The sequence below is a fragment of the Suricata suricatta genome, chromosome 11 (assembly GCF_006229205.1).
Source record: "Suricata suricatta isolate VVHF042 chromosome 11, meerkat_22Aug2017_6uvM2_HiC, whole genome shotgun sequence".
Taxonomy (NCBI): Eukaryota; Metazoa; Chordata; class Mammalia; order Carnivora; family Herpestidae; genus Suricata; species Suricata suricatta.
The window spans coordinates 20133488-20205576 of NC_043710.1; the positions used below are offsets into that span (position 1 = coordinate 20133488).

The 72089-nt window shown below is 37.8% G+C and overlaps 1 long non-coding RNA gene across 2 annotated transcripts; it reads left to right on the plus strand.

Moving 5' to 3' along the window:
- Positions 1-11992: 11992 nt before the first annotated feature.
- On the plus strand, positions 11993-53241 carry LOC115271928. Of its 2 annotated transcripts, none has more exons than XR_003900158.1 (4): positions 11993-12072; positions 13694-13767; positions 23448-23577; positions 53014-53241. It is a non-coding gene; the product is annotated as an uncharacterized LOC115271928 (long non-coding RNA). The 2 variants fall into 2 exon arrangements; XR_003900159.1 differs by lacking the exon at positions 53014-53241 and adding an exon at positions 40180-40316.
- Positions 53242-72089: the final 18848 nt, after the last annotated feature.

Sequence of the window (72089 nt, forward strand, 5' to 3'; positions counted from 1 at the left end):
TCTTTTATAAAGAAAAGGTGGGAAGACAAAGCAAGACCTTTGATTCAACTTTTACTAAAAAGAAGGCCCTCTCCTTGGTATCTATGATCATGTCTGCCTGTCAATTATTAATCATTTTCCCTTTATTCTCTGGGATTCTATTAGAAACTAGGAATGACAGACCAAGTAAGTAGCAGGATGCTGGCAAATTCACAAATTATTTATAAATGAATAAAGCTAAACAGAAGAAGCAGAGTGGTGGGAAATAGTAGGGATTATATGGTTATTGCAGAAGTAGAGAAATAAAAGGAATCTGGCATGTTCTTCACTGGTGGCTATATCAGACTTGTTAAGCAAGACACCAGTCTCATTGAATTATGAAGGACTCTACCTCAGTTTGGCAGTTGAAATAATCTTACTTTTTTTTCTTCAAATTTTGGTTGGCATGCAGAACATTATATTACCAAGACTTTTCATTTCATCATATTGCAACCAGTGACAATAATACTGTTAACAACAATAACAAAATTAAGATTGGTATAGTATCTCATTTTTTTTCTTTCATGGTTTATTGTCAAGTTGGTTTCCATATAACACCCAGTGCTCATCCCTACAAGTGCCCTCCTCCATGCTCATCACCCCCTTTTCCCCTCTCCCCCACCCCAACAGCCCTCAGTTTGTTCTCAGTATTCAAGAGTCTCTCATGGTTTGCCTCCCTCCCTCTCCCCAACTATTTTCCCTCTCCCCTCCCCATGGTCCTCTGTTAAGTTTCTCCTGTTCCACTTATAAGTGGAAACATATAGTATCTGTCCTTTTCTGTCTGACTTATTTCACTTAGCCTAACACCTTCGAGTTCCATCCATGTTGCTACAAATGGCCAGATTTCATTCCTTCTCATTGCCATGTAGCATTTCATTGTATATATAAACCATATCTTCTTGATCCATTCATCAGTTGATGGAAATTTATGCTCTTTCCATGATTTGGCTATTGCTGAAAGTGCTGCTATGAACATGGGGATACATGTGTCCCTATGCATCAGCACTCCTATATCCCTTGGGCAAATTCCTAGCAGTGCTATTCCTGGGCCATAGGGGAGTTCTATTGTTAATTTTTTTTTTTTTTTGCCACACTGTCATTTAAAAACACTCTCCTATAATCCAATGTTTTCCCCAAACAAATCCTGCATGATAAGATTGTTGGTTAGTCCCATTTTACTCTTCGACTCCATCTCCTGTCCCCTTTCTGTGCCAATTTGTGCTTTGCCTATGGTGATGCAGGCTAATTCATATAAATATTTTATCTGGACTCCATGGTCTCAGGTTTATAGTTGTGTTTGGCCAAAAAGAGAAGAGGGAGGTCACATGGCCATGGAAAGAAGTTTGACCTTTATCAAGAGAGATTTTTTTTTTTTTTAATTCCACAAGCATCTCAAGAAGTGGGCAGGGGAAAGAGTACTTTTCTATACATCAGAAGGACTACTTGTAAGAAAGGAGTTATAATCTAACCTCTTCCTTGAGCCAGACAGGGGAAAAAATCATTGGGATAAATAGATAAGAATTCTTCTGCTCTGATCTTTAGAGATTATGCCTTCTCTATTGAGAAAGAAAGAAACACCTAACCAAGTATTTTATAAGGACTCAAATGATAACATTTCTATTCCCAGTTGCTTTAGGTAAGGTTTTTTTCCCTACATCCTTGATATACTATCACCATCACTATCATTATCAATGCCATCGGTATGTGGTAGGCTGTAAAGGGATGTTATGAACTGTTTCAGTTTATTGCAACATACAAATTTATAAATCTGAAGCCCCAACATGTAGGTGGTACTCACAATGGTTATCCATGATGCCTTGGATACACAAAACATTGGCATGGCCCCCAACCCTTCTCAACATACCCCAGCAGCCTTTTTAACTATCTTATAGATGACTATGTCACAGTCCTCGGGTGGGTCTGTTCAGGTCAGCCAACGTCTACCCAGATCATTGCTTGGCTTTACCTTAAATTAATATCCTAATGGGACCCATGCTATGGAATTTGCAACAACTTATTTGGGGAGGGAGGAGGAAGGTTACTCATGACAGCCTTCTACTCTTTTATGCCAACCAAAGCATTGCAATATAAATTAGCCCATCCAAACTGCTTACCCCCCGTAATTATCTCTGCTCTAGGAATAGCTGTTTTATAACTGTTGCAAATCAAAGTACTATGTCACTGAAGTATTCACTTGCCAGAAGATCGTGACAGGTCATCCATTAAAGGGATGTGTTTAGGATGATGTTTAAAAGCAGCCTCTTCTTTTCTTTTTGAAAGATTGTTTCATTGAACGGCCATTGCCTTGAGTTGTATGGAGAGAAATGGGAGTTGAATCAGCAGCACTAGTACAATGTATATAACTCCTCTGCTACTCTCCTTCCAGGTGCTTTGGAATTTTCATGGCTTAGCGGGCTGCAGGCTTCCCTGATAGAACTCAGAATAGGTTGACAGCCCTGGAATGTTTAAGATTGTACTTGGCTCATAGTCTCCATTTTTCAGAATTTACCTCTTAAGAGGCAGACAGTGCTTTTGAGGACAAGGCTAATAGTCCCTAATTCCTTGGCTGTTCATTATGAAATGCTATTATCCATGCTAAGGTAATTTGCTATTAATATGGATGTAATACACAATGCTATCAAAATTTTCACTGTAATGCAGTCTTCATAAATGTCTATTACTGTTTCAACAGCTCCTGATTCCACAGTTTGAATTAACCCCCTTCAAGAAGAGTGAAAATTATTCTGTACAGTGCAGCAGTGTATATAGTTAGATGCAAATGGAGTGGGACCCAAGAGCAGGGAACATTAGTTACTCACATAGACTGCACCTTCCTCCCATGGGTATATGATTCATACTTAGCTGGTATGCATCACACAAATATTCTCCTAATTATGAGAAATTCAATAGCAGAATAAAACTTATACCCCTAAAAACTTGCTCATTATTTACTTCAAGTTAATGCTATCAATGTAATATGTTGAATATATCTGGTTAGATATTTCTGCTTTTTATGCCTTCAATGAGAGTAGCTTTATTGTGTCCTATCAGTTGTTACAATCAGGAGTTAAGAAATTTTTTGTACTTGAGACATAAGATAAAGTTAATGATAAATTAATGTTAACCAATTTGAGGGATTTTAATATGGGGATTTGGAACAGAAGAATTAATCTTTGAATAAACACAATTTCAAAATGCAGATGATTAAAATTTTATCTTTGATTCTGCAAATAGCTTTGCAGAAGCAGGGGGTCCTTGAAAAAAAATCAGTCAATCTTAGAAAATGGCTTTTTTTCCCCCATTTCTTACTTTTTCAAATCTCATTCTTCATATTCATCCTACATGGCTGATTTTTGTTCTTCCTATACAGGGGTTCATGTTTCAACACCCTTATTGGACTGTGAGCCCAAGGTAAAAAAGTAAGCTACATTCAATTCTATACCCCCTTCAGTACTTAGCATATTTTGCAGAATAAGTGTTTAAAAGCTTTTTGTTGAATGGAAGTATGAGGTAAGTGGTGGTGGTTCAATATAATCTGTAGTCTTAAAATAAGTAAACATAGTCTGATGTTTCTTCTCAAAAAGTCCGCTACTCTATTTACATTAGACCTCTCCTAAGTCTCTCAATGTGCATTTTCACCGATGTTAGGATGCCTGCCCATATTAGGTAGCTCTGGTGACTCCTTGCCTTCTATTCATCATTCAAAGAAGGTTGCATAAAATTTCCTGCACCAAGCCTACAAAGTTGGTTAATAAACCAGATGATACTTTGCACACATAAATCCAATATACTAGCATTATCCAATTTTCAATATGCAGAATATACTCCTACCCCATTTTTTTTGAAAAAAAAAAAAATTCTTGGCCTGCAGAGCAATGCAAATAGATGTCCTAAATTTGCAAATATTTGCCTGGCACTGACACTAGATTTATTTAATGCCATGACTTAAACATATTTTAATAGATTCTCAACATAAAAAAGACAGTGAAAGAGTTTGGCCTGCTCAAATAAAATGATGAATAAATAAATATAGCAGCTAATAATAGAAAGAAATATGACATAAATTACGGTAAGCTGGAAAGTAATTGTAGAAGTTTATGGTTATTGGGCTGAATCTAATATGATGTTAAATTTCTACTGGCATTTCAAGAGCTGTCCTAATTAATCAATTGGTAATTGCAGCTATGATTACTGGCTGTGATTATGATTAATTGCCAATTTTGATTGATCCTCCAACAATTCTAGCATGTTCTTCAATATAGAATCTCTGCTGCATTAAGTAGGATTTTGGAGACAGAGTTATTAAAAGCAAATAATCAAACCCTTCACTCTCATTAGGGATCTGTCCTCAGGGGACAAGATTTGTGATGGTAGAATCATGGATAGATTCACAGTAGGGGAAAGCCAAGAGAGGACAACATTATGCCAGAGATTATTTTAATAAAATGACTCATTGTGGCAATGGAGTGTACATTTTATAATGATTCATTCACTTCAGGCTTACATTCATTACACCCCCTACTAGTTGAGCCTCCTTCATTATAATAGTATGATCTCTTCAGCCCAGTCCAATCACTACTACCTTTTTTCAATCCTATAGGGAGTGGAAATAAATATCTCTGTGCTTTTCCAACTGTCACATAAAAAGTGGGTCATTATCCAGTTCTTTAGGCAAGTACCATGAACCTAAGGTCACAAACAGAGGAAATATTTCTGGGATTACATCATAAATAAGAAAATCTTGAAAGTCATTTTTTCTAATATATTATTAACCAGGTGCCAGGTGGACGTTCACAGCCATTTTAACAGGGAGCAGTCTAAACCAGGGGCTTGGTACCAGGAGGGCCCCAACCCCCGCACCCCAATATGAATAGATTCTCTCTTTGGGGGCGTCTGGGTGGCTCAGTCGGTTAAGTGTCCGACTTCAGCTCAGGTCATGATCTCATGGTTCATGGGTTCAAGCCCCGTGTCAGGCTCTGTGCTGACAACTAGCTCAGAGCCTGGAGCCTGCTTCGGATTCTGTGTCTCCCTCTCTCTCTGACCCTCCCCTGCTCATGCTCTCTCTCTCTCTCTCTCTCTCTCTCAAAAATAAATAAAACATTAAAAAAATTTTTAAAAAATCTCTCTTTGAAGAGCCTCACACTTTAGGATCAAGCAGGGACTTTAGAAAGGTGAGCTAGGTCAATTAAGTGTCCGACTTTGGCTCAGGTCAGGATCTCGTGGTCTGTGAATTCAAGCCTGCATCAGACTATGTGCTGATAGCTCAGAGCCTGGAACTTGCTTTGTATTCTTGGTCTTTCAGTCTCTCTCTCTCTCTCTCTCTCTCTCTCTCTCTCTCTCTCTCTCCCCCCCCCACCCCCGCTCATGCTCTCTCTCTCAAAAATTTTAAAAAATTAACAAAATTAATTAATTAAAAAATTAATTTAAAAAAATTAAAAAACAACAAAAAAGTGAGCTCATTGAAAATACTGAATATCAGACTCACTTTCAATGAATAAGGAAAATGAATCAGAATATAAGTGCCATAAGGGCAGAGTACATATTTTTTATGCTCTGCCACAGTCTGAGTACTTTTAAAGTACCCATACCAGATAGAAATCCAAAATATAACTGATGATTGAAAAAATGAGCATTTGTACATACTCCCAAGGGTGGAGACTTTTCATGACTCAATATACACATTTATATATTACATTCCATATATTTTATATGTAATATGTATTGAACACACATACATTACATAATGCATTATATCGCATTACATACATTTAACCGTAACAACCTTGTGAAGGAGGTGCTATTACTCTAAACATTAGAAAGGTAAGTAACATGGTTAAATCTGTATGATGATTAATTGGCAGTTTAAACAAAGGGCTTGAGCTAAGCTCACTCCAGAAGAATCTAGAAGGCTAATTGCTTTGTCCCCATCTTACAAAACAATGGTTAACAGAGTTTATAGTAGAGTTTGGACTTGAATCCAGCAGTCTGTTTGCTGCGACACTGTCTTCCACCCACTCTCTCCACCTCATCTTTACTTTCTGTGTATTTACTTCCCCAAGGAGCTGTGCTCAGAGGGGTTGATCTTCCAGCTCTGCATGATGCAATCTTCATTCCTAATTCTGTGGCCAGTATATGGATTTGTACCAGTTTTCTCTTGCTACCGGGGCAAATTACCACAAACTCATTGGTTTAAAACACCACACATTTCTTGTTTTACTGTTCTATGGGTTGTAAGTTCAAAGTCAGTCCCACTGAGCTACAGTAAAGATGTCAACAGGATGGGCTCCCTCTGAGGTTCTGGGGGAGAGTCTGTTTCCTTGCCTTTGCCTTCTAGAGGCCACGAACATTCCCTGGCATATGTGTCTTTACTCCATCTCAAGGCCAGCAGAATAGTGTTCTCACATCTTGTCTTCTTTATCGACTTGCTTCTATCTTCACATCATCTTCTCTGACTATGACTCTCTTGCCTTTCTTTTATAAGGAGACTTGTGATTATGTTGGGGTCTCCCAGGTAATCCAGGATAATCTAAAATAATCTTCCCATCTCAATACTTTTAATTTAATCATATCGTCTTAGTCTCTTTTGCCATGTAAGGTAACATTTTTAGGATCTAAGGGTTAGGACACAGACATCTTTGGGGAGTTGTTACTCATCTGCCATAGACCTGTATGTGGACTTGTCTGGAATGTCTTGTCCTTCAGTTTACTCAAAGCACACCAATTTTCCTGCTCCTGGGTTTGGAGTAATAATATATCCATCATCTATAAAAGAATGAGAACCACAGTTCAAATGTGTCCATGACAGTATTATTTATGCTTGGCAAATCTTGGAAGCCATATCACTATTATTTATTAAAGACTATTGGTCCTTGAAATAATGATGCAGATAATGCTGGAAGATGAATACTTGTTTATATTTTAAGTTAAAGAGGCAAGATACATGGTATTTTCAGCCTTGTAACATTTATATATTCAAATAAGTCTAGAAGATAATATAGGAATTTGAGTTTAATTTATGGGAAATCATCTTTATTTACCTTTCTGTAGCATTCTTATCTTATTTTCAGAATGTCATCTCCTCCATGTTATTTCCACTAAATACCAGCTTTCACGAACACCCTATCTTTCTTAAATAATGCCTATAAAGTGCACCTGAAAAATGCAGCTTACTTATAGTATTGTATGCTAGAATCATTTCTACCCAGCTTGATTGTATATTTTGGATTCCCAAATTGCTTAGCATGCAACTGAACATTCAACAAAATGTCTACAAATTATATTCAATTATATATTATATAACAAATATTTGTGCGTTAAACGTATACTTTGCATTGTTACCAGGTGTCCCGCTTTGCCTGGACTAGAACAATTTATGTCAGTCTTCCTGTAGGAATTAGTAAGAGGGCCTATTTCACTCACAAAAGTATCCTGATTTGAATGATAGATTATGTAATTATCCTAAATATATAGCAAGTGCTATGAGTGGGTTTTGATAATAACAGTAAACTCCTAATCTCAACAAATAAGCACTTGGCAATTTGAGACAGCATAGCCAGCACAATAATGGTCCCTCTCCAAATGCCTTCGTTTTAGTCCTGTGAGTCTGTGAATATGTTACACTATATAGCATAGAGGAATTAAGTTTGCAGATGAAATTAAAGTTGCTATTCAGTTGACTAGAATAAGGGGATTATCCTGGATTATCTGGATGTGCTTAATCCAATCACAAGGATGCTTAAATAGGGAAGACAGAGGTGGAAAAGAATAAGAGGGAGATGTGATCATGGAACAAAGACACGGAGAGATGAAACATTGCTGACTTTGAAGGTGGAGGAAGAGTATGATAAGCCAAGGTATACAGGCCACCTCTAGAAAGTAGAGAAGGCAAGGGAGCAGATTCCCCCCTAGAGCCTCTGCAGGAAATGCAGCCCTTGCCATCATTTAAGTTTAGCCCAGTGATATCCAGGATAGACTTCCAGACATGCAGGATAATATACTTGTGCTGTTTTAAGACACTAAGTTTGTCAGAATTTGTTATAGCAGCAATAGAAAATTAGTACATTTTTACAGTTCTGCATAGACTGGAGTAGAAGGGGGAAGAAGTGCAGTAGTCCTCGGAAGAGGACCCAGCCTGTGTTGAGTAGTGGGTTTCTGAAGAGCTCCTGATGTGCTAAGGGTGAAGCTGGGGCACAGTGGATGATGAAGCGGCAGACCGCAGCAAGACTGAACAAGCAGGCTGGGCCAGTATTCCAGGTTCACTGGTCATGGGATAGATTCCTTCTTTGCCTATTTCTTCATTGCTTTAAAATGATAAAATGGTTGGGACACCTGGGTGGCTCAGTTGGTTAAGTGTCCAACTTCGGCTCAGGTCATAATCCTGTGGTTCGTGAGTTTGAGCCCTGCGTCAGGCTCTGTGCTGACATCTCAGAGCTTGGAGCCTGCTTCAGTTTCTTTGTCTCCCTCTCTGTCCCACTCCTGCTCGCTCTCTTCTCTCTCCCAAAAACAAACATTAAAAAAAATTTAAAAATGATAAGATGGTCAATCAATTAAAAAAAATTTTCTCTATTTCCTTTCTCAGCAAGATGACAGGCAATAATGGTGGCCAACTCTCCTGCTCTACCCAGTACTAAGGGACTTCCTGGGATGAGAGACGTTCAGTGTTAAAGTGAGAACAGTCCCAGGGTGACTAGCAGTGTTGTTCACCTTACTATATTCCATTCATTCCCAAAACATATTTAGGTGAGAATGTTTAGCATAAAAAGCAAATAAAAATAAGCAAAAGCAATCTTTGACTATTACAGTTTTAAAACTTTGGTTCATGACTTCAAAGTATATAAAGGGATATTCTCAGACTTTCCTATAAAACCAGAAACTACATAAACTCAATCTTGAGAAATAATGCCACATTTAAAATTTTGTGGGCTGCCTTAATCTAATAGAAGACATAGAAGGAAATGAGCCAAATTGGCTTAAAAATTTTTTTTTAAAATCATGCAGTCATGGAACTGTTTATTTGAAGGGACTTTAAATTTGTCAAAATGAGTTTCTTAGAGAGCCTAGTGCCTCTGGGATACTTCAGAGACTACTACAGTCAGGCACAGGAGGAGGACCAAATGAGGCCTTCCCCCTCCACTCAGGCCTGGACTCAAGCAATCTATAGTTTTTATTTCACATTTTCACATGCAAAAGCATTCTTTTGTTGACATATGAGAGAGGTCACTGTTTTCATTCAAATCTATTTTTTCCCAAGTAACGAAACAAAATCCCAGAGAGAGAAATTATTAGTCCAAAGTCACATAAATTACCACCTAAGTCTCCTGACCAGACTACATTTCTTTTCTACAGGCACCTAGAATTGTCTTAGGGATACGTGTAAATGTGGTTCTCTTTTGAGAATATCTTGCCTGATAGTAAGACAGATATCAACCACCTAATTATCTGTAAGGTCAAAACTTATACAATTTTTTTTGTTGTATGAAATCATAACATTATTAAATGTTAGAGCAAGAAGAAATCATTTTTCAGTTCTCTCCTTTTAGTTAGGATCCAAGGAGGTTAAGTGAAATTTTCTGAGGTCATTCAACTAATAGATGGCAGCATCAATAATGAAATTCCCAGGGAATTTAATGATACCACACTTCTTCCTTTTGGTGTCAGTTGCTCTTTTATTTTCTTAAATGAACATCTGTGAAATTATTCAAGTCCAGCCTTTACTCTTTAAAATAACTCTAGTAAATATTGCCAAGATAAAATATTCAAGTAGTAAAGTGTTAATTGTTGATGAGTTAAGAACTGTAAAAGGAGAAATAATGACAAAATTTATTTATCAAGTAGAGTCAATCTTCAAGAGTCCTCAGACATATTGATATCGGAAAGAAATAGTCTAGTCCAAAGGCTACTTTGACTTAGTCTAGCCATTTCTCTGAATAGAAACAGCACCGAGTTTAGTTTACTTCCTGAGTAAATAAAAGCTATGCTATTCGGGATGCCAGGAGAAAAGATGTTGTATGTATCACATGTCTGATCAAAGTACATTTGTGGCTGACACTAAACTGGGGATTGCTGCTTTTTGAGGTGACAGGAGCCAAAGTTGAGGAAAGAACTCTCACTCACCACGTAGCCTCTTCTTGAAACTCCCCCAGATTTACCAACAGCCTTCTCCTTGAGTGAAGGGTTCTGGAGTCTTTGATCTCTATCCAATGGGATAGATCACCCACTCTTTCAGTAAACTTGTTCAGTAGGGAGACAGAATGAGTGCTTCAAAGAAGGAAAAGAAAAAGAGGAACACTTGGAAGGTCTCTGGCTAGATATGTTATGTATCATATCTCAGTCAACACACAACACCCTAAGGGATAGATTTTTGTATTATGATTCTCTCTATTTCAGGTGACAGAGTCATAACACACACCATGTTAAGCATATCTGGGAGTTGAAGGTCTCATGTAGTTGAGAATTTTAGGAGTTTTAAGCCTTAAGATATGTGAGCCTCAGATACTTTCTTTCTCCCTCTACCTCTCTTTCTTCTCTCCTTCTCTTCCTGTTAGAGCATTTTTCAATGCACAGCAGGATTGACTATACAGTTGGGACTTCTGGGCTTAAATCTCTTGAGTAACTCAGAGGATTCTAGTTAGTCTTGCAGTGACCATTCTAAAGCCAATCTTCATAACTAAGGAGGTAGATATTATGACTGGTCAAATCAGCATTATATGAGCAACCCTGTAACAAAGGAGGGGGTAGAAATAACTGGAACAGACAGACCCATAGAGGCCATGTTGAATGGTGGAGGGTCAGTTTCCTCCCCCAAAAAGACTTATGCTGACAAAAAGAGGATGACTGGATTAGCAAATGTGAAGAAGGGTTGATTAGAGTGTAATTTTCTCGATTGGAAATGAATGAACAAAGTATCGGAAAGTTTTCATTGTTCTTTTAAAGTTTGTAGGACTAATTCATACATGATAGACAAGAACTGGAACCATTTTATTGGACTCTGAAGTCTGTACTGTGTCTGCTTTAGGCCCTGTGGCACTGCAGTATTCATAGACCCTTGAAAGGGATAGGTTTTTTTAAACATTAAAATTACTATATTCAATTTAATAATAGAACTAAAAATCGTGCTACTGAGTTGTAAAAATGATTATTTGGGGGAAAATATAAATGTTTCTCTGGAAATTGGTTAGCAAAGAGGTTGGGTTTCATTGTGTTCTAAAATGTTTTAAATGGGACATCATGATCTCTTAAGACCTCATTAGAGGAGACTTTTACTGGCTTAAAATGGTTTTTTACATGATTTGAAGACTTTCCTCACCTACACAGCTCATCATCAAAAAATTACTATCTTAGCTGTTCAAATGGGGTAAGACAAATCTTTTTTTTTCATAATATTTTATTGTCAAATTGTTTTCCATACAACACCCAGTGCTCTTCCCCTCAAGTGCCCTCCACCATCACCACCACCTGTCTTCCCCCCTCCCCCCTCCCCCCCAACCCTCAGTTCATTATCAGCATTCAATAGTCTCTCAAGTTCTGCATCCCTCTCTCTCCCCAACTCTCTCTCCCTCCTCCGTTCCCCCTGGTTCTCCATTAGGTCTCTCTTGGACAAATCTTTTATTCCTATACAATGCTAATAGGATTTCAAATTGGCTCACTTTTTTGGCATGGGGAAATTTGGCCAGATAAATCAAAATCCTAAAAAAAGATATTTTTTAATTAAGAAAAAGAACCCTACACTTGGAATTCACTTGAAATGATTTATCCTACAGAAATAATCAGACAAGTACATAAGTTTGATTTCACAAGGAAACCCCACAAAGTGTTAGAGATAATAGAGAACTTGGAAACAACCCAAACATATAGAGGACTAGCTAAATAAATTATGCAATAATGCCCAATTATTATGCAATAATGCCCAAGCAATGTGCTAAATATTGTACATAATACTCAAGGTACTTATTTATCTCATTTCATTTCTGACAATCAGTGGTCTACAAATTAGATATTATCTCCATTTTCTTCCTCTTCAGTGAAAGTAATAGAACAAACTATGATTTGGGGAAAGTAAGTTAAATGTCAAGAACACTTATTTTTTAATTAGCAGAGAGCCTGGACCAAGTTCAGGTTTATCTGACTCTAAAACTGTTGCTTTTAATCATTATACAATATTCTTATTTATCTATTCAATGTAAAAATATCCTATGATTTTAAAAATAGTATATTGATCTATATACACATGAGAGGTATTTATGAAAATTATTAGGTTAAAAAAAGCAGGTAACAACTGAGAATATATATTGGGTCCCAATAATTACTTAAATTCATGTTTACTTTATGTATTTATATACACTAACTTGTTAAGCATTATTATCTTTGGGTAATGAATATAGGCCATTTTTACATTCCTGGTTTTATTTTTCTGTAATGAATTAATTATTTATAATAAACATGAGATACTTTCCTAATTATAAGAGTAAATTAATTACTGCCATTTTTGGAAAAGAAAAAAGTATCTTGTCCATCATTTCTCATCTCATTCCATCTGACTTGGTAATTCACCTTGTCAGATACTGTAGTCAATATGATTTAGATCATTTGTTATTTGTATCTAAACCTTCCCAACAGCAAAGTTTTGATATGTAGGAAACTAGGTGCCTGATTAACAGGATAACAAAATTGAATTCCTACGGCAGAAGACTCCAGTTTATAACGGAATCTTTATGCTTCTACTTGGGAAACATCAGCAATGGCTAAAAATAATTTTTTAAAAATGAGTTCAAATATTTTCAACCTCCAGAAAGATTCAGGATTCATTCGACTCTGGGAAATGATTAGGCTTTCTGCTTAATCCCCTGCTGAATTCATATCTTGCTAATCCTGTGCTGTTCTGTGAATGATTACAAAGCTCTGACTCACTAATGCTCCAATATAAAAAATAATCATTATTATTCCTTGACCAAAAGGACTTTTGAAAAACTGCAAAATATTTCTCTGCATTTGAAAAATGGAGGAAAAACTATAAAACTAAAGTTATTAAAAATAAGACATGGCTTTAATTGAATAATTTACTCAATGAGACAATTTTGAAGGATTTTCTGTCTTTTGTGTTTCTGAAATTATAAGCAGAAGTTCTGGATTGTTTCTGGCCTCTTTCTTTCAATTGCAGTAATACGAGGAAGACCAAACAAGGGTTAGACTCACATCCAAATTCAACACCTTCCATTGACAGACAACTAATGGACAGGAAACATGTATTTTTCATGATGTAAGAAAGCTTTAAAACAGAATGTCAAACTGAAGATGGGTCTTGGATTTCACAGTGACATACCATAACACCAGTCCCTTATGACTTCAGTCCATTTTTCTCCTTCTGATATTACATGTCCACAGGGATTCTTGCCCCAAATCTGTGAATAACAAAATAGCTTTTAAAATGCTCTTGAAGTTTCTTGCCTAATGGTTAAATCTGCTGCCAGCATCCAGTGACAAGTGAAGAGAATAAGGGCACTCATAGCTCTTCAAACTGAGGTCCTAATTATATTTATAAAGGGACAGAAAATTTCTCTGTGCTTTTTCTCTAACATTGGTACAATTCCCCAATACCAGTATACAGAATACACATCTTTTCTTTACACTTGATCATAGCCAAAAGGCCAAGAAGCAATACATACCTTTTCTTTTACAGAAATATAAGTGCTCCCACCAGAAAACCAACAGAATGAATCCTATTCTACTTTGAGCTTCATGGTCAAATTCAAGGTATGTTGAGAAAAGGGATGCACTATAGACTAAGCTGACAACTTAGAACAGAGGAAAGAACAGAGGTGAGGATCAATATATGACAGGTGTCAAACCTGACATGTTTGCAAGCACTCTTTCTACATGTGATTTCCTGTCCACCAAAATTCTTCCAACTCTTGACTTTCCTACCATAGACATTTCTTTGCTATCTAGAAATTTCCTCACTTCACACATGCAACACTGGGAAAATAGTTCCTTTGTGTCAGGGTATTCGTAATAGAACTAGGTCATAAGCAAATCACTGAACATCAAATCTGAAAGGAACTTCAGCGATGTCAAAATGGATGACAAAACCAATAAGTACAACTACTTTCTCCCAATCATTGATAAATTCGGGACTACAACCAGCATCTTTTGATCTTCTTTCCTGCCATCCTCTTGTCTCTTCCTTTCCAGCTGTGGCTAACCATCAATATAATGGCATGTGTTATATATTGGTTTAACAATTTACAAACCCAAACTAAATAAAACTGGCACCCACTTAAGTCCAATCTGTGTGTAGAGTTGATCCAAAGGAAAAAGAATCCAGTAGAAAGCTCTTACTGAAACAATTTTAATGTTTACTTGGTCTCTGGAGAAAATGGCAAAGGATAGATGGCAGTGGGGGTTGGGGGTTGGGATAGTAATGACCAGGGAAAAGGGGAGAAGACAGTTTAATTTAAGCAATGGTTCTCTATTTGGCTCCTCAGAGAATATTTAGCAGTAACTGCAGACGTTGTTTGTTACAACTTAGGGCTTCTAGTATAAGATGTATACTGTCTTCTAGTATAAGAAGTATATGATGCTTCCAAACATCCTTACAAAGTATATTACGTTCCTCCACAACAAAGAATTATCTAGTGCAAAATGTCAATAATGCCGAATTTCAAGAAACTCTGTTCTTAAATATATCTTTGAAAATTTAGCTGTTGGGCTACCCAACTTTTCTTCCCTTCACTTTCCATTTCTGTCACAGATTCTCTTAATGCTGAAAAGAACTCTTTTCTCTTATAACTCATTTTTTTTTTAGCTCTCTCTGCATTTTGATTTGTATCTTTGTCTTCATGTACCATATCTACTATTTCCTTACTTTCTTAATATAACCCCTCCTTAACCATGGTACAAAAAGCAGAAATCCTCTTGGAAAGACAAAGATAGGATTATTGTCAGTAGGAAAAAGAGAAGTTACACACATCATGCGTATGTTAAATAACCAGGCTATGAGAAATCTCTATACTTTTATATTTCAACTTCTGACCAAGGGATTGTAATTGCAGACTAATTCCAGAATTTCCCAGCAAAGAAAAAAGGAGGTTTCTCTGTATGTGGCAGAATGTGAAAAGAAAGCAAATGAGGAAGGCAGGGACATTCAGACTTACTGAATGTAAGGACAACCTGTCCAAGACTGTAGACTGTGGGAAATTCCAATGGCTCATAAGGCGACCTTCACTGAGCTAGCTCCACTCCCAGTCGCATTTGGATTAGGACCAAAAGTTATCGGGGTGCCTGGGTGGCTCAGTCGGATAAGCCTCCCACTTCAGCTCAGGTCAGATCTCACGTTCGTGGGTTCAAGCCCTGCATCAGGCTCTGTGCTGACAGCTAGCTCAGAGCCTGGAGCCTGCTTCCGGTTCTGTATCTCCTTCTCTCTCTGACCCTCCTCCTCTCATGCTCTGTCTCTCTCTGTATCAAAAATAAATAAAACATTAAAAGAATTTTAAAAAAGTTAACATCTGCAGGAATAATAAACTCCTTGATCCTATATTCTTATATAACATGAGAATATATAAAGGGAATTTTATGAACTGATGCAAATGGACAATTAGAGGGAGAAATAAAACTTCATTTCTGAAAGACAGGTATGTATCCTTTGCTGTTATCAGTTGCAATACAAAACACTATCAAACAAAGATCTTAAAATGTTTATGAACCATATGGGCCTACCAATAGGCAAGCATTTTATGTGACCATTTTGCTATTTTATGAAAAATATGATAAAGAAATTTTGTTTATCCAGAAAAACGAAAGTCCAGGGAGAAGAATAAAAATGAACCCACTATTTTTAAACCCACTAACTTTTTAATATGTGGAAGATTACAAGATGTATATTCATGTTCTATCTATACAATTCTAGATATCAGGGCTTTCTTTTTCTCTTCTTCTTCTTTTTTTTAAGAATGTTTATTTATTTATTTTGAGAGAGATAAAGAGGTCAAGCAGGGAAGGAGCAGAGAGACAAGGAGAGAGAGAATCCCAAGCAGGCTCTGGCTGGCTGCCAGCACAGAACCCAGTGTGGGACTTGAACTTACAAACCATGAGATCATGACCTGAGCTGAAACCAAAATTCTGACACTTAACCAACTGGGCCTCCCAGGTGCCCCACCTCGTATTATTCTTAATGGAAATTTTGTAATCAAGAATTTTAGAATAAATTATGGATTATTTGAATGTGAAATAAAAGTATAGAAACTTACTTTAAAGAGCCTTTCATAAACAAACTACAGATTAGTAAATTATAACAAAATGCTTAATAAGCCATTACACATATATTTCACTGATTTTCCAGACACTAAAAATAACATTTTTAAGTATTTTAAAGAACATAGAAAAAACCCCAGCATATGCAAATTATCTCATTCTTATTTAATTAAAAACAAACATTATTTTTAGAAAGAGAACTTCTATAAAAATTCCAAAATGGTGATTTTATTTTTGCTTCTATGATTATGAATAATTTTTTCTTTTTTATTTATTTCTATGCTTACAAAACTTGTTTTTGCAATGAAAAGATTTTACTGTTAAATAAGGGGGTAAATAAATGTTATTTTTAAATGGGTCCTATAGAGAAATTTTTCTTTTTCTTTATCTAATGCATTGCTAAAATCATTTCCATATCAGTTCCATTCACTCAATCTTGGAAAACAGGGAAGAAAATGCATCTATAATAAATGAAGACAGCAAACAACAAAATGTGGCCAAATCTATAAATCCCTTTGCTTAGCAAAGCAATTTTTGTGGCTGCAACAGTTGGAATCAATTACCCTAGGCTTTAATACTTTAATGTAGACAGAGTCTTAACTTCCAGAGTTGGAGCATGTGAAAGATTCTCTTGCACTGGGCAGAGGGGCTAAGAAAAAAAGACCAATTTGATCAAAAATGACTTCATTTCACGAATCATTATGCTATTACCCTGTGCTTGAAGATATGCAGTTTGAGCGGGGTCATGATTTAGCAGACTCTTGAGACTCTGCTGTCTAATTAGCATGGCTCTCGGAAAACTGAGCTCAGCTCATTTCTCATTGAGTCTATAGAAGACGTGTTTTTCTCTACCATCAGCATTATGCTAGTTTATTAGTCCTGCGTTATATATGTTACAAATGGAATTTATTTTTGACTCAGAAAAACTCAATGAACAGAATTTGGCCACGATAATATCTCCAAAAAGTCAAGAAAAGCACAACTTTCTAATGCTCCGGACCCACGAACAGACCAGGTCTGGTGTTTTAGTTTTACAAACCTTGATTTGCATTGCTGGTCATCAAGAACCTGGAATCCTGTCATTGCAAAGGCCACCTGGTCATTTGAACTTTGAGAAATGTTGCTTCTAATAGTGATTGTCTTATCATTTTTTGGATCTAGGGAAAAATTAGACAAAAAGGCCTACAAAGAACTGCTTATAATGAACCAACCCATATATGTGCAGAGGTCTCTTTTAACCTACAAGCTCGTATATGGTGGTCACTAGAAATGTCTATTTGAATGCTTCATGCACAAGTCAAATTAACATGCTAAACATCAAACCCTGTTTTTCTTGTTTCTTTCTCTTTTTCATGTTACTGTGGTAAGAACACTTAACATAAGATCTATCTTCTCAACAAAATTTTAAGAACCCTTTACAGTATTGTTATCTACAAGCACAATGTTGTATAGCAGATCTCAAGAATTTGCTCACCTTGCATAACTAAAACTTTATGTCCTTCGGTAAGCAGCTCCTTACTGAACTCTGGATCTCCTGATCGGGTATTTCACTCATCTCAGCAAAAGTTCTTTATTATCAGAGAAGCAAGAAACTTTGAAATTCTTAACAACTTCCCACTTGTTCTCACCACATCTCACTTACCACAAAGTCTTTTTGATTCTGTCTCCTAGATTCTACCTCTGAGATTCCACTTTCTTTGCTTCTGATCTAGTGGCTGTCCACTTCTCTCTGTCTCCACTTTCATTTCTTGGTTTGTGCCACTGTTGTAGTCTTTCTAGCTGTATAGGTGGATATTCATTCTTCCCCCCTTCTACTCATTCCTCATACAGTAGCCAAAATGCTTCTGATATATTCTAGAACAGATTCAAGCACTCCCTTGGCTATATGTCCTCATTACATATAGATTAAAACTCAGCTCTTGAATACATGGTCTATCGTGACTTATCTTTGCCTCCTTTAAAAATTTCCCTGCTGCTACTTTCCTCTGTTATATGCCACACTCCAGTTACCATCAAATACAGCAATGTTTTTCCAGCATTAAGGCTCTTTTCCATCTAAGTTTATGCCACTTAGTTTTTCCTGGCTAAACATCTGCCCGTTCTTTAAATCACAGCCAAAATGCTGCTTTCTAGACACAGCCCAGCCTGAGCGCATAAGTGAATACTTCTCCAAGTTGCAGATTGTGGAGAACTAACTTGGCACAGGGCTACAGAGGAGAATCTTCATAGATCTGCAGGAGCAAAATCAGGAGCTGAAACTCACACTTGAAGACTCTCTTGAGCTGTGTAAGCTCACCGCTTACCTCTACCTCTACCTCTACCGCAATACCAGAGGTTTGGCCCTGACAAGTTCTTGGACTCATTTACTCTACCAGTATAGTTCCAATATGACTCCTCTTGTAGTTAGCAATAATTTAAGACTCTTAACATACTACAAATCAAATCTGGATACTCAAGAAAAGTATAAACTTTGGATACAAAGTATGGGTTGTTTTTATAGGGTCAGTAATTTTTCAGAATTGGGGCACAGTGTTGGTTAACGACTCAGCTCCTACACTTAAGCATAGGAATAAACATAAATTGTGCCTTAGCACCTGCTGAAATCCAGGCCATGATGTTGCCTAATATTTGATTCACCATCATTAGTCGTCCTCATTGAAGAAGCTACTTTGAGTTATACAACCTGCAGTGCTCTAGACACAAACATATTTTTATAGTGTGTTTCCCTTCTGTATTATTTCAACTCCTACACTACTTACATATTTATAGAAGCCTCTGGTGATTCTTAATGATGTTGTTCAGTTTAGTTTCTTAATAATTTCCTTGGTTTTATGCTAACATTCCTGCTGTTGATTGTTCTTTTATTTTAATTATGCTGCATTCTAAGCAGTGCTTCTGGGAGTGGGTTGGAGTTTATGCTGCAGTACATTACAGGTGAAAATAACTTTTAAAATCCTGTTAGAATAAAATCCCTACCCTTCACACTTTGGCAGGGGTAGGTGGGAAGGGCCCCATCAATATTAAAAAGTTATATTACTTGACCGTAAGGGTTGATGGGCAACTATGTAAGTTAGCAAATACAAATTATGGTAGCTAAATATGCATTGGACATGCATTACCTGCCTAGCGTGCGTTAGGTGCTCTATGTTCATTCTTTCCTCTAATCCTTACAATCCTGTAAGGCATATGTTATTAATACACCCATTTGCCTCGCATGGAAGCAGACTGCTAGAAAATCTCAGCACTTTGGCCAAAGACATGCAGAGCCAAGCAGTGGAAAGAAAGGAAGCCTTGTCTGACTCCACAGCCCATGCTTTCAACCCCTCTGCTGCCCTTCTGTTCAAGTAAAAGTAAATCTTAACCCATCATAAAAGCTGGAAGGAAAAAGTATACCTTTTAACCCAAACTTTTCCTTGTTTACAAGCACCAGGGAATTTTAAGAAAAATTGTCTTGTGGGGCCACCTGGGAGGCTCAGTTGGTTAAGCAGCCAACTTGGGCTTAGGTCATGATCTCAGGGTTTGTGGGTTCCAACCCAAGTCAGGCTCTGTGCTGACAGTTCGAAGCCTGGAGCCCCCTTCGGATTGTGTGTCTCCCTCTCTCTCTGCACCTCTCTGTTTGCCCTCTGTCTCTTTCTCTCTCAAAAATAAACATTAAAAAATTGTCTTGCTGTGGGGTTAATCACTTAAGAAGAGATAGTTGCAATGTTCAAAGCTGGAAAGAAATCAAGTAATTTTTATTCAAACTTGGATGAAATATCTTGTTCAAAAGAATGTAACACTGGAATCACAGAGTACTGATTTTGCATGCTGTATTGCTGGGTGACGCTGGGCAGCAACTTAAACTGTCCAGTCCTACCTCTGCAGGTGGAAATAATAATAATGATTACATAGATAACGTGTAGGTGTGCCAACAACACTAACCCCATCTTTGGCTCTCCATCTTGTTCGTGTCCATGCCATGACCTCCCTGGGGCTTTGATTTCCAGGCCCTTAGAGGTTAATATATGTCCTGACCAGAATGCAGGGAAGCTTGTTTTGAACTTCTCTAACGTGTACCAGAACAAGCCACTATAGATGACAAATAGTGCTGCCTGATCCTTTACATCGCTTTGGAGAAGTAGTAGATGACTGCCACACAGGTGGCCTCACTTTAGAGAACTAGTAGATGACTGCCACACAGGTGGCACCACTTTAGGTAATTACCCTCTGACCTCACTGCCTCTCGCTCTATAAAAGCGGTGGATTAAGATCCCAGATTGAGCAGAATATAGCTGTGTCACACTTCGCTTGTCCAGCTGCCTGATTTCCCCAGTCAGTAAGTTACCCTAAATACCTCTCTGTAAACAGTATGGGGGGCTTGCTTTGTCTTTGTCTCAAAGTGTTTCCTCGGTTTGGGGGAATCCTTAACCCTCCTTCCTCCAGCTTCTGACATATTGGTGGGTAGATATATAGGATCAAATGAGGTAACGTGTAGAGGATGCTGCACATAGTGTCTGTCATATATTTTCCTTATCGGTATGATTCTCCCCTGTTCTTTTTCTGTTTCATCTATAGAGCAATAAATAATTCCATATTTTTGTCCTATAGACATCACTTAGGTAGAATAGATGCCCAGGGGGTGGTCTGCCAATCACTTCACTGGCCCTTGCTCTTCAGGGTCTTCAGTTTTGCTGTCCCCCTGGCCATTCTTTTACCACATCAGGCACATCTTCCTGTGGGGCCCCTTGCAGTGGCTCTTTGTTCTGCCTGGAAAGGTCTTCCCTAGATATCCCCCTAAGTTACTCCCTCATCATCTCCAGGTCCTAGCTTAAAGATCACCTTCTCAGTGGAGGCTTTTCTGACCATTTTATTTAAAATTGCACATGCAGACATCTTACTCTACCTGGATGCCTTCTGGGCTTGATTCCCCTGAACCAAAAATTTATGTTATGTATTTATTATATGTGTCTCCCACCCCCCTGGATTATAAACTACATGAGGACAGAAATGTTTGCCTTCCCCACCCCCACCCCTGGCTTATTTTCATTATCTAGGACCATATCTGGTGCACAGTAGAAGCCCATTAAATGTGTTGAATAAATTAATGAATAAATGGATGGTTTCTAAAATGAATGCTTTCAATAGAAAAATCAAAGAATGTAAATATCAATGTGGAATGTGTTGAACTGAACATTCCATGGGATTGGATGGAAGACTGAAGTATTACTATGAGTAGAGGGATCCTACTAGGATAGCTTAGTTTTTTGAATGGGAGTGGGAAAGCAGTGCAGCACGATTTAAAAACAGCAAAGACGACAGCAGCAACAAAACAGTTATACCCATGATAGACAAATTGAAATGAATTTCAAAAGAAAAGGACTTGGACATCCAGTGATTTATCTACTCGTTGACATCCCATACCATTTTCTGTGACTACGCTTAAAAAAGTGTAATGACTTATGCCTAATTTTTCCCTGTTTTCTGTTTGTGTCACATGCAAATGTATGGTATGGGTTTAAGAACTTGAGCTCAGAATTCAAATAAAACTCAATTAGACTGAATCCAAATCTTGGCACCTCCACTTTCTGAAGTCCTGAAGCTTGGAAAAGTTAGCAAACTTTATAGGTTCCTCTTTTGTAAACAGCATAAGAGCAGTACCTACCTCACAGAGTCATCAGGAGGGATTAAAGAGGTAAACATGTGTAAAGGGTTTAGAGCAAGCACCTGCCCCACAGTATGTGCTCCACCGGTGAACTTTTACAGCTTTTCTTGTTCTTACTCCCTGGTAGACTTAAGCTGCAGAAAAAATTATGTATGTGTATACATGTGTGTGTATATATGCACAATGTGTATGTATATATGTGTATATATGTATAATATTTATTACATATATTTTATTTATCTGCTCACAAATATTTTCCTGTTGTGAAATGTGTTTGAGAGGGATTGAAAAGGGGTAGAATCTTCCCAGAGGATTCCTCCATTAGTTTTACCACATAACATGAATTGAAATGGATTTTTAGATTACAATAATAAGGACTGCTTTTGATTTGACAGCCTTGTCGGATGTGAATGAAAACTGCGGTTTTAAAGTGGTTATGTTCTATGGATGAAACTGGTCTTATTGAATGCATTGATGAGAGTTTTATGGTTTTTTACAGATTTAATCATAAACCATTTTTTATGAATGAGTGAAAATAGTATTTGTAAAGGCTAATAAATTTCTTGACAAAAATATATTTAACTATATATGTGTATGTATGTATAATTATCGAATAAATTAATATATCAGAAACTACAATGGAAAGTAAGTCAGAAACAAAGAAATGTCAGTACTCAAGGAAATTAACAATACCACAAAGTAGAGAGGAAGTGATAATAAAAGGTAGGGAACTTGTTGGTTTGAGGAGAGTCATTAAAAGTAGTGTTATAAGCAGCACCTGGTTGGCTCAGTCGGTTGAGCATCTGCCTCTTAATTTCAGCTCAGGTCATCATCTCAGTGATTTTTGAGCTACAAGTCAGGCTCTGTGCTAACAGCATGGAGCCTGCTAGGGATCTCTCTCTCTCTCTCTCTCTCTCTCTCTCTCTCTCTCTCTCTCTCTCTCTCTCTCTCGCCCTTTCTCCCTCTCTTTCTCACACACACATAAAAATAAACAGACCTTTAAAAAAAAAAGTGGTGTCATAAAACAAAAAGTGATGTGACAAAATGGGTGTAAATCATAAAAAATTTACCTCCCAATCTACTTACCTATAATGTAGCATTTATAGGGGTGGTGATTTTAAAATAGACGCCCAAATGGTTTGCTATCTCCTCTTGAAGAAGTAGAGCGTATTTTCTCTTGGAGCTAGTGAGTTGCTTTTGGATAAGTAAAGTGAAAGTGGCGATTTCCATCCAACTACTGAGAAAAAGTCATAAAAAGGCATTGGGACAAAAAATGAAATGTTGTTCTCAATCAAATCTTTAAAAAAAATCCCACTTTTCACACATTCATGTTTTGTTTCACTTCCTAAACCATAAATTCCTTGAAATGATAGCTTTTGCCCAGTTCTTCTGTTGCCTTAGAATCTGCCACATAGGTTAACCTGCCGGATAGTAAGCCCTCAATCAGAGTGTATTTGATTGGCTATCATCTCCATATTTTTATGAGGCTCTTCTTGACTAGAATATAAACATCATAATTTGATATTTTTTAATCACTGTGCAGATTTTTACTGGGCTAAAAATAGAGATTCGAAGATGGCAGAGGACTCCTGTGGGATTCTGAAGGCTCCATCTCTAGATGTGACCATCTTCTGATCAGTTCGACATTGAAGGAATCATCCAGCTGGTTCATGGTAAGTCCATGACCTTGGTGCTAGTGATCATATGATCTGAGTCTCAGCTTCTTTTCCTGTTCTATATGAATGATAAAACTAGGGTTATCTTGAGGAAACAGTACATTAACCTCTGGAGTGCTTAATAAGTGTCAACAACTATTATTTTTATTTTTACCTTTCCCTCTTGTCTCCGGTTTCCTCCACTGAAGGACCTGTATTGATTTAGATCTTGCTTTAGACCTATTTTAGTATTTCTTAACCATGGAGGAAGGACATGGAAAGGGCCTTAAGTATATGCTATGTATGGAAGTAAAGAATAGGGATAAACATATTAAGATCAGCCCTACATAAAGTCTGAAACAATGCAACCAAGAAGATAATACTTAATGACTTTCAAAGGCATAGCCAGTAACGGGAACACACCAAGATAAGACCAAGAGAATACAGATAAGACATGGAAGAGAAATTTCAGAGGAAAAAAGAAATTGTTGCCCAGAGGTCCATATTCATGCTTAGTTGTAATCCCCTGGCCATCAGCATCACAGAGGGACACAAGTAAACATGCAGAATACTATAGGGATATTTGCATTTTTATATGAACAATTTTTTAATGATGTCACTGAGAAATGTTAACTAATTTCATTTTTAATTAGTTTTAGGGTGTAGAAGAATTAAAAGTAGTTATATTTAGAACTTATTTAATTAAAATGGATAAACTATATTTCAAGTGCATAATATAGATAATCTCACTAGGTCCTACTCCTGGCTATACTACTGACTTAATTAATTGGGAGAATTGCAGCATATTAATGAGAAGAAAATAGAAACCATTGCCTTCTTCCTTTATTGTGATTGCAAGCCCTTCCAGGTTCTGGATAAGTGGGTAGTTGATATTGAAGGCAGGAAATGTTTATTATTCAGTGCAGTAGGCTGAGGTGACATTTCTTATCATTTCAGCATAACTGTGCCAGAGGGTCTGTAAATAGTATTTGCCAAAGGCAATTTTACACATTCATAATATTCTTTGATGTCTGGGCTGCACCCAACTGACAGAGCCCCCAAGGCTATCTTTCTGCTCCTCTTGCAGGCTGATAAACCAGCGTGTGGGTTTACAGAGAAACAAAACAAACTCAAGAAATTTCATTTTGTAATTTCTGAATTAAATTTACCTTAAGGAAGCCAATGCCTAGCAGATAGTTGCCATTTAATAAGCAGTTACTGAGTGAGGGGAGGCCCGCTTGCATCCAGGTTATGGAGAATCATTTCAAGAAGGATGTTTTAGCTGCAGGAAATATTCTGGGTAGATTTGACTTTATGCTGCTTCTGCATAGGAAAAAGAAGATGAGAAAATGTGAAGCCCTCATTCTCAGCAGCAGGGATAATAATTAATAATGAATTAATATTTATTACATTCCTACTCTGCTGACCGGTTGAGAGAACTTTTGTACATTCACTCATTTATCACAGCGGTAGACTTAGAAGTTTGATGAGGAAACTGAATCACAGATAGATTGGCCAAGAGCACACAGCTAGTGAGTAGTAGCACATTAAAAAATACAAAACACTGGGGGACTCGAGTGGCTCAGTTCGTTAAATATCGAACTCTTGGCTTTGGCTTAGGTCATGATCTTCTGATTCCTGAGTTCAAATCTCCCATGGGACTCTGCCCTGACAGGGTGGAGCCTGCTTGGGATTCTCCCTCCCTCTCTCTCTGCCCCTCTGCTGCTCCTGCTCTTTGACTCTCTCTCTCCTCTCTCTTTCTCTCTCTCTCTCTCTCTCTCTCTCAATAAATAAATTACTCAAAAAAGAAAAAAAGAGTCATAGTCTATTTAAAACAAATTTAAATGGGGCTCCTGGGTGACTCAGTCAGTTAAGTGTCTGTCTTCAGTTCAGGTCATGTAGTAGCTTTCATGAGCTGTGTTGGGCTCTGTGCTGACAGTTCAGAGCCTGAAGAATGCTTCAGATTCTGTCTCCTTCTCTCTCTGTCCCTCTCCTACTCCCATTCGTTCTGTCTCAAAAATAAAAGATAAAAAAAAAAAAGATCCTAGACATATTTCCTATCCTTTACCAAAACCACTATTTGTTCAGGCCCCAAATAACCCTATCTACTTCCTCTGACCCAGGAAGTACCCATAATGTACCTTGTACATTTTATTTCTGAAACACCTAGTTTTCTGAAACTATTTATGTAATTATGGTTTTTTGGGGTTTTTTTTTCTATTTGTGTCTGCCAATTAGAATATAAGTGATTTGAAGTTTCATCTCCTACAGTTTATTTATTCTCTATCTCAACACAGGATTAATTTAAAAGTCTGACATCCATAATGAGGTATTAGTATTGTTTGTTTGTTTTGAATGATGTCTAGTCTCTTCAACCAGATGTTCAAGCCATTCTGTCATGTGATACCCTTTTATCTTTTCAAATCTGCCTCCCCCTAATGCAAAATAGCCTTGTTGTCTCCTTGTAGATTAGTATATCCTCCTTAGTTCGTCCATGGTATGCAGTCTTCTCTTTTTGGCGCCAACAGCCCTATTCCCTCCTGCATGTTTGAACCTAATTCTGTTCTCTAAGATGCAACTGTAGCCAGACTCTCATTCGTGTTGATTTCATTGACATTCATCACCATCTTCTCCCTGCGCCTGTGGTTCCAAGATTTTTTTCCCTTCAGCTGTCACTTTGTAGCCTTGTGCCTTGTACTTTGGTAGTGCCAAAGGAGTAATTCAAGTCTACAACAAAATATCCTGTACTTGTTAGGTTTTCTCTCCACTGTATCTCTTGCGGCATTGGACATAGATTAGGTTATCAGTAAATAATAAACTGATAGCTACCTATACTGCTCATGTGGTTTATTGCTAGGTAATGAAAAATGATTATTACTGTTAGTGTGAAGGATGCTATGCTCTCTTGCCCAGACCTTATATCAGCAAAGGTCCTTTCCTCCTAGCTTCTGAGAGTGCAGTGGAAAGAGAGATTTGACTGTTGACCTATTTCAGAGATTGCCTCTACTGAAGAGACACCACCCTGCCTGAGCCTCTGTGCCCCTTCCTGGGATGCCAATATCCATGACTGCTTTACATGAAAGTATAAAAGCCCAATACCATTGCTCCACTCAGAACAACTCTGACGGGTCATTTATGCTTCAGAGCTCCCCATCGAGTGACCTGAAGTCACCATTGAGGCTGCATGGCAGCCTGAGTTGTTCTTCTGTCAAATTCTGCTTCCTCCCCTTCTGCAGCTTATCCCTAGCCCACTCCTGAAAGAACTTCCTACATTTTAAACCTCTCAGTGTCTGGGGCGTGGCGGCACACCTGGGTGGCTCAGTCAGTTGAACATCCAACTTTGGCTCAGGTCATGATTTCACAGTTCGTGGGCTCACTGTTGTCAGTGCAGAGCCCACTTCAGATCCTCTGTTCCCCTTTCTCTCTCTGTCCCTCCCTTGCTTTTACTCTCTAAACAGATATATATCTCCTTAGAGTCTGCTTTGCAGAGAACCCAACCAGTAATCCTCACTATTCATACACTCCATAATCATACATATTTCTTTTCTAATCATGAGGATAATCAGGGATATGGATGAAAAGAAGTAAGAAAGACAATCAAAAAGACAAGGAGGGGGAATCGGTGAACTTCTCTTTGCATATTATGGAAAGTTTGTTTTGTTTTGCTTATTCATTGGATCATTTGCCCTAGGCAATTTTGCTCTGATTTTTAAAAATCATTATCTCTATAAATGTAGATGATGAACATTGTCTTTAAAAAATGATGCATAGGAATATATTTGATGAAAAAAATTAAAATGATCCTTTAGGTTGCAATGCACAGTTGTGGTGAATAAAATTGGGACACAGTGCCAGGCCACTCAACCTCTAGCCTCAAGGAGAGCTGATGCTGTCTTTTATTTTATCCAAGAAAAAGTAGGGAACATATCAGAATCGCCTGAGAGTGCTCCCTTTATGTATTTTCAAAACTCCAAACTTGAACACTCAGAATGCCCTAAAATAGGAAGAGTATGTCATTCCTTTATCTGAGACCCAAATACCAGCTGTGTAGAAGGCTCCAGTCCCCTCAGTGAAATCAGCTGTGTGCAGTCACACTCACAGCCCCGACTAATTGGCTCTGTCCTGCCAATAAGGGCTTTTGCCAATGGTGACACTCTTCAATTTCATAAACATTCAAAAATATTCAGTCAAATTGGCCAGGTTCTTAGCCACTATCTCTGCAAAAATAAACACCTTTGGTGGTGAGAACAAGCATTTCAATCTCTTGAAAATAAGTGAGTTTTTTTTTTTCCTACTCTCCCTCCCCAATGAATATTAAGCCTCTTTTTCTTGAAAAGAAAGAACAAATCAAGCACAGATTTTTCATTTCTCAACTTCACGTCAGTGAAAATGGTGGGTTGGAGTGTCTTTGGGGGACCGCCTTGATGCTTATTTTTCCTTCTGAGCAAAACTGCGTTAGGCCAAAAAAAAAATGCCCCTGAGATTTAATTATCTTTCGATATTATTTTTCACTACAAAGACACTTACTCTTTTATTGTGTTGCTCTGTTGGAAAAAAAAAATCTTTAGTAGATGCATTTTTTTTTCCTAAAGGTAAAGGCAGTATCACTTCAAAGATGGAGTGCTTGCCTTTCTTGTGTTTGACAAAAGGAGCTGAGTGCTTTGAATAATTTCAAGGTGACATGAAAGTTGGTGGTCAAGATGGCTATAGAAATTAAAGGAATAAGGAATTTGCAGTATTGTCCCTTCAGATGCCTCATACTTTTGGCTGTTTTTAGGTCTACACTGATTGCTGGTAACACAAACTCTATGTATTTAAGCTATTCAAAAGAACTCTTTTCTATAAGAGTAATAAATTGTTTTCATGGACCTATAGGACAGGGATAAAAATGGACATCAGAAAGAGACAGAAGCCAAGGACTACAACATGACAGGGACCCAAGGAAATCCTCTTCTGGATCTTTGATCTCTGCTTCTCTTTGTACATCTTTTGCTGTTGTTTTCATTTCTCTTTCTTCCCTGGTTTTCTAGTGCACCTAGTGGGATATAACTGCCATCAAACATGGCTAGGTTTATGATTTCACCACTCAACCAAACTGAGACTCTCCTATTCCTTCAGTTTTAAATTTCCAGGAAAGACTTTCGCTTGGTCCAATCTAAAGTGTCTATTGTCTCCCTCTTGTCCAGAAATTATATCCTGCTGGAAAATTATGGCTGCTCCCTTCTCAGTCACATGGGTAAAGAGAAGGGGATTTGTCCAAACCAATAATCAGGACAGTTACCTGAAAGTAGGGGTTGTATTCCTGTTACTATTTGCATCATGATGGTCAACTATTAATCTGAAAATAGGAAATACCTAGGAGGAAATGTTTGAGACAGAAGGCTAAACGGCTCATTTTTTTAGTTTGAGCAATAGGTCTTTGAATTTGCAACACCCCCTTTAGGAAATGAGACTACAGGACCAAGGTCCAAGGGTGCCTGGGTCCATTAGCATATCAAGGGAAGCATCTAGATACTTACTTGTTAATTAATTCATTTTGTGTTCCACTGTTTATTCAGTCATTTATCTATTCACTCATGTTGAAAGTCCTTTTTTAAAATTGATTTATTGAAGGGATACAGAAGTAGAAGCATATAGAAGCATTCAAGTTAGAAACACATCTGGGGGGCGGGGGGAATCTCAAGGATAGTGGGTATATTTGGCAGAGTATGCTAGCTACTAACAGACACATATGCACACACAATCCCAAAGACTCAACACAAATGGGGAGGCATTTTCTTCATGCTGATACTTAGAGACTCAGGCTCCTTCTCATGAGTAGGCCATTCCCTAGACTGCTAGAATGTTCTAATGGTTCCCTGCATCTGATCAGCTGATGAATGAAGAGAGACAATAGAAGGATTTCATGAAAATCTTTAAGGCCCAGTCCTAGAAATGGCATGATTTATCTCTTGCTGCATTTCTTAAATAGTTGGACCTAAGTTCTAGGGGTCTTTGATATAGAGTCACACAGGAAGAAAAAGATGAGTACTGCATTTAGATCCTGGGCAAGGGAGGCTCTTGCTCTGTGCTAGGACTTTTCTTTCTCTCTCTTTTTTTTTTAATGTTTATTTTTGAGATAGAATGAGCAGGGGAGGGGCAGAGAGAGAGAGAGAGAGAGCGAGCGAATCCCAAGGAAGCTTCTTGCTGTCCGTGCAGAGCCCAACAGGGGTTTTGAATTCACTAACCGTGAGATCATGACCTGAGCCAAAACTAAGAGTAAGAAGTTTAACCAACTGAGCCACCCAAGCACCCCTGGGCCAGACCTTTTAGACACATAGTCTCAGGATTTCCTCCAGTTGTACCACCCCTTCTAGGAAATGAGACTACAGGACCAAGGTCCGAGGGTGCCTGGGATGTTGGAGTTCTCTGGAAACAAAGTCCTTGTAATTATTTCCAGGTGCAGCTTGGTCACTCTTCCTGGGTTCACCTTCCCAAAGGTCCCAGATACACATCCTTGGGTCTCAGGCATAGCCAAGTACCGGCCCTTTGTGAATCGTTTGGACAAAACTTGCATAGGCAGACTGGGTTGCATGCTGCTGAGCAGGATGAAGCTCCGGCGGGCTGGAAAGGGGGAGGCCATGGTAAAGGGATGAGGGCCCTGTGCCCAGGTTTTCCCATGTTCTTCCTAGCATGGAACTTAGAGGAATTCCAGAGGTCAAAATTCAAACCTACCTTTCTATGCTTTTATGAATGTATTTGATAATGCAGGAAGCTAGAATATACTTGACATAGCAGGTCGTCAGCTTGGGTTATAACTTTGAAACCTTGAGATGTGTTGTATGTGGGCCTCCACCTATATTTTTGCCCTAAGCCCAGACAGTATTAGGGATGCCTCTTGTGGTGGGCTGTGACAGCCTCTGACACTGTGCACGACCAGTGTGATTTTATGCTCCACGCTGTATGCTTCTCAAAGGAAGGAGAAACTTCAAATAGTTCACTTCTATTCGACAGAAATAAAAATTTAATTGCTGTGTTTCACCGAGGCTTATTCAATGGACCATTTCTGCCTCTGTTACCCTAAGCACTAATAAACTCTAGAAAGTTACTAATAAACGCTCTTGTTTCATTTAATAATAGCTACCCTGTCCCTCTCCCTGCCCCCCAACCCTTAGTATGTGCTGGACACTGTGCTATTCATGCTTTATCTCATTTAATTTTAACAATTTCTTTAATTATTATCCCTATTTGACAGATCAGGAAACATAAGCTGAGAAAAGACCTCACAGATTTAAAATTCAAATACAGGTTGGCTTTGATGAAAAGTTTGCCTTTTGGAGGCACCTGGATGGCTCATTTGGTTGAGTGCCCAATTTCGGCTCAGGTCATGATCTCATGGTCCATGGGTTCAAGCCCTGTGTTGGACTCTATGCTGACAGCATGAAGCTTGTTTCAGATTCTGTGTCTCCATATCTCTCTGCCACTCCCCTACTCATACTTTGTCTCTTTCTCTCAAAAATAGATAAACATTAAAGAAAATGTTAAAAAAAAAAAAAAAGTTTGCCTTCTTTCCAGCCATGGCGCACAAATGTTTCAGACTGGAATGCATCACAGATATCAGAAAGACAGTCCCCTCCATGCCCATTTTGATTTTTGGATCATCTCTGTCGCAGTTCAAATACTTCACCTGTCTGGATAGAGACTGTGCCAGTGACATGTTTCTTTATATATTAGCAGTTAATTAATTAAACATTAGGACCATTAGCATAGTAAAGCAATTTTTATGTTTTTAATTTTTAAATGTTTTTTAGTTTTGAGAGAGAGTGAGCGTGAGAGAAAGCAAGCGCAAGTGAACGTAAGCAGAGGAGGGGCCAAGCGACAGGGAGACATGGAATCCAAAGCAGGTTCCAGGCTCTGAGCTTTCAGCACAGAGCCCAATGAGGAGCTTGAACTCACAAACTGAGAGGTCATGACCTGAGCCAAACTCAGCTGCTCAACCCGCTGAGCCACCCAGGTGCCCCTAAAGCAGTTTTTAACTTACAAGTTGGGATTTATGTGTTGTTTACAGTAAGAAAAAAAAGGGTGACCTTGCAGCCAAACCATTGGGACTTCTACATAAATTGCAGTTTATCTTATTCGTATTCCATGTAAAATCTTGAATATTCCTAGGTCAGTGGGTCATGCACATGAATGTCCATTTGGGAAAGATAATGGTATTCAAAATTTAAAGATCTAAGCTTTGTGGGTTGTGTTTGTGTTTCTTTTGTTTTCCCTGGGTGGGTAGAGAGATTGAGGGGACAGTTGAACATGGAGATATTCTCCCCCACACATGTGGCCTAAATTCAGTCCTCTCTGGAAAGAGTGTGTGTGTGTGTGTGTGTGTGTGTGTGTGTGTGTGTGTGTGTTATTACTGTAAGTGGCCAAATCTTTCAGTTTATTTTCCAGACTTTAGATTTTTTTTTTAATGTTTTTATTTATTTTTGAGAGACAGAGAGAAACAGCGTGAGCCGGGGAGGGTCAGAAAGAGGGAGAGACACAGAACCCGAAGCAGGCTCTAGGCTCTGAGCTAGCTGTCAGCACAGAGCCTGACACGGGGCTGGAACCCACGAACCGTGAGATCATGACCTGAGCCGAATTCGGATGCTCAACTGACTGAACCATCCAGGTGCCCCGACTTTAGATATTTTTGAGCATGAAATGGGGTGCTATTGATAATTATGCATAAACTGAAATAACCTGGGAAAATGGAGTTCAGGTTCATTCTAGTCATAAATAAAAACAAAGTAGACTGGATGCTTATTTATAGGACATTCTTAAGACCAAATGAAGGAAGAGACGCAGATAATTTTGTGTCCGACTCTGGCAGAGACTAAAGGTGGAGTGAATGGAATATTTGGAGATGATAAAATTGTTTGATATCTTGATTATGATCATGTGTTCATAACTGTGTGTACTTGTCAGAACTCACAGCAATATGCACCAAAAAGTAGATTTTACTCGCTTTATAATTATGCCTCCATTAAAAAAAGATAGCAGAGTGCGGCACCTGGGTGGCTCAGTCAGATGAGCGTCTGACTTCAGCTCAGTTCATGATCCCATAGTCATGAGTTTGAGCCCCACGTTGGGCTGGCTGCTGTAGCTTGTCAGCATAGAGCCTGCTTAGGATCCTCTGTCCCCTCTCTCTGTCCCTCCCCCACTTGCCCTGTCTCATAAATAAATATTAAAAAAAAATTAGAGATCCTATAAGAAGAATGGCAGAAACCTGAATTTAGAAAGAAAGATCCTTTCTTTTTTACTTTTGACTATACAAGGAGAAAGAAAAAGAACACATGCCTTCTCAAGAAGAAAGATGAATGTAATAGTTATAAGATCTGTTTTATGACAAAGTTAAAGCATTAACACCATTCAAATCCTTCTAAAAGAATAAAATCTAAAAAAAAAAAGTTTTTGTCCTCTATCACCACACACCACCACACGGTGGCCAGACATCACAGACTGCAGAGTCACCTGTGTGTTGTACTCTGTGGTGGGACAGGAGTGAGGAGGTGCTAGCGAGAGAGGATCGGGCTTCTGAGAGAGGTGGCAGGTGGATACGGTGAAACTCAAGAATAAATGGTGGGAAAGGGTGCTCAGTGAACAATATGGACACTTCTGATTTGTCCATGAGGAATGTTTTAGTTTCCCCTGTGTAAAAGCATGGATATTTGAGAGGACTCTTTTCACAGCAGACTAAGTAGGAATAAGAATAGTTCAATACAGGCTCTTTACATTAATGGGATGGCATTGATAGCCACAAATTGGTGAGGTCAGCAACACTTGACTTCTGTAATGCAGTACATCAGGGAGGAGCATCTTAATTGTAGGACGTCTTTCTGATAGCAGATATCATTTTCATGTTGGCAATAACACCACTAATCAATTTGAATAACAATAGGCTCCCTGATTTTTAAAAGAACGCTGTGTGTAATTAGCATTAGTTCAATTGTGACCCACAATTGCTTTATCCTATATTTTGTCCTATTTTTTTACTTCAAAAGAACTATGTCATTAATTTTCCTGTGGTGCACTGAGACCTCTGAGGCCCATTACAGCTCTAAAATTCAAAGATGCTAAAACTGAGTTTGTATTTAAAAGCCTAGACAACTTGATGCCATCTATGGACATTAATGGAAGGCAACACACATGGTACTTAGAAAAGCTAGGAGTTCTAGCCCTACCTCTTTCTATGAGAACTTAAGCCTCATTTACACTTATTTTTTTAAGAGGAAATTCTTGATATTTTCCTACATGCATAGGGTTGTTGTAGAGATAAAATGCAGAGATGAATACTTCTACTAGGCTTTGGTACATGGTAGGTATTCAAATGGTGTTGACTATATGGTGTAAGGTCAGAAATAAAGATTCAGTATCACATGTGGCCTGATATCTGAAATCAAGAGGGTATGTATGACTAATCAACTGCTGTTGATCACATATTTCCAGCCTCAGGTGCTGGATGTGGTGAAGAAGAGTCAGTCAAATCTATATCAAACTCTATCTATAGTTAAGTAACCGTACAGACTGCAACAGGAGACTGATCAATATAACTCCCTGTTGACTTGTGCTTCAAAGCTTTACACTTTCATGGTTTAGATTTCTACCCAAGAGGTTAGCCAAACGTTATGGTTTACATGGAACTGTTTATAACATAGGAACACATTTTAATAGATTCACTGTGGGTGTGTTAGTCATTCCCAAGGACTGTTTTGGGGAGCTTAACCTAGAACTGCAGCTTCTCCCTTAATTTTGAAGACTTGGGGAATATGTATGAGGATTTTAGTAAGTACATATAACCCACTCAGGGATTTTTGCACATTCACTGCCCAGACTAACCCGAGTGGAGATTGAAATGATAATCACTGGAGATATATAGAGATGGGGGGAAAAGGCTGTGCCCCCCAGTGACTGACACAAAACCCAAATATTCCCAAGACACATCAGCTATGAATGCTAATGGTGTCCTATCCCCACGCACATAAGTCATGTTACATTGTTGATTAGCTCAGGTTCCTCCCATCTGATTAACTCAGGTCCATCACAAAATCCCTGGTGAACTGATGGCTTAAGGATTCTCAGGGATTATTTCACATGATTTTATCCTTCTCTGCTATCATTTTATAACTTTTCTTGGCTATTTAATATCTGATTGCTGCCACTGCTATTTCTGTCATTTTTTTGCCTGGTTCATGTAAATTTCAAGATCAGTAACTTCTGATATTTCAAACCCTTATTGTATGGAGTAAAAATGGCCCTCCTTTCCCATTAGTCTTTCTTTGGTGAAGTCCTACTAATTTGTGCAGGAAGACAAGTTTGTTTTTTTTCTCACCTTCACTATTTGCTTGTGTGTCCATCAGGCAAGTGTATTTCCATGGCTCTCTGAGGCCTTTCTGACTGCAGGCTTGGGCACCATCATGCTCTGCTCTTCATTGTTCCTCCTTTCTAGGCAAGAATTGATAGTCATTTTCTTACACTGACAAAAGTGTCCTAAGAAAACCAAATTCTAGATGTCTATCTGTTCATTTAACCAAATACACATAGATGTGTCTGAAATTTCAATTAGTCTCAGACCAGGATCTTTCATTTTTAAGATTGTGGTGGGGAAGAGAGAGAGCTCTGCAGCGTATGTGTTCAGATCAATATTTATTTCACTCACTCACTCATTCATTCATTCATTCTGTCAGTCAATATACATTGAGATCTTTCTTTGTAAGTTCTTTGTTAGGCCCTAGAATATATTGATAACACAAATAGATCTGTATGTAACTTATGGTCCGGGTTTATGGTTCTGGAATGAACCACTGAATGACTGCATGAACAGTCAATGGCTGCAACAGGGTCAAGTAAAGTATTGGTCTAAAATATGGACTCCTTGACCCATCCTGGACATACTGAATAAAAATCTCTCTCATGTGGGCAGGACAGGATCTGGGAAGTAGGGTTTTCTTATCGAAAGAAGACTAATTAGAAAAGAATCATGATTCGAATAGTTATGGAGCTCTTGGACAGAAAAGCTAAGAAGATTAGAATAAATAGCAGAAATGAGGAGTCACTTAAAGAGGAGATTTGAATCAGCCAAGCATGTTAACCACAGGAGGCTAATGAATAAATGGGGTCGTTCGGAAATCTCCCAACAGCTAAATCTGAGATATTCACTGATCTCAAGGTGGAGGAGGCCTTGCTGAGGCTTGGCAGTTTTAGTCTAATGATCTGGTGCCTGCATCCTAAGAAGAGGATTTGGGGAAGAGGTCTTGAGATCAGTTTTGTTAAAGCATAGAGCACCAGTCTGTTACCTGCTGTAGTGACTCCAGCAGATCTGTGACCTTCCTATTTAGGCCAAAGGAAGGAATAGAAGTTCTCGGGAATGTATCCTGAAAGCCATCACTGAAGTTTCTCCCCTCACCAACTTGAAGCCCTGGCTGCCTCTCAGGCAAGACACCTGACTGATTTTTCTATCACTCTTTAATAGTTAATCCCCACCTTGTCAGTTAAAATATTTCAGGAACTCCCTTAGGCCAGATAAATCCAACTAAGTTTAAATTAGATGCCTCAGCAACATCAGTCATTGAAAAAGCTTCCAGATAGAGGAAGCCACACCATCTCCCTCATTATAGACAGAGGGTCTTGAATGAAACCCCTTAATGGGCCTCCTTCATGGCTCTGGGGTAGAATGGGGTACATTTGTATTACACTTCAGTCAGGAATTTTTTTTATATAACCCTTGGCAAGAATACATTTTACATTAACATGAAGCCTCAACATTTCTCAACACAGCTGTAAAATTCTGCTTTTAGCAGAACGCTGTTAGCAATGCAGAAATCTGATCATGTCACGCCTCTGCTAAAACACTTTCAAGGACTCTCACCACCTACTGAATTGTGTCCTACCTCCTCTCACTAGAATAGAAAATCTACTGTAACGTAGTCAGACACTACTTTGCCAGTCTCCCCTCCCCTTCACACCCCAACCGCTTTTACACCTCCAGCCAAACAACTCCATGTTCTACTTTCTAAGACCTGCTTTCCTGAACCCTCATCCATGCTGGGCTCAAGTCTGCCTTCTGTTCTTCCAACTCTGTTAACCCATCCTTCCGAATCTATTGCAAGTACCAATTTCTCCATTTTGCCTTTCCATACCTGAATATCTCCAATGTATAAATTCTCATAATATCCTTTACTTCCATTATCTGGTGATAAATATACAAATTGTACTTCAAGAAAGCCTTCTTGGTCTTGATCATATTCATCTTTAGATCAATCGGCTATGTCTAGATCAATGTGTTTCATGTACGGTCTTCTCAATAACACACATCTCATTTCATTGGATATAATTTGCTTCTCTCTTTCTATGACCCTAAGTGTTCTTTTTGTCCTTTTTTTTTTCTGTCTCTTTCATATAGTGACTATCAAGTCCACTTGAGGTCCAATGAGAAACATGATTTACAAACAAATGCCAATTCCTACTGTAAACTTCAAGGGAATAGAGTTTGCTTTTAGCTAGGAGCATTAGAGAATATTTGTAAAGCACTTGGGAAGGGAAAATCTCTATGCTCCTGTTAATTGCTATTATTATTAGTGATTTCTGCAGTTATAGGAAGTCTTAAAGTCTTAACTAACACTCACAGGGAGTCTGCAAGGCACACTCACAACTTAGCTCATGGACACTGGTGATAACATTTTAAATGGCAGAGATTCCTTGAGTTCTGAGCTTAACTCTAAGGATAATGAGTTTCCATTGTAGAAATCTGGTGAATGGCAGTGACATCTGCTTTGAGGGAGAGGAAACTTGTTATTACTAGTTCCTATCTGGGCTCAATTTTTGCTTGCTTTCACAAAGATTAAAGTACTTAATGAAGTTTTATGTTAGTAGATTTTCTTTTTCCAAGTTTACCACCTTTAGGTGCTTAATAGACACTTTTTGTTTTCTAAAGCCAATTTTCAAAAATGCATGATGATAAATGCATGATGTGAAAATCTTACCTCTACCTTGAGACCTGTTTGTAACTGGCCTCCAGAGGCCATTTTCTGAAATTGTGCAGTGAGTGTTGATTTGCAAACTGCATAGCCTCCTGTGCGCTTCCAAGGGAGTCAGTGCTAAAAAAGGATTGAAGGCCCTTATTTATCTTCCAGAAAGACAGTTAAACAGTAGGCATCAAGATGAAGAAAATGCAACTGGAGCAAACCATGAAAACATGCTTTCAGTTCATTCAATCTAACTCAGGAGATTTCAACAGTTGAAAACAAAGCAATAATCTTTCTCAAACTATGACAATTCCTTTCAGCATCTATTTTGCAGAAACTTAAGCACATGCACAAGTAAAAACACAGTACTTTGGGGACAATGGGAATCCAAACAATAGAAAAGAAATAAAGAAATTCATATGCACAGTTGTATGAGTGCCTGCATGCAAAATATTTTTGTAATTATTTTTAATTTTGTTTGTGGGGGAGAATTTTAAGTAGGCTCTCTGTGCAGCACAGAGACCAACATGGGGATCGATCATACAACCCCCCTCAGGGGAATCCCCACCTGAGCCAAAACCAAGAGTTGGGCACTCAACCAACTAAGTCACCCACGTGCCCCCAAAATACTCTGATTTAAGATTAAATAGGGCCCTACAAATATATTTCACTTATAATTAGGATATTTTTTATAATAAATGTCTCTAGAATGCTAGATAATTGTGTATCTCTTAAAGCAGAACTTCCCTTTCCCATTTTCTAAAACTGTATCAATTTTTATAGAGTACATTGTACTTAAAGTACAAAAATATATTTCATTTTTAAAAATTTTTTAAAACATTTATTTATTTTTGAGAGAGAGAGAGAGAGAGAGAGAGAGAGAGAGACAGAGAGACAGAGCGACAGAGCATGAGCTTTGGACAGTCAGAGAGAGAGGGAGACAAAATTGGAAGCAGGCTCCAGGATCTGAGCAGGTGGTCAGCACAGAGCCTGATGCGGGGCTTGAACCCACGAACTGTGAAATTATGACCTGAGCTGCAGTTGCCCGCTTAACCAACTGAGCAGCCCAGGTGCCCCCAAAAATACATTTCAGATGAAAGCCAGTTTAATCAGCTGCATTTTACATTTAAAGAGCTCAATCTAAATTAGTTTGTTTATTAACTTATGTACTTAATTACTGTAATTCATTAACTTATTTAACAAATATGCTGTAAGCAATGTGCTGGGCACTCAGATTGCCAAAAGAAAGGAAAAAAAAAGTACTATATCTTAACTTCAAAGGATTCATTCTACCTCTAATCTTAAACCCAATCCTTACTCTACACATATCTTATCACACACAAACAGCAAATCACACAAGTTCAGGGTAGAATGAAAAATGGGGTACAAAATGACACAAAAGAATGAAGGACTCCTGGGAAAATGTTTGTATATTACCTACTAAAACAATGGAGGACTCCACAGCGGAGTGAGCCAGCCACAGAAGTGCACAAGACAATTTACTGAGATAATAAATCAAGCAAAATAAGGAATATCTATTTACATTTATTTTATCTTGTATTTATTTTATAAATAAAATTCTGGTTTCTGATGTGCGCATTATATGTGATACAGAAATATATAATTTATAAATAAATAGACATAGTCTGAGAGTGTTTGCTCTTTTTGTTTTTGACTTTCGATATGCACAGCGTAAGAATTCCAGACTACTTGGAACTGTCAAGCCACAGGATGATTTTAAGATGGCAAGAATGTAGACTGGTTTATATTTTAGGGAGGCTACTTGGTGACCAGGAGGAGAGTAAATGCAGGGAAGTGAAAGCAGACAATAGATGATGCACTTCTGAGCTGAAGTAGGAGATTGACATCAGGGAGAATGAATGAGTACGTATTAACAAAATATGAGGCATGAGGGGAGAGGATGTCTAGAGAGACTCTCCCTCCAAGTTTCAAAGTTTGGTGATCGAATAAATAGTACATCATTAATGGAGACGTTTAATACCGGACAGGATTGGGGCTGATTTAAAAGAAGAGGAAGCATGAGTTCAGTTTAGCATTTGAGTTGGAGACGTGTGGGGGACATCTTTCTAAGTAGAGATGTTCAGGTAGCAGCTGAATAATTAGGTATTTTACTGAAGAGGGACCAGATGGCGACCAGATTTATGAGTGCTTTTAAACATAGATGGTAGTAGAGTTGTTTATCTTTTATAGGAGAAGGCCAATTTTAGATTTCTTGGAAGTACTTAAAACCTTTTGCATGGAGAGAATAAATAGTTGCTTCCGTAGTATCATTTCTTAGTGCTAGAGTTTGTTTTTTTTTTTCCTGAAACAAATTATTTGTTGTATAGGCCTATATACAGCTTTAAAGTCTTAAAGGTAGGAATCTTGGGGCATACACATTTAAAAGAATGAACAAGGCTGGCTTAGCCATTAGGATGGCTGCAGAGGTCAAAACAGAGCCAAATATAATTGTAAGATTACAGCAAGGTCCAAGGATAGAATAGCATTATCAAGGGTCTGCACTGAAAGGGGATCATGATAAAGATTTAAGGCCCGAGAGAAATCAAAGAGGTATATCTAAACAATGAGAGAAAAGGAACAGGCTTTGAACTTAAGTGTCTTATTCTCTCTGTACTTCCCACAGTTTGCGCTGGCATGGGTTTGGATTACTGTTGATGCAATGACAGCTGAAAGAATTATATGCAGGAGAAGATAACCTACTGCTGAATGAGAAGCCAGTTTGTTCTGAACATTATTAATTGATGGTCATTTGCTTTTGAATCACAGGTCATGTCTGTTGGATCTTTTCCCTTTTGTAACCAAATGTTATATTGAGGGAGCACTAGAGTAGATTCCAGGAGCTTTTAAAAACTTTTTTGAACAATTAAGCTTCCAGAGCTGATGACTATCAGCATATTTGTGTGGCACTTCCTGGGCCTGTGTGTATGCATGTATGTGTGTGTAGTGGTGAACATTTTGAGTGTGAATAGATATGTGCGTGTGCTTAGGTGTGTTATATGTGTGTGTATGTATATTTTTAATGGTATCATACAAATTTTTATTTATTTATTTTTATTTTATAATTTATTGTCAAGTTGGTTTCCATGTCATATCCAGTGCTCATCCCAATAAGTGCCCTCCTCGTTGCCCATCACTCCCTTCCCCTCTCTCCTTCCCCCAAAATTAACATGTAGAATTTAACACATAGTCTTAATTTATCATTTGCTGATTTATTCAATACGTTTCTCATTTTTAAAAGGTACATAGTATTCCATGCTAGGGGTATTGTAATTTGCAAAACAGAGGCCCTTTATGTATGTCTCTACTTCCTCTACTCTGATACAATGTTTTACTGACCCCAGGGGTAGTGTTAAAATGATAACTTCCCAAGAAATAAAGTTATTATATGAAAATTACTTATTGAAATATATAATCATCAACATAAAACACTCCTAGTTTGAGAGGACTACACATACGAAAATCATCTTGGGGAATAGATTATTATAACTGCTGTCTCATGTTCATTCTGGGGAAGACAGAATCACCTGAACAATTTATATTCTATTTATAAAATGTGTATTGCGTAAGCATGTGTCTATGGGTGTATGTATCTCTACGTGCCAATGACTGGATTTGTAGAAGTCAAATACATGGATGCATGTCTGATATGATCACTGAGCCTTATCTCCCCAGAACTAGGAGTTGGGATAAGACACAATCACGTCATGGGAACAATACCTAAGCTCAAGAAACTTAAGTTTGGGAAACACTTTTGTTTTTCAGGTGTTTTCTTTGCTGCCATTAACAACTAGACAAACCATCTTAAACTACAAATATAAACTGTATAACTTATAAATGCCTTTCAGCGAGAGACAGATTCTGATATTTAAGTAATGTTATCAGGCTTAGATTTTCTTCTAGTTTTCATCTCAGGGAGACTTTCTTTGTGAGGGATGCAGAGCTTTGCAAGTATTCTTTGAAAAACTGAGTGATGGTGAACTGTATTATACTAAGAAATAAAGAGGACAATTCTTTTTGCCAACAATCTAGCAAAAATCCCATAATTAAGCCCCATAGATTGAGTGTGGGTCACTGGTCTATCTTTGCACCAACTTTGAGATCAAGAGTACAAAATGCACAGATGGGCCAGGTATCAGTTCCTGAGATATACAGGGAAGGGTAAAATTTGACCAAACGAATCTGTATTGTAAAGCACAGATTTATGGCTCGCATCCTGAAAGATTTCGAGATGTGTATTATATCTTTTCTGTCTTAGACGAATTCACCCCCGGTAAAGAAATTAACAACTCAGACATGGACTGGTAAATTTGATATTATCTATCCCTCTATTTTAAGAACGTTTTAACCAGTACACATCATATTATCTGCACATGAAACTATATAACTCTCTGTCAAAATAACTTTATCAAAGTATTGTTACAAAAAATAAAATGTCTGGTATTCAATAGAAAAGTGTTTTTTATAATAGGTTTATGCATTTTGTGTTCTAGATTTTTTAAAAAATATAGATTTTTTTTATTTTTTGAGAGAGACATAGTGTGAGCAGGGGAAGGGCAGAGAAAGAGGGAGACACAGAAGCAGGCTCCAGGCTCACGGCTGTCAGCACAGAGCCTGACACGGGTTTGAACTCACAAACCATGAGCCAAAGTCAGGTGCTTAACCAACTGAGCCACCCAGACACCCCTGTTTTCTGGATTAATCATTACTACATTTCTGTAAACTTCTCCAAAGGAAATTTGTCCCAAAAATCTAATGTTGTTTGTTGTATCCAGAAGAAAATACAAACTTTAAAAAGTCTATTTTTTGGAGGATATAAAAATAACTCTGCAATGAGATATTTGAATCAAAGCTGTGATCATGCACAGAGAGCCATGTTAGAGTTTATTCTTCCTGGTGAAGCCATATGTTCTGACTTTACTGAGTTACAAGTTATAACTCACTCGTGAGGCCAAATGCATGTGGTTATTTGGAAAGCCAAATTGAACTGGTTGCTTATCCTATCAACTTTCCCATCAGTTAAGGTCTTGGCTTAGGATGTTTTAGTGATCATGCAAGAAAAATGTAGCATGGTTCGTCACCGACTGGAATGAATGGGAATAATGTGTTGTCTATTTTCAGTACAAAAGTTATGGTGAAAGCTTAAAGCTTATAACTGGACCCAAATGAAATTTCTTTTTTTTTTTTTTAAGCTCAAAACTGCCAAATATCAGGGTGCCTGGGTGGCTCAGTCAGTTAAGCATCCGACTTCAGCTCAGGTTATGATCTCGTGGTTCATGAGTTCGAGCCCCATGTCAGGCTCTGTGCTGACAGTGCAGAGCCTGGAGCCTGCTTCAGATTCTGTGTCTCTCTGACCCTATCCTGCTTGCGCTCACTCACTCTCATGCTCTCTCTCTCTTCAAAAACATTAAAAATATTTTTTAAATTTTATTATGTTTGTTTATTATTGAGACAGAGAGAAACAGAGCTTGAGTGGGGGAGGGGCAGAGAGAGAGAAGGAGACACAGAATCTGAAGCAGGCTCCAGGCTCTGAGCTGTCAGCACAGAGCCCAACACGAGGCTCAAACCCACCAACATGATTCTATCTAATATGTACATGAATAGAGAGGACATGGGAAAAATAGATTCACCTCATTTTCCCTGTGCTTTTTATCTTCCTGGGTAGGTTAGCCAACCCTTTCTTCACTGTTCAAGCACAGCTATAGTACCACAAATATTTAATTAGTGTGGCCTAAATTAATGAGGTTGACGTTCTGCTATATTGCCTTGTTAAGCTCACATACATTGACTTCTTATGGGAGGGGAGCCTCACGCGGGGAATCCTCCACCTCCAGCCAGTACTCCAAATTCAGATAATACTGGCTTTAGCATCTCATCATGGGAAATTGACATAATTAAACATTCTTCAAAGAAAAATAGACTCTGATGCCTCTAATGCTATTAAATATTTACTGTGCACATCATGGCAGTAAATTCCCTGACAGAAAGTGATTCTGCCAAAGTAGATCAAATGAGAACATCACATCGCCTTGTAGCAACTGTATCCAGCTTTATGAATTATTAAACAGTATATATCTATATGCATAAAATATAAACGTGGTAGCTACATAGTGTGGAGGCTGAAGAGTCTGTAAAAGTATGTCTGGACTATGTTTGCCTATACACCCCCTTCTTAGCTCAGACATCAGGCTTACTATGCTTCTCTCTGCAGGCAGAAATCCCCTCATACTGAATGTCGGCCCCACGCTGCAATTAGAATCAAAGACAAAATAGTAACAATTATAATAATGCAGTTCCTTGTGGGAAAGAATAGTAATAAAGGAATGAAAAAAAGCATACTGAATTAGAAAACCAACCTAAGTTATGTCAGGTCCAAAACTGGCCTTCTCTGATGTGAAAATCAAATAAGGAAAGGAGAGAAAAGTATCTGGCTGATGTGTGTTAATATGTGTTCACACCATTCAGAAAGGCTGGGGTCATCAGGAAGACCGATCTAATGAAAATGGCAAAGCTATCTTTTGTTACAATGCCATTAAATTGTAACTTTTGAGTGTCTCTGGATTCCATATGGGAGAACAGAGGTGTTAGACATTTTTCATAGTGACTTGATTAAAATAATAATTAGAAAAACCTAAGACATTTGGTAAAGACTAAAGAGAATTTGTAATAAGCTAGTATGAATGCCTCTAAACTATATACTAATCACTTACCTGGGTAAATATTACCCCAGCCATTCTCAGAGGAAACATACTGGTTATGAAGTTAGTCACTGGCATAACATTTCAAAAAAGAATTTCTTCCAAACACCAGATAGATACAAATATGTGTGGAAGGATAATTGAAATTTGAGTATTGACCAAACATGAACTGGACACTATGATAGTGCTTTCCCTGACTTAGAGTTTTTAATCATCAAGAGGAATTTGAAATAACTAATAATGTAATCACTTTAAAATGAGCAACTAAGGTTTGTACAGGGAGAATATTTCAGGCCTTGAATTCAATCCAGGTCTGATTCAAATATTCATGTTTTCATCCACACATAATGTTGCTTCTCTCAAAATAAACTGAGACAGTATATAATTAAGTGGCAAAATCGTGTATTTCAGAGTTCAGATAGAAAGATACAAAAATAAAATAATAATAAGCAGGAGTTAGTAGGATTTTTTCCCAAGACATCTCTTACTAGGATATACTATACCTTTCTTGACCATACTATCAGCTTCATTGCTGGAAGCAGGCAGAATTAGAGGTAAAAATGAGTCAATAAAGTTAAGATACTCTGTTTTGTTTGTTTATTGTTTCATTTTGTTTTGTTTTTCAGTTTTTGAGTTCTCATTTCAAAATAGACTGAACATTTTCTACTGATTACACTGAGATTGGCTTTGTTGTATTTTTTTTTCCAGTATAATCATGATAGGACTGGTTCTATAGATTTCACTCTTAATAAATAGAAAGCATTTAATAATAATGATTCTTAAACACTCTGAGAAATCTCCAGGGATCTGAAAACCTTTATGAAATTCTTTTAAGATAGCTATTTTCTTTCTTTAGCTTACTCTTTAACCTTTATGTTAAATATTTTTTTAAAAACTCAAAAAAAATTTCACATTTCAAAAAAATATTTTAAAAATGTTTCACAGATAGAAGATAATTCCCTAAACCAGTTAGAAATCATTTGCTTAGATAATTGTTTATTCCTTTTACTAGTTGTCAAATAAGTGCATTTATGCATGTATTCATGAGACATGAGACAGAACAAAAACATCACCCATAAAGAAAATGATCATCAGCTAAATTTTGAAAACTAACAGTGATTGCTTTATGCCACCAAGTACTCAGTTCATATTCAAGTTAAAAAAGAAAAAGTCCTGTTACCTAGTTAGTCATTTGAAATGATGGTCCATCAAGTCTCACTCACTGCATTTGGCCATCCTCTGTTGCTTCTTACATCTCTTAATTTCTGAGTGTCCACTTTTCCATTTTACTTTCTGTGCCAGTAATTCTTTTAAGAAAACATGTTGATTTCTCAGTAGAGCTTCCCACATTTAGGATTCATTTGATTGCTTATTCAACATACCTTTGTATCTTTTGTAAACTGGAGGTTGGACCCCCAAATCTTGGCAAGGTTATTCTCTAAATGCTGTTTTGTCCTTCTTATTACACCAGCCATATCAGAAACCATACAAGGTCCTGTTTTTGGTGATGGTAAGGTGATCGAGTCCCTAGGGTCATCCTGACTCTATTGTAAAGTTGGGAGTTTCACTATACCATCAGTAAGTCATCTGTGGAGTCATATTTTATTCTCTGTAATAAGTTCTCTGTTTACTTTTCCTCTAGAGACATTAGCAACCATAGATAAACTTTGCTTAAATCAATTATTTGATTAGGGATTGCAAAATGAAAATATAAGCTTTTAATTTATGTTGCTTGATTGTTTTCCTGAAAAATTTTTATCAAATTAAGCACTCATATCAATGTATAATTATATCTTTGCCAACATGCCTTTGCCGTAGTATTGTTTTAAGAAAAATATTTGTTTATTTGATAAATATATATATGTAATAAATAGAAAACATATATATATGTTTTGTTTTCTTTGTTGGTTTCTTATGTGGACTTTTTTTTGTATTTTTTCTTTCCCTGTCTTCTGTTATCACAACATATCACAATTTTTTTCAATTTTTTATGTTTTTTATTTATATTGAGAGACAGAGAAAGACTGTGTGAGCAGGGGAGGGTCAGAGAGAGAGGGAGACACAGAATCCGAAGCAGGCTCCAGGCTCTAAGCTAGCTGTCAGCACAAACTCACGAACCGTGAGCTCATGACCTGAACCGAAGCCAGACTGAGCCACCCAGGCGCTCCCAACATATCACAATTTAATAAATTTAGAGTTTAGACAAACCTTATGAGAGAATTTCATTTGTATGTTATCTATCAAACACCTTTGTTGATTTGTGTTTGTTTTTGCATTCAATCTTGTAACCATAGTTATTTATACTAAACTGCATATTGATTACTGTGTTTCATGCTCTTAAAAGATTTTAATGTAATTTATAGCCATAAAATTTGAGGTATTTTTATTATTCTTTGCCCTTTTAATAATAGCTAATATGCTGAGAATGTGTTTTGTGCCAGGCACTGTTCTGAGAACCTTACATGAATCACATAGCTCAATACTCAAGTCATCTTTCCTCTCAGCCACATTTTGAACACGAAGGCATCAGGGTGCCATAGAACTGATGGTGTAACCTTCACCTCAAAGTCAGACTGTCTTTAGAACCTGTACGTGTAATCAAGATACTGCACTGCTTCTTAGCTATGACAGACCTTCAAGTTGTTGTCATTAAGGGCTATTTAAATAATCAGAGACCTAAAATAGCAAGGGATGACTTTTTGTCATTTTACAAATAACTGAAAACTTCTCTGGGTATAAGTTTCTTACATCACAACATTTCTCCCTGCAAAACTATAGAAAAGTACTTTTAAATAATGTGCTTCTGGGAGTAATATATATTAACATAAAATATTTTATGATTAAATAAAGCAGGGAGTTAATAAATAGATTATTTGATTTTGTTTTATTCAAGAATAAGCAAACTATTCCTGAAAAGGGCCAGATTAAATATTTCTGGCTATGTAATCTCTGTTGAAACTACTTTATCATAGTGCAAAAGCATTCATAGACAATCCATTACCTAATGAGTGTGGCTGTGTTCCAATAAAGTTTTATTTACAAAAATAGGCAGTGAGCCATATTTGACTTATAGGTCATAGTTTTGCAGATCCATGATTTTATTCTTAACTCCTGGATATTCAGAATATTTAGTCTGTTACCATACATTATTTATTTATTTTTATGTTTAAATATTTATTTTTTATTTTGAGAGAGAGAGAGTGGGCACACACACAGAAGGGGTAGAGAGAGCGGGAGAGAGACTCCCATGCAGACTCCTTACTGCTGTTAGCATGAAGCCTGATGCAGGGCTCAATATCACCAACCATGAAATTATGACCTGAGCCAAAATCAGGAGTTGGACGCTTATCTGACTGAGGCACCGAGACACCCCACGTTATTACTTTTGAGAGATATCTGAGAGACCACTTTTACTTGGAAGGAGAAAGGAATACTAGTCAGCAGAAGTCATTTTTCCAGTTTCCATTTTCAATTCTCTTAACTACTCAATACCTAATCCTGGAGCCACTGTCACATATTTTGGGTATTGCTATTATTTTCTGTATCTAGGTACAAACTTCTTTTTAGTCACTTTACCTTATCGGTAAATAAGGCAAATCTCAGGGGCCTAGAAAGAAAAAGACTCACATTATAAAATGTCAATTGAGGGTCAGTACTGAACTCATTCCTACTTCATTCTTGATCTTTTCCTTTGCCAAAACAATATCATTCTCCATACTGTAGCTGGTTCTTCAGCATAATCCTAGTATAAAGAAAATCTTTGGAACACAGTTGAATTAAAAAGAGCTTTCTGAGCCATCATCAACTTGCAACTGGTATATAATATATGTGAGAAATAAATCTTTGTTGTTATAAACCACTGGGATTATGTGGCTCTTTGTTACTATAGTGAAGCATACAAATACCCAGTCTCTTAATAAATGTACATAGTAAGAAAGGAGTCTGTGGGAAATGGGAAAGGTAGTCTGGGGCAAATGGCAGAAGGGCATACATTTGGCTGTTGAGTTAGTTTCCATACAGTTGAACAATAAATATATATGGGTTTGTGTGTGTTTGTGTACATACATGCATATGTATGAATATGTGTATATAGAGATGAAAGAAAGGAATGGTGGGAGGGAGGAAGGGAGAGAAAAAGAATTGTTTTAGGGGAGCCTCCTTACCTCAGATTTAGGAGCAGAGTTCTGAGAAGAGGTCAATGAATCAATACTTTCTAACTTCTGATGGTCATCTGGGCTATTCTGGCTCAGGAGAAAAATTACATGTGTAGTATAAAAATATTCTTCTCAATTCATCTTTAGTATTGTGTTGTTATTAGAGATTTCCCCTCACACCTTGCCTTACGGACTTAGTTTTCATTTGTAATCTGGTTGTTAGCTTTTGCCTTTTTATATCTTTATAAGTATTTTTAAGGAAATTTATTGAAGAACATATTAAGAATAATTAGTGTTCTTCAATATTAAGCCAGGTTTATTTTCCTAGTAGTTTTGAGCTGGTGTTTTCTCTGTCTGTTTTTTTTTTTTTTGAAACAATATAAATTGGACATGGTGTATTTCCCCTAATGTGGTTTGCTTACTTAGAAATAGAATTAACCTCTTAGAAGTAAGGAAATAGGAGCTTGGTTAGATTTCTTTGTGGCCATGATCATCTCTCTTAATTGTCGGAGTGTTTTGGAATGAGAACAGGAAAGGCTAATTTGGGGGGGAGGGATGGACAAATCAGAGCCTTGGTATTATAACTCTACCTTTCTCTCCCCAACACGTGTTCCATTCATGGTAGAGAAGTGCTTTTTGTTCCCTTAGCCTTCTCTTCTATCAGAAGACAGTATCATACTGTATGTCAGGGAAGATTTATAGCCTGTTGAATTCACCGGTTTTTTTTCTTCTCTAAGAGTTAATATAAGCAATAAAGAACACAAGCTCATGAAAAGACATAACTCTTTTTGGCAGTTGTGTCACTACGATTCAATACATCCATGTATTAGAAGGCAGTAGTGTCTGCCGTACTGGTACAGCTTTACCGACTCTTACCCCTCCCCCACCCCACCTTCCAGAGAAGTAACAGGAAAAACAGTACTTCGTCATATTAAAATTTCACCACAACAGAGGACATATTTGCTGAGAAGCTAAATCTCCCCCCCCACCATCCAACGCTGTCATTAGTTGATTTATAGTCTTATTTCAGTATCAAGCTCTTTTTTTCTGCAGGTTGGGGAGAAAAGTTGGACCAGCCTTTTAAATTATTTTTTTTAAATTTTTTAATGTGTTTTTTTTCTTGGACTAGCCTTTTTAAAATTCATTCTTTTTAACTTGTTTATATTTGCCATACAGAACAAATGGTGATTCCAAAAGATGAAAAACACAAATTATTTTCTTTTTCTACCAGCAGGTAGAAAATCATTTACTCCCTGAGACAGAGGTATATTTATTGCTGCCTCCTCCTTTCCCTCAGCCTACTCCTTTCTTCTCATAAATAGGATTTTTTCAAATAAACAGACTTTTTAACTATTCCTAATAATAATTATTTGGGTCAGTATTCCCCCCCTCATTGGTAGTGTAGAAAACATATCAGTAAGGATCTGACATTTATAGAGAAAGAACTACATGATTTTCCTAAAGTTGACAAATTTCTTCTCTGGTATAATTATTAGGCTTCTGTACATAAGATCTCACAGTGATATGTTTAAAGTTAAATGTCAAAAATTTATAATAAAAATAAATATGATTGGCTTTTTTTTCCTTAATGTCTCCTAGAATAAAGAGTAGGGGGTCAACTATTTATAGTAGTGGGTGAAATTGAGAAATTCATAGAAATATTATATACTAATGATAAAGAAGAAAGAGAAACTGAATAAATTATACAAAAAGGAGGCTGACCAAGAATTTCTGGTATTTAAAAAAGAATTTATAAATCCAATAGTTCAGAGTATGGCACATAGTAAGTGGTCTATAAGTGTGTGCTAAATATAATACCTCTCCTCCTCTGTACCTCTGAGCTGAGCGGTTAATGAAATGAAATTAAATAGCAAAATCCAATTGATATTGGGAACATTATTCTTCCCTTCACTCTCAGACAGCAGTATCATTAGCACATTGGAAGGAGTTTTCTATTTTTTTTTTCCATTTTCACTTCGTCTTGACAGGTCCTATTGATGATGATGAATCATTTGTGCATCTGTTTCCCTTTTGGACTCTCACTGCACGCTGACACTGGCACATTTTTCACTGCCTTTTCTTATTTGGTGGCAATGAGTGAAGCCCTTGGTGTTAGCACAATTGCTTCAGTTTTGAAAAACCAAATCAGATAATGAGACCCCAAGAGTCACTGATGGAGAGGAGAGTAGATCAAACGGTGTAATGACTTTGTCTCCAGAGATTCTCAATAGCTACGAAGCTGCCTAAATGTTCATTCCATAATGAGTCTGATTTCCCTGGGTTTAAGCTGTGAACCAAGAGCAAACTCGGTACTTGATAGGGTTTATTAAAAGGCAAGGTACAAGCTTAGAGTGGGAGAAACGAACTCGATCTCTACACATAGAAACTGGCCAACAATGAGTACATAGTAGGATGACAAAAACCATAGAGAAAGACAAGCACAGTTTTACCAGAGTAGAATGAATAGTCAAGAGACTGACATGTAATTAGGTCTCTTGCCAGCCACTAAATACAACAGGCCCTTTCAAAATTCGAGACCATTGCATAAATGAGTAAACACCCTAGATGGTTGTTCATGTGTCATCTTAGAGTCTCCATTCAGTGTATCCATGCTCAGTTAATGTTGAAGTAGCCTTGTTCTAACACAGTAAAGGTGAAAAATGTGCATTGCTAATATCTGACAATGCACCCAGGCCCTTATTCCACACAGTTGTTTTTGGATACCTAGAAAATGTTTCTAACATGCATTGACCTTCAGCCGTTACATATGTATGAGATATGATGAATAGCTTTAACTGGGATTAGTCTGGGGTGTTGACTGACAGAGTTGCAGATTAGCTCGGGAAGTGAGCGTTTCAAGGACATTTGCAGCAAATGTGGCCTATGAACTTGGCAAGAGATCATGTGGTTTAGTATTTACATCTTACTTTCATCATGTTTAATTATGAGACTTTAGTCTGCTGCTTACCCTCTCTGAGACTCAATAATCTTGTCTTTAACATGAGTACAGTAAGATGTCAGAGATCTCCCCCAGGAATATCTTTAGGATGAAAAAGATGTTGATAAATAAATTGTCAACTGTGAAGCCATCAATATACAAATATTAGTCTTTATGATGCATAAATTTAATCATGTATTAAATCAATATAAAGCATCAAGTTGTGTAATAAGAGTTGGAAATACAAAGCTCACTAAAACTCAATGTCAGACCTCAAGGATAAATGCATATTATCAGTACAATACTCTGAATTCAAAGCTAGTCTTAGAAACTTCACTTCCTGGTATCATAAACAGTGAGAAGGATGACAGCATTTTTAATACTCTGAGATGCAGGCATATTTCAGAGATCTTGCACATTTGCTTCCAGACCACTACAATAAAGTGAATATTTCAATATAGTGAGTCAAATGAATCCTTCGGTTTTCCAGTGCATATAAAAGTTGTGTTTATACTATACTGTGATTTATTAAGTGTGCAATAGCATTAGGTGTAAAAAAACCAATGTAGATATCTTAATTAAAAATACTTCATTCCTATAAAATGCTAATCATCATCTCAGCTGTCCATGAATTATAATCACCAATCACAGATCACCATAGCAAATTAACAATAAAGAGAAAGTTTGGAATATTGTGAGAATTACCAAAATGTGCCCCAGAAACACAAAGTGAGCAAACGCTGTTTGAAAAAATGGTGCCAATAGACTGGCTTAATGCAAGGTTGCCACAAACCTTTAATCTGTGAAAACATAGTATCTGCCAAGGGCCATAAAGCAAACACGATGAAGCGAGGTATGCCTGTATTTGTATTTTTGAAAGAATAAGTTTTCAAAAGGAGTGGCTACTACTTTCTAAGATGTTAATTCCCACATCCATTTCATTTCTGTGTGCAGATCCCACCAGGGTAGACAGCATTCCCTCCATTGCTGTAAAGTGGGCAGAGGCCAAAAGACACTGTTCTCCCTCCTCTTGTAAAACAACAAACACAAAGAACTCTTAGGGTTTCAGACCACATCTCTCCACTGCTCAAAGCCTCTGCTGACTGCCCATTGCACTTAGAACAAAACCACTGTATTTGCTGTGACAGTGCCTTAGGGCTTATGTCCAGCCCCTGACCATATACCTCGTGTCACTGACCATATCACAATCACACTGCCCCTCTCTGTTTCTGACACAGCCTACCCTGGGCACACCTTTCCTCCCTATGTCAGGGATAACATCCCCAAGATATCCATCTGCACAAGGTTCTCTTCTCACTTTCCTATGTCTCTTTAGAGTCTCCATTCCTACAAAGGCCTTCCTGGTCACAATACTTTCTCGCCTTTTATAGTTACATTGACTCAGGCACCTGGGTGGCTGAGTCAGGTAAGTGTCTGACTTCAGCTCAGGTCATGATCTCATGGTTTGTGAGTTCAAGCCCCATGTCAGGCTCTATGCTGACAGCTCAAAACCTGGAGTGTGCTTCAGATTCTGTGTCTTCCTCTCTCTCTCTGCCCCTCCCCTCCTTGCACTCTGTCTCTGTCTCAAAAATAAATAAACATTTAAAAATATAGTTATCTTCTCATTAATTCTTTATATCTAATTACTTTTGCATTTTCCTTCCATGCAGTTCCCTCTACCTATAACTTATGCTGAATCTGGCTCATGGAAGTAAGTTAATGACCCACCACTTCTGCACAAGTACCATTGGAAAGTTATCTCTGGAAAAATAAGATGAACTCATTACAGTTGGCTATGATTTTGTACTGGGGGAAAAAGGAAAGTGGATTTGAATGGCCTCTGTCATTTTCTAGATTGTTTAAGGACTATGTATAAACTTTTGTGACATGAAGCTGAAGCAGACTTTATTTCAGTGTTATCTTCCTCTTTGTGGTCCATAGGAAGGTTTTCCTCTTACAGCCAGTACCCCTTCTCTTAAAGACCAGATGCTTAATTTACATGTGCATTTAAACTTTGCAACAGTCCCAGGCTATTGGTAAGATGATCTCAATTTTACAGATGAGGAATCTGAGCTTCAGGAATGCCCAGTAATTTGTGTAAGGCAAATGGAGGTGGGTGGGTGGGGATCATGGTTTGGATTTCACCTCTATCTATGACTTCAAAACTGCTACTCTCTAAATTATGTAATACTTTTTCCTCCCCTCTTCATACTTCAAAATCATCATATAGTTCTGACAACCGTCGAATAAGATACTAAAATTTCTAGGTCAGATAATGGTTCTTCAGCATCCCTTATTTGATCGTTAGAAGTGAGCAAGTTTGGGCACCAGTGGGGCTAATGCCTTCGTGCTTCAAATAACCCTACGCCAAAGAACCTTGCTGGAAACGGGCAATCATGCTTTACTTTCCATGATGGGATTTTGTTTATATTTCATGTTGATGCATCAGTTAAATGCTTATTTTTTTAAGTTTATTTATTTTTGAGAGGGGGGTGAAGGACAGAGAGAGAGGAAGAGAGAATCCCAAGCAGATTCCACACTCAGCTCAGAGCCTGATGGAGGGCTCGAACTCACAAACTGTGAGATCATGACCTAAGCCAAAAACAAAAGTCGGAATGCTTAACCAACTGAACCACACAGGTGCCCCAGTTAAGTGCTCAATTTGAAAATCTATGTGCTTGTCTGGGTCAGTACCCCCCAGTCAACATTAATACAAAATCACCAACAAGATAATATACTGCCTTTTTATTTTCCTTAAATTTCCAGGCCTTTTATAAAGATTAATCAATTATATACTCAGCCCTACAGTATTTAATGTATTTAGTAAGTTGGTAAACTGAGGCAGCTTGGCAAGTGATAAGATATACCTATGTCCCCTCCCAAGGAAAATCAGTAAATGCTGACATTGCCCATATAGCACTACGCAGATCTGCTCCAGCAGGAAAACACTTTTCTCCTCTCTACGATCATGATTGTAGAGGCAATAAACATGAAGAAAGATTATAGGTCAGTAAGTGTGTACTTTAATTAACAGTTACCTGCTATCCCAACACAAAACACACTTCAGCTACAATGGTCACAACAACAGAAGGCTGAACACAGAACTCCCTTGATGAATACAAACCAGAATTGTTATTTCTATTTAAGACAAGTGGAGGTTAGCACAAGTGATTAGTGAGATTACTAGAACAGCTTTCTCCAGTGAGTCTGAGAATATAAAGGCTTTGAGAATGTGCAATAGGTGGAGTCCCTCACATTGTGTGTTGTGCAGGAATGACTCGCCACCCCCTAACCCCTCCTGTTTATTTTCATACTTGTTAGTTTAGGACCCTATTGGATGGAGGCTGTATCATCAATTGAATGAGAGAAGAGAAAATAGGCAGAAGAATACTAACTCGTAGGGGTGCCTGGGTGGCTCAGTCAGTTGTGTCCGGCTTTGGCTCAGGTCATGATCTCACAGTTCATGGGTTCGAGCCCTGCGTCAGGCTCTGTGCTGAGCGCTCAGAGCCTGGAGCCTGCTTCAGATTCTGTGTCTCCCTCTCTCTCTCTCTGACCCTCCCCTGTTCACACTGTCTCTCCAAAATAAATTTAAAAAAATTTTTTTAAATTAAAAAAAATATTGACCATCAAGTGCAGTTTGGGAAATGATTTTTTAAAAAACTTTGCACCCTAAAATCCAGGAAATGCTGTATCAGTGCCTACTTAAAACTTCTTACAAAGATTCTTAGTAAAAATTCTTAGAGAACTAAGTTGTCTTTAATTATGCATGAATTATAATACCTCTATGAGGAGTCATTTTACTTTTGATACACATATTAGCCTGCAGCATTTACTGAGTATTGACTAAATGCCTGATACCACACAAACACCATTTAATTTAACCCCTATACCAACTCTCTTTGGTAAATTCTTCTTTCTCCATTTGGGTGCAGAACTGGGGTTTAAGTAGAACAAAGAATGTACTAAATATCATGTGAGCAGTAAAAGAAAAATATATAAATCTAGGTATGGAGATTCTAAAGTCCTCATCTGAGCTCTGTATCACTTAAAATTTCTTGGTTGTAGGCAATAGAAACTGGCTATGGCTAATATAAGTAGAAAATGAATTCCTGGGATTTAATATAAAGGAAGACTTGAGAACCCGTGAAGCTCTGGGCATCCAAGTTGCAGAAATTATTAGACAGCATCTTTGGTTTCTATCACTATGATGAATCCACTCCATACATTTTATGTCTTTTGGTCACTGTTGACAAATTTCAGAGAAAGAGCACACCATCGTTTAATCTTGGGCCATCTTCCCACATTTTAACGATTGACGGGCAGTGTGTCATACTTAATACTTCAGAGAAAGAGCACACAGTTTTCCAACCTTGGGCCACCTTCCCACATGTTAGCTCTTGATGAACAGTGTCTCATGACCAGTGCTCCCAAATTGAATTTAATGGGGGGATGCAAGTGATACCCAAAGCAAATAGTATGTTGAACGATAAGAAAGAATGGGTGGTAGACAGTAAAGATCCAATGACCATTAAAAAAGGTTTTGTTGATGGGGCTCCTGGGTGGCTCAGTTGGTTGAGAGTCCAACTTCGGCTCAGGTCATGATCTCATGGTCCATGAGTATGAGCCTTGCATCAGGCTCTGTGCTGACAGCTTAGAGCCCGGAACCTGCTTGGGATCTTGTGTCTCCCTCTCTCTCTGCCCCTCCCCCACTTGCACTGTGTGTGTGTGTGTCTCTCTCTCTTTGTCTCAAAAATAAAATAAACATTAAAGAAAGGTTTTGTTAAAAGGATCTATTTTAAGACAACAGAATTATAGTTTTTCATAATGGGAGGATATGGATTTAAATTTGAGTAAACAAAGATGAGACACATTTTGATCCTAAGTCTTTATTTGCATCATGTCAATTTACCAACGCAGCAGGAGGCCAGCCCTCCTGCCACACGCCTAACATTCTTCCTCTTTACCTAATGGCTTCTTGTTTGTGCTTGGACTTCACAGCACGAATGACTACCTTAATAAAATATCAATCTATCCTTTACTCCCTTCTGGAATTCATTTTTTATCTGCTAATGATGATCTCATAGGTGCTAAGCAATGTACTCGGTTTTGAATGCATTTAATCCCTCTGCTTATGGAGTTTGTATTCTAACGACATTGGATAAGAAAACCCCAAGTAAACATACAATTTTCAATTTAATTATTATAATGACTGATAGCTAAATTAATGTCACAGAGTATATCATTCTATCCTTAAGTAGTTTGAATATTAATTAAAAAATGCTTATTTTATTTTATTTTGAGAGAACGAGTGAGGGGCAGAGAGAAAGGGAAAGAGATTGAATCCCAAGCAGGCTATGTGCTGTTAGTGCAGAGCCCAAAGCAGGGCTCAGTCCCACACACCGTGAGATCATGACCTGAGCTGAAATCAAGAGTCAGATACTTAACGGACTGAGCCACCCAGGCACCCCATGTGATAGCTAAATTAGTATCATCAGAATCTATCAGTCTATCCTTAAGTAGTGTGAATATTAAATTATTTTTTCTTTTCTTGAATCATACATTCTGTTTCTTTTTTAAATTTTTTTAATATTTATTTATTTTTGAGAGAGAGAGACAGTGCGCCAGTGGGGGAGGGGCAGAGAGAAGACAGGGAGACACAGAATCTGAAGCAGGCTCCAGGCTCTGAGCTGTCAGCACATCGACTGATGCAGAGCTTGAAACCCTGAACCACAAGATCATGACCTGAGCCGAAGTCAGCTGCTTAACCAACTGGAGCCACCAGGCACCTCTTTTCCATTTCTTTAATAACCTATTGACCTTACTTTTAACCTCTGGAGCATACTATATATTTGTATATGTATATATGTATATGTATCCCTCATCCAGGTAAAGACCTCCAGATGGTAAAGACAATTAGCAAGCTATAGGTACTTCCAGAGTCATACTTTGTAAATACACATATTTTTTAAGCAAGCTGTACATAGCATCAAACTGTTCCCTGAACTAAGCCATTCGTATTTAACTCAGGTCCAGTGCATAAAATGTATTACCATCTCTCAGGAGGTGTTTTGTCAGCCTTTCGACTGGATGACCTGCTGAGGGCCCCTGAAATGCTAAAATCATACTACAAGTGGGGAAATCAGGATATTGAATCCGTTGGCCTTTCAAGTTTCAGAATTTCATGTTTCATTATCATTATTTATGTAATAGGGCGACTTAGCAAACTAAGTTCCAGTGAGACCACATACACCAGCAAATCCCTTAATCTCACAAGTCAAGACAATAGAGTGGAAGAGCACTGTAAGTAAATAAATTAATCCATCTATCCATTCAGAAGCTGTTTATTGAGTCCTTGCTGTTTGCACAGTTTCCAGGATAAACAGCATGAATGGACTCACACATAATTCTAAGAGAGGACAATTCTAAAGGAGTGAAGGCAACTTGTTAGCCAATTTCCAAATCCAAGGTGTCAGGAGAAATTTATATTCACTGAAGTGTGCGTACAAAGTCTGGAAGTGCTTGCTCTCTATTTGTTAAAGCAATTTTAGTTAATGTTGCTAATTGTTTTATGGCTCTTATCTGAAAGAGGCTGTTTAGGAGGTCTTCATAAATACCTTAGGAATGAAAGTCCCCTCCCTTTCTTTAAAAGGATACTCTAAAATGAAAAGATTAGATTGTATTTTTTTAATGTTCCTGACTTAAGACTGATAACCAGTGGAAGGAAAAACCTATCAATTATTACCTAGAAGAAGAATGGGAATTTCTAGTAAAGATGGCAACATATCTTCAGAAAAAAATGAAATCAGAAAGTGATTTTTCTTCTACATAAATGAGATGTGTAGCCATAGTATCCAATACTTTTGTGGTTAATAACAATCAAAAGTAAGGTGGCTTACCTTCTCTTAGAGTTTAAAACAAAACCTTGTCCCTGTGTGCAGTATTATTTTCTTTTTGAAAACATTATTCGATATCCCATTGAAAACTCCCTAGTCTTAAAAATTGCATATTAGCTAGGGTGGTAATAAACAAGCAACCCCAAAATGAAACACTTTATTTTGTACCGGAAACTGACTGCTGCTTAGGCTAGTATCAGGGCCAGAGACGGCATCCTGGGGTCCTGGAGTCTAGCCATTCTTCCTCTTCTTGTGAAACCGTACTTGGCTCTGATGTGAGTGTAAGATGTTGGGCAGATGTTATCAAATATGCTTCAATGAGAGGGGATCATAAAGCTCTTAAGTCATTTATCCTTCTAAATGTCAAGTAACTAAATTGATATTCCCATCTGCTTAAAACCTTACTGGGAAGAAAGGAAAATGAGGAATGGAAATTCTAATTTTCTTTCAAAATGACTTCAGTGTGTTATCATGCCAGGGACATCTATTTTTGATGTTTCAAGTTTAGAAAAGAGGGATAGATAACTTTAGCGACTCTTTTAAATTTTATTTCTTTGAAATGCCAAATAATTATGTGCATCCTCTATACCCATGATTGAAAACAACAGGGTTGTCCTTTAAAGAAAAAAGTGATAAAATGTTAGGTTAAAAATGGCAACCAGTCTGCCATTGTTGTGAATTCTTTACATAGTTGCCTGCCTTTCTTTTTCATTATCACAGCTAAGAGCCCTCTTTTTTTCTTGCCTCTGCCCTCCCTACCAGCATGACCTCAATTTTCATTGCCTGGTGTGAATTCTACAGTCTATCAACCATCCTCCGAGTTTATGCAACAAATAATTAAGAAATGTAGATGTACCCAGCATGTTATGTTTACATATTTATATGCTGCATCTTTTGTAAATAAAGTGCAATATGTAAATATGTGTTTATATATGTATGTACTGCATTTAATTACAAATTATATATTGCATATTTTCAGTGTTAAAGGGATAGAGACCAAATCACTGAGACAATTATTGCTGGCATCTAAGAAAGTGTGTATAGCTAATGCATATTCAGAAATTGCCATGAGCTAAACACTAAGTGATTAAGCTATGCATTAACTCTTTTAGTACCTTAATACTATGAGGTTGTTGGTATCATTATTCCCATTGCACAGATGAGGAAAATGAGAAAGCTCTCTAAGATAACAGACCTAGCCAGGGGCAGAATAGGAATTAGAACTCAAGTTTACTGGCTCTTAGGTTTATTGTTAATTTCCTGTTGTTACTGTAACAAATTAGTACAACTACAGTGAATTAAACAATACAATTAATTATATTATATTACAGTTCTGGAAGTCAAAATTCCATGGGTCATGGAGCATGGGTGGCTCAGTGGGTTGAGTGTCTGACTCTTGATTTTGGCTCAGGTCCTGATCTCATGGTTCCATATACTGGCAGCCCAAAGTCTGCTTGAGATTCTCTCTTTCCCTTGCTCTCTGCTCCTCCCCCATTCTCACTCACATACTCTCTCTGTCAAAGTAATAAACTTCAAAAAAAAATTTTTTTTTAATCTGAAATGGGTCTTACTGGGCTAAGATCAAGGTAATATCAAAACCGTGATCCTTCTCAAGGCTTTAATGGATAATTCATTCCCTTTCCAGCTTCCAGAGACCATCGCTTTCCTTGGCTCATGGTCTTTTCCTCTATCTTCACAGCCAGCAACAGCAATGTCAAGTTGAGGACTTAGGTTACCAGCTCTCTGGTTTTCCCTGCATATTCCTTCTTCCACTGTATAGGATCCATGTGATTATATTGGGTCCACACAAACAACATAGGATAACCTGCCTATTTTAAAGTCAGCTCATTAGACCTTTCATTCCATCTTCAATTTTCATTATCCCTTGTCATGTAACATAACATATTCACAGGTCCCGAAGATTAGGATGTGGACCTGTTTGGAGTGACATTATTCTACCTACCATAGTGCTATGGACTAAAGATTTATGTCCCCTCAAAACTCACGAGTTTGAAACTTAACCCCCAATGTGAGGCTGTTTTGGAGTTAGGGACTTTTAGAGGTGGTAAGGCTCTAGATTGGTGCCTGTAGAAAAGAGACCCCAGACTGCTCCCTTGTTCCTTCTGCTCTATGGGGACACAATGAAAAGATAGCTGTCTGTAAGCCAGGAAAAGAGAGTCACACCAGACCTTGAACTCCCCAGCCTCCAGAACTGTGACAAATAAATGCTTGTTGTCCATAAGCCACCAGTCTACAGCATTGTATTATGGCAGTGAAAATGGACTAAGACATAGGGCTTTTGCCATTACACTATATTACCTTCTGAAAGATTGCCTTAATAATATTAGCTTCCTTTTATAGACCAGATTAGGTTTTACTACATACATTTATACTTGGTCCTCACTGAAAGCAGGCAGACTTGTCTCCTATTAACAGGTGAAAAAATGGTTTCAGAGAATTGAGTCCCTTATATATAGTAAATATGAGATGTTAGATGGGGTTTGAATCTATATCTATCCACTATAAAGCACTTGTTCTTTGCTGTACTGTAAAATTTCAGCTAACTTGTCTGTTCTTCTATTAGGATTTTTAGATAACAAAGTTATTATGACCCTTTTAAAAAGTATAATTGTTGCTGGTCCTTCTAAAATTCAAGACCCTATTCCCTGTTTAGGTAATAATAGTTGCCTGGAATTACTATAAAATATTCTAGTGAAATGTCTAGTATATTAAAAGTGACAGATAAGTGGCACCTGGGTGGATTAGATGGTTGAGTTTCCAACTCTTGGTTGCAGCTCAAGTCATGATCCCAGGGTTGTGGGATCTGTCCTTGTGTTTAGCTGTACACTGAACATGGAGTCTGCTTGGGATTCTCTTTCTCTCTCTTCCTCTGCACCTCTATCCCTCTTGTCCTCTCTGTCTCTGCCTTTCTCTGTCTCTCTGTCTCTCAAGCTCTAAAATAAAAAAAAAAATAGGGGTGCCTGGGTGGCTCAATTGGTTGAGCATATGACTTTGGCTTAGGTCATGAGTTTGAGCCCTACATAGGGCTCACTGCTGTTGGCACAAAGCCATTCTCTCTCTGCCCATCCCCCACTTGTACTCTCTCAAAAATAAACAATTTTGTTATTGAAAAAAAAATTTTAAGTGATAGATAAAATTGGACTTTTCCCTGGTGATGGAGGAAACTGCACCATGTTGGGCCAAATGTCAAGGTCCTTAATGATCATTGTACAGTAATGTAGGAATGGCTCTGAAGGCTTGAATATATTAGGCCATACTTTTACTTACGTATCTTGCATGTTTTGTGTTTCCTTATCTATAAAATGGGTATGATAACATCTACCTTGAAGGTTTGTAAGAATTATAAATGATAGATTTAAAGGAAACTGACTCTTAATAAATGGTAGCAATTAGTGGAATTTCAAAGAAATAGCTCTGATGTGTTGGCTTCTTGTGATTACATATACCTCCCAATAGTGTAATGATAAAAACCCAAATGTTTGAAAAGATGAAATTAATCAATTTTGGGTTTAATTGAGTTTTATTTTGTTTCCTTTCATTTTTTTGTTTTGTTTTGTTTTTAGAGAGGGAGAGAGAGGGTGCAAGTGGGTGGGTGGGGATGAGAGAAGCCAGGCTCACCTGAAGCAGAGTTCATGCTTACCCAAGGTGAGGCTTGAATTCACCCAAAGCAGCGCTTGAGCTTACCTGATGCAGGACTTGAACTCACAAACCATGAGATCATGACTTGAACCCAAGTCAGATGCTTAACCGACTGAGCCACCCAGGTGCCCTTGGATTAAATTCTTTATGAATAATTAACCATCCAGAAGACTCAGAGGAGGGACCCAGGAAAACCATGGCAGAGATAGCCTTATTCAAAGGTTTGTGGGAAGTGCAGAGACCAGTGTTTCAGGACTTCTGTTTGAAGTTAAAACCCTCAGAATTATGACACCCTATTAGACAGTAATTCCCTACTAAAATCTAATAGCTCCTTTGCTCTCTTTAAGCATGGAAACACCACATTGTACCAACTAAACCTTTTACCAAATCAACTCCTCTCCATCATTCCTTAACACAGACATGAGTATTTCAGGTATTAAAGCTTATCTGTAGGGGTAGTATACTCAAACACTTTGGGATTATCTTTGACCAACTGCCAATGTCATCTTCATTGCATCTGACTCTATAGGCAAATCTTAAAAACTCCACCCTCAAAATACACCAGAATGCAACCCCTTCTACCACCATACCACTTCTTGGATCTACACCCTTTTTTTGTTGTTGTTTTTTAATGTGTATTTATTGATGTTGAGAGAAAGAGAGCACAAGTAGGGGAGGGGCAGAGAGAGAACGAGAGAGAGAGAGAGAGAGAGAGAGAGAGAGAGAGAGAGAGAGAGAGAATGAGAGAGAGAGAGAATGAGAGAGAGAGAGAGAACGAGAGAGAACGAGAGAGAACGAGAGAGAACGAGAGAGAACGAGAGAGAACGAGAGAGAACGAGAGAGAATGAGAATCCCAGAGAGGCTCTGCATTGTCAGCCCAGTACCCAGTGCAGGGTTCAATCTCAAGAACCTTGAGATCATGACCTGAGTTGATATCAAGAGTCAGACTCATAACCGATTGAGCCATCCAGGGGCCCCTATATTTTTTGATAGAGTCAGTTTCATTCAGAAGACAAACTGAAGTCCTTGTGGTCATTTACAGGTCTACACAGGATGTAGTCCCAGGTCACTGCCCTGGGACCTCAGCTCATATTCTTTCCACTTTCTTACTGTGCCCCAGCCATACTTATCTCCTTGCCTCTTCTCAAATATACAGGCCACAGCTGACTCAGGGCCATTGCATTCACTAGTTCATCTACCTATAATGGTTTTCTCTGTCTATTTTCATGGTTGGGTCCTTTCATGGTTGGCTTCCTTCTGGTTGTTGCACAAACATCCCATTTCCATAAAGACTTCACCCTATATAAATTTATCCTTCCCAGAACTATAACTCTTTCCTCTATTTGATCCCCATGATGAAACATATATGATCAAGTCTCAGACACCAATGATTATGAGATAAAACATTTGTATATATACTAAAAGAAAATTTAAAAAAATTAAATTAATATGTACTTGAATGTAAGATGTATCCTGATTTCAGAGATATTAGATGTGTACAAAAATGTGCATTTTAGGATTAACAAAATACAAAAACTATACATATTTTATTTATTTTGCTTATGGTCTGTCTCCTTCCACTATGAGATAAGCTTCATTAGGGTAGGCTATCTTTATGACTGACTGACTGATTAACTGATGGACTGAAAAAGAGAACAAGAGCTCTAAAGAGGGACAGAGAGAGAAACCTAAGCAGACTCCACAGTGTCAGCACAGAGCCCAACATGGGGCTTGAACTCACAAACTGTGACATCATGATCTGAGCCAAAACCAAGGGTTAGATGCTCAACTGATTGTGCTACCCAGGAGCCCTGTCTTGATAACTTTATACTGTTATTTCCCCCAGCATCAAAATCAGTGCCTGAAACACAGTTCATGCTTAATAAATATTTGTTGAATAAATGAGTGAGGGTGATTTCTAAGGACATTAATCATAATCTTGCCTTATCAAATGACAAAATAGGGTGCATGTAATAGTACAAATTTCCTTGCATATAACTTGTCATTTTCTCAAAGCAGCTCAATATACACTTTTTCCTTTACTTATTGCCTCCATGTATAACATGCTGTAGAGAAGAAAAGTACCTTGCTCAGGCATGGCCATGGTCAGACAGGGACTCTAGTCTGATTCAGAGATGATCTCCCCCTCCCCCCCCATATTATACATTATTGAACATCCCTGTGGAAAAGAGGTAAACTGAGTGAATTATATTTGGGAATTGATGTTGTATTGATTTACCTGAGTGAGTCTGCCAAAGTGAGGTGATATTGGTGGATTCTGGAGGATGACTTTCTGTGGCCAGTTGTTACAAAGTGATGAGCTTTGTGCCTATCACATAAAATAGGCCAGAGAACTGATGAAATATGGTAGTCATGAAAATCACCATAGGGCCAACAGAAAGACTAAAGCCAGGGCAGGCCTATAGGAAATGTTGGAAGCAGATTGGAAGTTCAAAGACTTACAAGAAAAATTAGATGATAGATAGCATATGTCTATAAGTGTATCTAAAATAAAAATATATATAATATGTTATGGTGTAACATTACATAAAAGGAAATAAAATTTTGTATACTTAAACTTTTTAAAAAGATTTTGTAAAAAAAAAATTTAGGTAGCTAAGTTCCCTACAACTTTTCCCATGCCCCATATCTCCAGCAATAACAATGATCATTAACAATTGGTTGTTACATTTTTATACATATTCTAAACCCACTCACATATGTATATACATTGTTACACAGCTGTTTTGTGTTTCACAAAAATGGTATCTTACTATACATACATTTTCATGAATTGTCTTAATCACTGAACTCGATCTTCTTCAAGAACATAACTTATACTTCTTTTTAAAAGCTGTATCTTGGGGCACCTGGATGGCTCAGTTGGTTAAGCAGCCAACTTCGGCTCAGGTCATAATTTCATGGTTCGTATGTTTGAGCTCTGTGTTGGGCTCTGTGCTGACAGCTCAGAGCCTGGAGCCTGCTTCCGATTCTGTGTGTCCCTCTCTCTCTGTCCCTCCCCTGCTCATGATCTGTCTATGTCTCTCAAAATAAGTAAACGTTAAAAAAATTAAATAATATTTCATAATAGAAATTAAAAAACAATATATGTATGTAAAAATACATATATTATTACATGTAAGCATACATGTAAGTGTATGCTTAATAAAAGTATCAATATAGCAACTAGTCTTTCATGACTTTTTCATTAAAGTTTCAACCACACAAGGGGCACCTAGATGACTCAATCAGTTAATCATCGACTTCTGCTCAGGTCATGATCTCGCAGTTCACAAGTTTAAGCCCCACGTGGGACGCTGTGCTGACAGCTCAGAGCCTGGGGCCAGCTTCAGATTCTGTGTCTCCCTCTCTCTCTGACCCTCCCCCACTCATGCTCTGTTTCTGTCTCAATAAAAAATAAACATTAAAAAAAGCTGTATCTTATTAAGTAGTATGATTGTATTATGATTACTTTAGCTAGCCTGCATTATTTCATATGTGTGTGTTTCTCTCACTGTGTATAATACATAAATGTTGCATAAACAGTTTTTAAATATATTTGCTTCCCTCTTTTCATTGCTTTCTTATGATGTTTTCTTTCATATGCATTTTTTAGTTGTGCACTGTATATTCATGTCCTGGCATGAAGGACAGAATGTACAAAAGGGAAAGTCGTCAGCAGTGGTAAATGTACATTGACCTGAGAGCAAGCTTGTTTGTTTGTTTGTTTGTTTATTTGTAACTATCTTTTATATACTTGTTTCTATGTCGATAAAACCTATTTCAAAAAACTGAATAGTAAAATCTTAGATTTGGGAAACTATGAAATGTTATCCAGCCTGACGTCCTCACTTCATGAAGGACCCTTTCCTCTAGAACTTTATATCTTCTCATCAGCTTCTTTCTCTGCCTGACAACCTTTGGCTCCTTCATCTAAATATCTTTACCCTTTAAAACTCAGCTTCTGACACTACCTCTAAGAACCATCTTCTGATTGTGGCAAGGAATTAAGATGTCCCTCTAGTGTCCAGAAAGCACCTGTGTTTCTATTGATCAGTATATTTTCCAGTCACTGTTGTAATTGTGGATGTGTTTACCTGTCTTTTCTGCCAGATTATAAGTGGCCTCATTGGCAGGAAATGTCTTCTTCACTCACTTCTGTTTCTAAAGGCATAAAAAGATGTTCAGAGAAGTACCAATATTCCACTTCATTTTTTATTTTTTAGTAGAATGACCAAATGAGTGAACACGTAAGTAATCATTTTTTTCCTTTGCTGGCTAATATGTGTGTTTGATTTTAATAAATTTTACTATATTTATTTATATAAATTTTACTATTTAATAAATTTTACTATATTTTAATAAATGTATATAGTATATCAGTTTGAGGAATAGAAAGCTGGTTGGAAAGATGGTACTTAACTTCATTTTTTAAAACTTTTCTTTATTTTGAGAGAGGCAGAGACAGTGGGAATGGGGGAGGGGCAGAGGGGAGGAGAGAGAGAGAGAGAGAGAGAGAGAGAGAGAGAGAGAATGAATCCCAAGCAGACTCTGCACACAATTGGCACAGAGCCTGATGCAGGGTTGGAACTCACAAACTGTGAGATCATGACATGAGCCAAAACCAAGAGTAGGAGCCTTAACCCTGAGCCACCCAAGTGTCCCTTTGTACTTAACTTGAGATAACCCTAACCAATAAGTAACTGTGTTGTGAAAGAAGGAAGAAAGCGGTGGTCACTGTTGCAAGGAGCGCTCATTTGCATGAGCTTATTGATGGAGAAGGGTAGCCTAGGTTTCATTCTGTTTGCTATTTCTATGTGAAACCATACAGCTCATCTCCGCAGTGTCTGTCTCTCATTGAAGACTCATCTTAAGGAAACAACTCAGCAGCTGTCAGGAGACTGTCAAAATAAATCATTGATTTGCAGTCACGATGACCAGTGCTAATGGATTCACCAGGTTTTCAGGGACTCTCAGAGCTCACCTTCTTGTCACACAGCAAAGCACTTTGGTGGTTAGCTTTGAAGTGAGGAATGTCCCATCACTGGGACCCAAGCTGTCTACCCCTCTGTCACCAGGTTTTAGCTTCTAGGATAAGTTTGTACCTTTCACTCCAATGTGTGTTATTAGAGCTAAGGGTTAAAAGACCCTTCGCGATGTTTTCTCCAAATAAACTATGATGGTAAAGTCACTCTCATGTAAGAAGTTGAGATTCCATTCATGTAGGAAAATGAACCCATTCGACCGAATTCCAGGTAGCTCAACATACTCCACAATATTAATTATTTCTCAATTATGAAATAACCAAGGAACCTGAGAAACCATCTAATCTTACTTAGTGGAAACTGAAGCCCAAAAGGCTAAGGGTTACTGTAGTCTCTCATCCAGGATCAGCTGAATCAAGGTTCAGATCTGAGACTGATGCCCTTCTCACTCGATCAGAAACAAGTTCTTTCTTCTTCTTAATGGAAAAGAAGTCCTGGAGATTAATATGACTGGTTGGTGAACAATCATGATGCTCAGTGGCTGGGGCAGTTTTTTAAAAACCCGTCCTGGATCTTGTTTCCCTCGTCTTCTATTTTTAGAAGCAATGTAATATGGCGTTCAAGTATAGAGGCTCCGAGGCTAGACTAAATAAGTAAGAATCCAGGATTTCTCTCCTACTCACTAGAGGAATTGAGCATGTTACATATACAACCTTTTCATATGGAAGGAAAGGAAAATAAAACCTGAAAATTATTTACCAATTTTGATGTAATAGGTAATAAAGTAGTAAATGAAAATGGCTACATATAGCGGATTGGTATGAATAAAAAAGAAAGGAAAGAGATAATGAGACGAATTTTCTGAATTTTAAAATATCAACCTTAGATATATGTAACTATTTCACAATCAAACAACAAAGATAAGTTTGAAAAGAAAATATAATAAATTTTAAAATTGAATTCAAATACCAATATATGAATATAAAGCATTTTAAATTGACAACATAAACTTGTAGGGACAGTAATTATTTCAAGGAACTGTGGAATACAGTACTATATGCCTAATAGGATTTATTCTCAGGGGAAAATAAAAGAAAACAATATAGATTTTACTTAGTGGAATTATTAATAGTAATTTTGATATTGAAACTGTTATGTGTGGGGCACCTGAGTGGCTCACTCGGTTAAGCATCTGACTCTTGATTTCAGCTCAGGTGATGATCTCATGGTTCATGGCTTTGAGCCTCACACTGGGCTCTGTGCTGACAGTGTAGAGCTTGCTTGGGAATCTGTCTTTCCTTCTCTCTCTGCCCCTCCCCGTCTTGTACTATCTCTGTCTCTCCCTCAAAAAAAGAAACTATTATGTGTGTATTTTAAAATAGAGCAGGGGGCGCCTGGGTGGCTCAGTCGGGTAAGTGTCCGGCTGTGGCTCAGGTCATGATCTCACAGTTCATGAGTTCGAGTCCCACATCGGGCTCTGTGCTGACAGCTAGCTCAGAGCCTGGAGCCTGCTTCAGATTCTGTATCCCCCTCTCTCTCTGACCCTCCCCTGCTTATGCTGTCTCTCAAAAATAAATAAAAAATATTTAAAAAATTTAAAATAGAGCAAATTGTTAGCTCTTTTGATATCATTAGTAACAATGGGAAAGAATATCCAAATATAAAATAACAAAAGATATTTTGAAACTTTCTGTAATGCTAACTTCAAATTAGAGATACCTTTGAATTCAGAATTTGAATATATTACATATAAATATCAAACAAACATTTACATGAGATAAATTTTAAGTCTATATTTAAATAATATATGCTCGAAATAATATAGGTGAAAGATATACAATTAATATAAATATGTAAATAATAAATATATTAAACAATGTCTATAGAATTAATGTATTCCCAATATAAAAGTAATATTAATTTAATAATAATGGATATTTAAAAATTAATATGTTAAATTATTCAAATGGTCTCAAGGGGTCACCCCATAGAGTGTTTATTCATTACTAATTGGAAAGTATTCCTTTACAATGAAAAGTTGTGGCTGTTACCTTGCCAGGGAAGATTCTAAGGTGACCCCCATGACCCTTGTTTCTGGTTGTTGGTGACCTTGTGTAATTCCCTCTCCCTGAGTGTGAGCAGGATTTGTGACTTGCTTCCTAATAAGCAGAATATGGCAAAAGTAAAAGAATGTGCATGATTAGGTGTATGTGATTACATTACATGATACAATAATATCTGTTCTACTGAGAACTTCTTTTCCTTCATGGTTTTGAAGTAGCAAATTGTTGTGTTTTGAGCTGGCCTATGGAGAAAGCCACATGGCAAGTAACTGAAGGCTGCCTCCAACCAAAAGCATCCAAGACACTAAAGGCCTTCAGCCTGGCAGCCTGCAAGAAGCTTAATGCTTCTGACAACCATTTGAGCTTGGAAGTAGATCCCGCCCCAGTTGAGCATCAGGTGGGACCATATCCGCTGACTTAGTCTTGATTGCCCCATGGGAGACTCAAGAAGACCAAGCTAAGCCATGCCCAGACTCCTGATCCAGAGAAAACACAAGATAATAAAGGTGCCTTGTTTTAATCTAGATTTCTGGTAATATTGTTAAACAGTACTACATAATCAATCAATATACCCCCAACTAAGTGATAAAAGTTAACATCACTAATGTTAGCACATTTTAACAATATTTATACCCTGTGGTGATTTCATGTGACATTTCCAATATCGCCTATAAAGTGAATACTCTCACCAAAAATTCTTAACTCAAAAGTCATCAAGTCCTGGAGTGCCTGGGTGGCTCAGTCAGTTGAGCATCCAACTTCAAGTCAGGTCATGATCTCACTCATGGCTTTGAGCCCCACATCGGGCTCTGTGCTGACAGTTCAGAGCCTGCAGCCTGCTTCAGATTCTGTGTTTCCCTTTCTCTCTGCCCCTTTTCTCACTTGTGTGCTTGCTTGCTCATGCGTGCACTCTCTCTCTCTCTCTCTCAAAAAAAAAAAAAAAACAACTTAAAAAAACTCAGTAAGTCCTTATATCTAATTTCTAGATTGTAGAATATGAATGACAGAATGACAAGGTAAGTGAAACTGTAAGGAAACAGAAGAGTTCAGAATGTTGTACATTCTTTATGTCAACAGGCCTGGAAATGAAGGTAGGGCCGTGGCGGAAAGGGAGTCTAGATGATAGAGCTGTGAGAGGGAAAAGGGCCAAAATAAAATGTGCATTGTTTTGTTCCTGAATCAATACAATAAAAATAAAAAAATAAATGGTAGAAAACACTTGTTGACAATTGGAGAAATGTAGACATTAACGAGATCAGATGATACTAGGAAATGCTTGGAAATCATCTTAGCAATAAGAACATTGTAATTACGTGATAAAACGTTCTTATGTGAAGGAACAAAGATCCCCTGTGGGTCTTCTCTATCATCAGTACTTGACTTTGGTCGCCAAATGAGTGGGTTTTTCCCACACACCAAGCAATTCTGCTACATGAGCCGGATATCACACAATTTAACTTGATTCTTATACTATCTACTGGGAAGCAGTCAGCTCCCACAGGTTAAGGGCCAAGTCCTACAAAACTGCTCCCTTGCCCTCCACTTCAGATGTCAATCACAGATTCAGTTTGTCACCTGTTCTTCTGATTGACTGGCTATAAATTAAATTTTCCTTCTACCCCCCCTCAGTTTCATTTAAGTGGCTAGAGCAGCTCACGGAACTCAGGAAAATACGATGTAACTTAGAAACAGCCATATGGAAGGGATACATATGGCAAGGGGTATGGGAAGGGGCATGGAGTTTCTGTGCCCTCTCTGGGCACATAAGCTTCTCAGCATGTTCACCAACCAGAGAAACTCTCAGAAACTTTGTTTAGGGCTTTTATGAGGATCCATTATATAAGCTGTGGCGGATTAAATCATTGCCACTGGTGGGTAAGCCCAGCTCCAACCCCTCTCCTCATACTGGAGACCGGAGGGGCCACTGAAAATTTCAATCCTCTAATCACGTGGGCGGCTTCCCTGGCAACCAGTCCACATCCTTCCTAGAAGTCCCCTCATTAACATAAATTCAAGTGTTCTTGAAAGATCATTATGAAAAACACAACGCTCCTTTTACCTTTATTATTCCGGACTGATTTCTGGAACTGGAAGTATTTGAATTCAAAAGACCAAATATTATAACAAAAGATTCTCACATTGTTCCTATCACTTAGAGAATTACAAGGGTTTTAGGAGCTGTGGGCCTGAAAAAGGGACAAAGACTAAAGAGATATTTCTTATTATGTATCATAATATTACACCTTTTTATTAAAAATTGGAAGGTAGGGATGCGTGAGTGGCTCAGTCAGTTAAGCATCTGACTTCGGCTCAGGTCATGGTCTCACTGTCCATGAGTTCAAGTTCACATCAGGCTCTTTGCTAACAGCTCAGAGCCTAGAGCTGCTTCAGATTCTGTCTCCCTCTCAATCTGCCCTTCCCCCACTCACATTCTGGCTCTCTCTCTCTCAAAAATAAACAAATATTAGAATCTGGAAGTTAGTAGGCTTAAAATGTCATGATGATTGAACTTTTTTATTAAAGGTTCATCAAAGTGTGTATGTGTGCATGTGTGTAGAAAGAGATTCACACACAGAATGTTAGCCATTGTCGAATATAGATGAGTACATATTTTGCTATGCTTTCGACTTTCAACTTTTCAATTAATTCGCTAGAGCAACTCACAGAACCCAGGAAAATAGGATGTAACTATTTACAAATGGCCAAATGGAAGGTATACATATGTGTTAGAAATGCTTGAAACAAAACAGTTTGGGAAAGACATAAATTGCTGGAGTTTAAGCATGATGTCAGAAGACCAGTTTGACACACCATGTTGTTAACAAGAGGCGCTCAGTAAACTGTAAAAAAAAAAAAAAAAAAGGAAAGAAAAAGAAAAAGAAAGAAAGAAAGAAAGAAAGAAAGAAAGAAAGAAAGAGAAGGAAAGAAAGAAAGAGAAAAGTCCAATAGCGCCAGAGGTTTGGATCTACTGCCTTCTCATATGTAACACTCCCATGGATCAGTTCACAGACTTTGTGGTTATTTAATCTAACTCTTCAGAACAGTTTTTGTTTTTAATGCTTACCATTTTGACATATTGATTGTATGCAATTATCAGCGTCCATCCTGTCTTGAAGGTAAAATACTTAAATCTGCTTTGTTAAAG